This window comes from Panthera leo, chromosome B1 (assembly GCF_018350215.1).
Source record: "Panthera leo isolate Ple1 chromosome B1, P.leo_Ple1_pat1.1, whole genome shotgun sequence".
Lineage (NCBI taxonomy): Eukaryota > Metazoa > Chordata > Mammalia > Carnivora > Felidae > Panthera > Panthera leo.
Genome location: NC_056682.1, coordinates 144544528 through 144616616, shown reverse-complemented (window position 1 = coordinate 144616616; position 72089 = coordinate 144544528). Strand labels below are relative to the sequence as shown.

The window sequence follows — 72089 nt, the reverse complement described above, 5'->3', positions numbered from 1 at the left end:
TTCTTCCTGGGAGAAGAGAGATAGATAGATAGAAAGATAGATAGATGATGGAGGGATAGATAGATCTACAGATAGATCAAGCCCAGGAGGAGAAATATATGTTTATATTTAATATATTTATTATTAAACATATTAATGGTAATATAATAATTATTACCTGTAAGTATATATTTATATATAATATACAAAATAAATATTTCTATATCGAATCTCTATCTCTACATAGATCTTTCTATAGAGATACAGATATATATATATATATATATAAATATATAGAATAGATAGAAACTGATATGGGTAGAAATAGAAAGAGAGAGAGAGAGAGAGAGAGAGAGAGAAATAAATGTAGACCTGTAGATAGAGACATAGAGATGATCTGCTTCCAAATTCTGCTCAACGACCTCTCTCTTAAACACACACAAACACAAGCAGCCCTCTGGTACATGGCCTTGATATGAAATAACATCTCTTGAGATGCCATCTCTTTTCCAGTTTAAAGGTGCCAGCCAGCTCTGCAGTCCTGAGCACTTCATTTATGAAATGATCTTCAGTATGATGAGGGAGCGTGGGGACGGCTGAGGACAAAGTACAAGCTAGAGCACTCCCCACCCCACCCCCACCTCCCACCAGGTGGGACGTGTGTGATATTCCTCAGGCACTGCTGGCTGCCCAAGGACAAAGGAAAGTAAAAAAAAAAAAACAAAAACACACAAGTGGCCAATTGCTAGAGACCACAATCATACAGGACGTGGGTCTTCATAAGTTTACAAGTATCACAAGAAAAAGGCAATCTTATCAATAGCCTAATCTCCAGAAGCCTGTAGTCTGTTTCCTGGAGCTCCTCCATAGTAATATGGGGAACAAAGACAAGAAAGAAATGGCAGGTAAAATTAAATTTCCTTATAACCTTGCAGCCCACTGACAAATACTTAAGGCAAATACAGAGTATAACATTTCTCCAGAAACCCCCTGCTGCCTTAATGTTCATGCCTTACTAGAGGAAAAACAACCTTAGCTTGACAATAGCAAGGCCTCAGGCATCTTAAGAGTCGTCTTTAACACATCAAAGTTTTGGAGCACCTGGGTGGCTCAGTCAGTTAAGCGTCCCACTTGGGCTCAGGTCATGATCTAGTGGTTTCTAGGTTAGGGCTCTGTGCTGACCTCTCAGAGCCTGGAGCTTGCTTGGGATTCTGTGTCTCCTCTCTCTCTGCCCCTCCCCAGCTCATGATCTGTCTCTTACTGTCTTTCAAAAATAAATAAGTGTTAAAAAAATTTTTTTAACATATCAAAGTCCCTTTGGAGGCTTCCCTTTTGACTTTACCTCCCCAACTCCATAGTATAAAACCCGCTATTCTTCACAACCACAGTACAGCTCTTCCTGCCCATGGGTCCCGTCCCTTTTTGTGCCAAAATCACCTTTTTGCCCCAAAGCCATCTTCAAGAATTCTTTCTTCGTCATCGGCTCCAGACCCCCCACTATCACCCCAAAACCTCATCAAGTAGATCATAAAATAACAAAAATGTGAATGGAGAATGGCCTGAAACTCTTTCCCAGTTCTAGTAACTAAGTATTCAGAAAGGCAAATAAAGTTCCAGAATGGAAAAATACAATCAATCAATCAATAAGCCATGATTATTATTAGCAATGATCCAGAAATAACAAATCCATAATCTTGACACTTGTAAGTATGAAGTGTTAATTAACGGTATTGAAACCAATCCCTTCAACTTCTAGATAAGGAAATGGAGAAGACCAGAAAAGTAAAATGGCTTGCTCAAGGTCACACAGCTGGTAAGGGACAAAGCCAGGACTCAGTTATGGCCCAGAGTTCCACAAAAATGTTATCTCACAGCTCCAAGCTCATCTAGAATTAGTGTCACTTTGTCTCAGTGAAACATTCCACCAAGGGGGTCTTATTTCTGGCAGCTAGTTACATGTGATGAAGCATTCTAAAAGGGATATGAATTGTGTCTCATCATGTGATTAATTAATCCTGATTAATTAATTAAACAAGGGTTTTCTCCAGAAACACCTCTGCCATGAGACCTTTCCCACCCCCCTTACCTTCCAAGTCCTAATCCCCGTTGCCTGTATCATAGTAAAAGCCGACTTCATTCAGATTAAGTTCATCCAAGTCAAGAACTAAGTGCCAGTGTTAATATTTTCAAAACTCAGTTTGAAAACACTTAAACAGAGAACTTCAAATGGGAAAGAATGATATTTTACATTATTTACTTTTATAGCTAACAAAAACTATAATCCTGAAACCCAGATGCAATTGTACCTTGATATAAAAATATAAAAACAGAAAGAGAAATACAAATGGTCTATTTTACAAAAAACTTAAACCGGTTATGTTGAATTGTGTCTGTCTTGATGAAACGATCTCTAGGAAGACTTTTTTCAGACCTAGCTCTGCCACCAGTAGGCATGCGAACTTGGACAATCCAATCCTCCAGGCCTCCCAGTTTCCTCTGTACGTTAGGAGAAGAGAGGCATAGGGCTAATGATCTCTCAGTTTCCTCCCAAACTTAAAATGCTGTCAGGGGGTCTAAGCACTCTATAATGAGCAGGGAAAAACTGGGACCTTATATGTACTCAAATACTAACATGTAAAACCTAACAACATAAATCTTGAATGTTTTAAGGTTCTTTACTCTGGTGGAAAAACTGGAACCTTATATGTACTCAAATGCTAAAATGTAAAACCTAACTGAACATAAATCTTGAATATTTTAAGGTTCTTTACTATGGCAAAGTAGTTTTTTGTGTTGGAAAATCCTCAAATCTATATCTCTTTTATCACAAACAGTGAGTATATATGTCCAAAAGTATAACAAACCACTAGAAAAAAAAAAATGTGTCTGTCAGAACAGTTATCTGGCCTCAGACTCACTGCTTTTCAAAGCAAAGCCCTCAGAGAACTCCATTAGTATTTCCTGGGGGTACCTGTTAACCTGCAGAATCCCAACCTGCCCCTTCCTTGACCTAAATAATCAAAATGTTGTCTGGCCATTTTAATAAGCTCTCCAGGTTATTCTTTTGCATACTAACATTTGAGAAACACTGGCCAGCCTCCAAGGAGAAATAATTTACCTGCAAACAGCAAAATTTGAGATCATATATCCTTTCCCATTTTCTGATCATAGTGAATAAAGGAATGAGAAAGAGAAGAGAGAAAAAGATAAGGGAAGGAGGCAAAGATGGGTGGGGGGACAAAAACAGAGAATGTGCCAAGTTAAAGTGAGATTTATGTAGACCTTGTCTTTCAAAAACTTAGGAACAAACAAAAGATCCCACAATAATGGAAATATGTCAAAGGGACACAGGTGCCAACTGAAAGAACTCCCATGGCCAGAGAGGAGACAATATAAGCAATAAAATAAGTAGTGTTGGATTAGTATAACCCAAAGTATATAATAAAGATCCATGAATCATATTAATATAAAGGGAGAATGAAAGAATGACAGAAAGAAAGAAAGGAAGAAAGAAAGAAAGAAAGAAAGAAAGAAAGAAAGAAGAAAGAAAAAAGAAAGAAAGAAAGAAAGAAAGAAAGAAAGAAAGAAAGAAAGAAAAGAAGGAAGAAAGGAATCTCCCATGTAGAAGAATTTCAAATAATTTGTGTTGATATTCCACTCTCAACTTGATGGAGCATAACTTCACACTCTTTATGGGTGAAACACACATAGTAATTTCCTCCTACAAAATACATTATGGAAAAGATGAAAAAGAGTCACTTTACCGTGGAGAAAGCTGACAAACACGACCTCAGCCAGACGATCCAGGTCAACATCAAGATTGATAAACCATGTGAATAGTATGTATCCTTGACATGATGTAATAAAAATGGCACTTTACCTCTGTGGTTGTCCTCCTAATAACCCACGATCACAGTCTAATCACGAGAAAAACAACAGACATATCCCAGCTGAGGAACATTTTATAAAATACCTTACTCCCCCAAATGTTCCAGGTCATTAACAACATGGAAAGGCTGAAAAACTGTCACAAGCAAGAGGAGCCTAAGAAAACGTGAGGACAAAATGTAATGTGATGTCCCAGATAGGAACTTGGCAAAAACTAAGGAATTCTGAATAAAGTATGGTTTTTGGTTAATAAGAACATTTTAATATTGGTTCATTAATTATAACAATCAAGTATAAAATGTTAGTAATAGGAGAAACTGAGTGTGAGTGCATGAGAATTCTCTGTATCATCTTCACAATTTCCCTGTAAATTTCCTACAATTTCCCTATACATCTTTATTGTGTTCTAAAAAATAAAGTTTATTTTTAAAAGTGATTTAAATGAATCAGACTCTAAACGTGAAGGAATTTTAAGAATAGTTAATTAATTTTTGTGTGTTCTTAAAGAGCTCCTCCAGTGGGAACAGCCTAAGAATTTTATACCAGAAGGAAAGAAAAAAAGCTTATGAACAGCGATAATGCCTCCTCAACCTGAAAAGCAGGAAAGGATAATAAATTGCAAAAATCAGATAAAAGTATCTCCTTTATATTAGCCACCATATTGCAAGCGCGTTTAAAGTCAGCAATGCATAATGTTCATTTCCTTGACATTTGTCTCCCAAAGAGTTGACAGTGTTTGAGTGTCAATTAAAAAATGATTCATGTGAAATTTTTATTAAACCAAATTTACTGTGAAATTACTGCCCAGATAATACTTTATTTCGATTTTATTGAGTTCTTTCGTAATCGCTGAGCCTTTTAGTTAGAGCTTTCAAGTATAGCAAATGCCTTAGAAAGACAATTTTTAAGTTGCAATTACCATACCCTAATGGGATCACATAGCATTTTCCTTCGCTCGGATGTGGCACACAGTAGGCACCTGATAAGATAATAAATGAATAAAATTGCTTCTTATTGTTTCTTTCAGCAATTTAATTCTTCTTTTTGTCCATTTCAGGCTCTCATGTTTATCGACATCAACCTAAGAAGGTTGGGGATGCATTAATTTATTAAATATTTGGTGCATACCTACTGGGTGCAAGGTGCTAGAAATACCCTGCTAACCAGAAATACATGCATTCCTTGTCTCCATTTAAGTCTGGGCTGGTGGGAGAGACAGATACTAAGCAAATAGTGACATAAAGACAACTAAATAAGATTTTGGTGGCTACTACAAAGGTAAATATACAGCTTACTACAAGTGTGTATGAAAGAAGGCCTAGCCTAGGTGGGGGCCTCAGGGAAGACCACCAGAAGAACATTTATATTTAGACTTAGAGAAAGGAGAGAGAGGGTAAGCGGTGGAAGGAGGATATTATGAGCAAAAGGAATACTTCTGCATGCAAATTATAGGTCTTTGGGCAATCCCTTGAACATATTTCTTTCTCTGCACAATTGGGACAGTAACAGTGCCTGTGCCATAGCATTCTAAGGAGGAATGAATTAGACATTATTTGCAAAGTGCTTAACACTGTACCTAGGACATTGGTGAGTACTTAATAAATATTTTCTGGTGGCCATAACAGGGTGGAGCCACATTTCCCTAGTTTGAATCCTGGGTGTGCCACTTAACTAGCTGCGTGACCTTGGACAAGACCGTGGTCCCCTGGTGTCCTGCAGCTCCCCTTCCAGGATGACAGTAGGTTCCTGTCCATTGGGTTGTTGGGAGGATCCCATGAGTTCTTACGTGAAGCATGACTCACTTCTTGGTACACAGTATGCGCTACAGGAATGTTAGCTTATATTACGAACAAAGAAACATCTCAACAGTCCAACCAAGCATTTAGAAATTATTCCATGGCTTTTAAGAAAATTGAGACTCAAAAAAGACAAGTGCCTGCCCATGTTTACCTAGCTAACCGCTTCCACGATCTGAAACTCGAACCCACAATTTCTGATTCTAACCTCACTCCACGAGGCCTCCTCAAGCTCCAGTAAAAGTTGCCTTCTTGGAATCTCAGGGAAAAACCCTTGATGTAATAATACAACCATTGGTAAGTGTCCCTTGGTTCTTTCCAAATCCATAAAAAGGCATTTTCTGATGAGCGTCTGAGCTGCGAAGAAAGAGGTGGGGATTCTTGTCCCTCTGGATTACTTGTGTCAGGATATTTTACCTGGAGCGCAAAGGAAATTATCTTTATTAGCAGGAAGGAAGTCTGAGGTTTGAATCTGGGCAATAAGATGTGCGGAGAAAAAATGCTTTGAATCGCTCTTCATCTTTTAAGGACAAACGAGAGCTTTTCTGCTTACAAAATAAGTTGTCAAGATAGCCTTATGGAATGAACCTCTGGTGCCAAAATGCCGCTAGGAAAATAACCCTGCAGAGCTGGGATGCCTGCACTCCAGGTCTGTCTGATCCCAAATCCCTTGGCCTGTCCACCACACCACTCCCACCAACACCTGCTGCCCCAGAGGTCATTTGCAATTGCTCTTTTTCGAGCCCCCGAGAAAGGGACAAAGAACTATAGGAGCGGCTGGTCAGAGGCACCAAAATGCTCAGAACTTGGGGTTAGAGATGCCTTTAGGATTCATTTGGTGTATCTCTGAGAGGGAACCTTGTGGTTCACATTTTCACAGACTGAACAATTTCAGATCTGGGGGAAACGAGTCACTAAGGCCAAACAAATCCTTAATATTCAGCCTCATCTTTCTATTCTCTTTTGGTTTGGTTTCCACGGCAACTCATATTTATTGGGCAATTCGGTGTGTATTTGCTGAAGGCAGGTGATTGCTTTTGCTCAGCCCAGGGGGGGCGGGGGGTGGGGGAAAGGCAATCTGGAGAGAGGTCATTTAGAAGAAGGCATCTTGTTTTATTTGGGGGCAATTCGCAGGCTACATTCTTTAAAAATGACTAAATTCACTTCTTAAACTTTGTGGTAGGCATGATCTGAAAGATGAATTAAACCAAAACCAATTACAAGAAAAGAGGAGGAGGAGAGAGAAAAACAGGGAGAGAAGATGAGAGGGATGGGGGGAGGGAAGGAGGAAGGAATAAACACAAGTGAGGTGCGTGCATTTCCTCTGATGACACTAGCTAAATTCTAGCCATTTTGTCTACATGCACACTTCTCTCCTCTTTCTGCGCTCTGATTTCTGCTCCTGTCACTGTAGCAAAGCAGAAAAGAGAGGCCAGATGACTTAACAGGGAAGCCATGTGCCACTGTCACCACAACGCCTGGACGTCAGTTGCACAGAGTTAGAAAAGCCACCTTTCCCTGGGGCGCCTAAGTGGGTTAAGCGTCCAAGTCTTTATTTCAGCCCAGGTCATGATCTCCCAGTGAGTTCGAGCTCCACATTGGGCTCTGTGCTGACAGTGCAGAGCCTGCTTGGGATTCTCTCTCTCTCTCTCTCTCTCTCTCTCTCTTCTCCCTCTCTCTCTCTCCAAAATAGATAAATAAACATTAAAAAAAAAAGCCGCCTTCCCACTTTAGGTGCATCCAGTTTTCTGCTTCTCTGCCTGAAGGGTTCCTCCATCCTAAGTGAGGATTTCTCTACCTGTGAGCAGGACAGCCCAAAAGGACAGAGGATTTCATGTCATTCCTGGAGGTAACCCTCTCTCAATGAAGGGTGGCTGTCTGTGGATAGAAACTCCATCCTGACACAAGCCTTGGTGGAATGCTTCTGAGGGGCATTGTACATCGTTCCTCAAATGGCCCCAAGTAGGATTAGGCAGGAGTTTCTCTTGCTTCCTTGCCTCATTTTCCCTTCTTCACTTGTGTATCTTGGAGCTGGTTCCCAAATAAACAGTTTCTCCCAAGGCCTCGTGTCAAAGTCTGCTTTTAGGTGAGTTGGACCTAAAGTACAGTTGCTGCTGCCCCAATGACTCATTCTGGGTTCCAGCAGAGACATAGAACCTCCCTGGGTTTCCACGTAGAAGAGTGTTACTGCAGGGTATTGGAGGCCCATTGTATGACCCTTGGGGGAGCTGGAGAGTCAAACGTCAGGAAAGCTCCAGCCAGAAGCCTGTGATCCTCGGGCATGCACATGAAAAACACCACAAACTTTATGTCCATCATCTGGCCAGACATCGGCTTATCAGTGTCACTGGAGGAAAACAGCTTCTCTTTTCTTTCACCTTTCAAATTTTGTACGGGTTGGAAGATTCTCACCTGGAACCATAAGAGGAAAAGAATCCTAGAGGATTCGGGGTCTCTGCCCTGCATTGCCGAGGGGAGTGTAGAAAAGGAGGTGGTCATGCTAAGATGATAGCAGATAATTCAGCACACACAGATAGGATGCCCTGGTGAGGTCAGAAGCTTGACCTCGGGCAGTGCTGGATAAACCCAGATCCTTGCTACTCATTTTCTTCTTTTCTAGACTCCATGAGGACCACCACATATCATATCATTTTTTTAAAATGTTTATTTATTTATTTTGAGACAGGGATAGAGAGTGAGTAGGGAAGGGGCAGAGAGAGAGGGAGAGAGAGAATCCAAAGCAGGCTTTGCACTGGGGCTCGATCCCACCAACCGTGGGGCTCGATCCCGCCAACCGTGAGATCAGGACCTGAGCTGAAACCAAGAGTTGGACGCTTAATCAACTGAACCACCAGGTGCCCCAATGCAGAGAGGTTCGAGTTCAACCAGTTAAATCAGAGACTTCTAGAACAATAAGCCTGTACTAAACTTATATAACAAGTCACCCTGACTTGTCAGATGTCCCTAGCTAGGCTACAAAACACCTTACCCTTTACAAAACCTCTTCCAAATATGCAGTCGTTTTCACCACTTTACCCCACTACAGCCCCCAAGACCCCGAGCGCCTGAATCTTGCTCTTCCTCCTGGGTTCTCTATTTGAGTTAAATCACTGTGCTGAGACACTTGTGCATAGGCTTTCCGTCATCTACTAAGAGCTGACTCTGCAAGCTTTCCTCGGAATGGCCCCATCTGCAAGTGGGTTGAAAATGCAACTTTTGGTATCATGTAGAGAATAGATCATTGCTGTGACTGGTTGAAACCTGACTGTTTCTTAGTTTCATCCTTGTGACAGATCCCACGACAGGTCACCTGCTCCTGCATATTTCCTTCCTCTTTCCTTACAATACACTTTCTTTGTTCTTCCCCCATCTTGGTCACCTGTCTCTAGAGTCAGCCCTCAAGGCAGCAGAACACACAGCAGGGGGGCCAAGGAGATTGCCCCTGGACAACACTTGCCAGAACATTCCAAGGATCCACACGAGGCCAAAGTCCCCTTTCTCATCCCCTGTGTACCACCTTAGTGAGAGAGACAGGGGGAGATGGAGAATCTCTGAGAGCCTGAGCTTTGCATTCTGAGGGATCCAGGAAATTTCTGGATGGAGCGTTTTACATTACTCAGCTGGGCTCAACTTAAACCAGATTGGACATTTAATTAGTTTGTTTTCTCACTTCCTAGCATATAAGCATTCAGGAGAGAAAAACTAATTAGTAATGAACCAAATTAATTTACGGGATTTTTCCTGCACAACCAATTTGGAGTGTGAGTTGCATTTTTTTTTTTTCTAAAACGCTCAAAATTTGCATTTCTTTTCAAGGAGCCCACAGCACCTCTGAGAGCAAAGACTCCTACTCTATATTCATAGCTTCAGAAATACCAATCACTTCTGATTTTACATCTTGGCAAAATCTGTATTCTCAGTCCTTGTGTATAATTTATATACTGAAACTACCAGCAAGGCACCTTAGCGGAGATGGTCCGTAAGCAATCTCAATCTCGGTGAATGCTTGCTGGACCCTGTCCTGTCTTCTCTCCCTAACTGCCAGTTCCAGTTTTACCTTGCCCTTGCTCTCATGAACATGACATTTCTACATCCCAGTGTCCCGTGCTCACAGAATCAAAGGCACCTCTGTCTCCCCCCTTTCTCATTTGTCCCAAGCTGCATCCAGTGCCAGGTGGGTCTAGGTTTTACCCCTTACTTCTCCATTCCCATTTTTACATTACTACTACACATCAAGATAATGCCCACCAACGTACAAGTTTCTGCTCATGAGTTCAGCATCTATACTCTTCGGTCCCTCTCCAGCACTCTCAGGTCATGCTTGCTGAAGCTGTAATTTCATTATATCTTTTCTCTGCTCGAGGCTTGCCTTTTTCTTGACCTGGACATGCCAGGAACCCCAGGTCTTCATTTCAGTTGCTTGGTGCTCCTCTGCAAAGATTTTCCTGGAGTCCTCAATCCATTTTTTTAAGCCCAAGTCATCCTCTCGACTCCCTCACCCAAGCCTCTCCCCTTGCCTACTCCTCCTCCTCGATCCATATCTCAACTAATCACACCAAGAGCTTCCTGGTCGTCAATGTAGAGTTATCAGTCTTCTCTGCCTCTTCCTCCTCTCACATCCCCAAATGCAACAGATCACGAGATCATGGGGGATTCTCTTACCAAATGCCCTGAGGATATCACAGCGTTTATACATATATCTTTCAATTCCAGCTTCTGTCATTGCTCCTGGCTCTCATCGCCCAGCTTTCCAGTTTATCCTTCATGATGTCTAGAGACTCGTCTTCCTCAATGGTATATCTTATCATGTCACTTTCTTGCCCAAAACATTTTGTCCTTCCCATCCAGTAAAGTCCAAGAATTCTTAGCACGACATGGCAGGTACAGTATTATCTTGCCCCGTCCCTACCCGACAGCCTCTTCTTCAACTGTGTTCCCCTCAACACCCCATGGTCCACTCTCCCACACTAGGGTTGTCAGACTTAGCAAAATAATAATAATAATAATAATAATAATAATAATAAATACAAATACAGAATGCCCACTTAGACAGCAACGCCTGAAAATATTTATACAAAAAATTTGTTTATATGAAATTCAGATTTGACTGGGTGTCTTTCACTTACCTTGTGACACTGTCCCATACAGTCTTCTCCAAATATGCCCCACATTTACAAACCCATGCGATCTCATCTGTAATGGTGGTTCTTTTCAAGTGGAATTCCTTACCCTTATCTCCTATCCATCCTATGGATCTCGTACCAATAGAAGAGATCCAGCTCCTCTCCCTCCTGGGGCATAGACCTCATCTAAAGCTCTGCAGTGGGGTAAACCCGAGAGTCCCCTCTCCTTTTTCTTAAGGTGCTCTTTATTAAAGAGAGAAGTTTTGTGATGTAGCTCAAGGGGATATGAGTGGGGGCAGAAATGCTTGTCTGGTATGATAATGCCAAGTTAACTCACTTTTCAAAAAAAAAAAAAAGAGTAAAAATTTCATCATAAAAGGGACTCCGATTTCTTTGGGAAAGGCATGGCAGAGAAAGAATTCTTCTAGTGCCAAGCTTTGTTTGTTTGGAAATACGGAAATAGTGGAATCCCTGTCCACCTTGCCTGGGGTGGGGGTGGAAAAGAAGCCAGCAAACCTTGAGATGAAGCCCATCTTTTCTTGTGAAAAAACATGGGCATTCTATGGCTAAGGCTGCTAAATTTGTGAGACGCCAGAAGGACCTGAGGAGACTGAGATTTGATCAAGGAGGAATGGGATCAACAAATGGGGAAGGGAGAGTGGACCTGAGGGGAAGTAGAGGGGAAGACTTTAGGCACTGGAAGACCCTCTGAAGTCCTGGGACAGCCCTGATTGAGGCCAGCTTCCTCCCCATCTGTTCTTAGCTTGAACAGTCTGAGGACAGTTGCAGAAATCTCTTCAGGGATGGAATCCAGTACATGTTCACTTTCAGGCAAAGTTGATGAGTGCCCCCCCCCTTCCTGGTCACAGGCTGACAAGCCACCTGTTCAAGGTGGGCTACTGGGGTTACTCAGAGCATCTCCATACAGACAGTGACCCAGCAGGAAAAAGGGTTAGTTTGGTCTTAGCTTGAAATTGCCTCCAAGAATGTCTTCTTACCTAAACGTGCCTACTACATCCACTCATTCTTCCAGGACTAGATAAATGTCACCTTTTCTGTGTCTTCCCTAACCACGACAATCCCTTGCACAAACTAGCAAGGCATTCTTCATAGATTTAAAACTCTCAACTTCTCAGGGTGCCTGAGTGGCTCAGTTGGTTAAGCAGCCGACTCTTGATTTCAGATCAGGTCATGATCTCATGGTTTGTGAGTTCAAGCCCCACATCGGGCTCCAAACTGACAGTGTAGAGGCTACTTGGGATTCTCTTTCTGTCCCTCCCTCCCTCTCTCTTTCTCAAAATAAATAAATGAACTAAACCCTCCCCCCCATAAAAAAAACCTCTCATCTTCTCTACTCTCTAGTAGTGAAGGTAAATTCATATGGACCTAGATTAAGTCTAGTCCATTCATCCTTTTATCCTAAGCACTGGGTGCTATCTTATGCATAATAAATGTTGAATATTCATTGGATGAATGAGTGAATTTATTCTGATTTTTATTATAGCTACTTGTCTTTTCTCCTACTTGAAAAATATGCTGTCTCTTGTTCTCCTCCCCACCTTCCCTGCACTTAAGACACTTTGGTGTATGTGCCCATTGTCAGCTTTTGGTAGTATTTAATCAATTGAATTAGGATCTGAAGGTAGTTTATAAAAATGATTAGTTTGATTCTAAACATATAAGTGATGTCACATGAGGTGATGATATTACCGTGAAGACAATACAAGATGATGGGGCGCCTGGGTGGCTCAGTCGGTTAAGCGGCCGACTTCGGCTCAGGTCATGATCTCACGGTCAGTGAGTTCAAGCCCCGCGTCAGGCTCTGTGCTGACAGCTCAGAGCCTGGAGCCTGTTTCAGATTCTGTGTCTCCCTCTCTCTGACCCTCCCCCGTTCATACTCTGTCTCTCTCTGTCTCAAAAATAAATAAATGTTAAAAAAAAAAAATTAAAAAAAAAAAAGACAATTACAAGATCCTGCTGTACAAGTGTAATGTTCAATGTACTGGAAAAGGTTGCAGCACTGATTTTTACAAAATACTATTTCTTAATTATCATGTAGGTAAACATCTGCCTCGTCCATGCCTGAATGGTTGAAAATTCTGGATTGGTGGGTTTACATTAATGAGGTTCCATTGAATTCAAGAGACTTGAGCAATGTGGAATTAATTGTAGCTGCCAAAAGATATTCTTAAAATTACATCGGTGTGTACAAAACTCTACTAATTATAAAAGCTTCAGGAACAGCCAAATATTCTCCAGGTCGTTTACTTCTTCATAGCCTTCCTGGTTTGAAAAATTATTTTGGCCCCACCAAATTAAATACTCTCCAGTAAGATCATGGTATGCGTATGTTACATTAGTGTGCATGCTATATTGCTAAATCAATATGTGTTTTGCTCAAGGTCCTTTTCTCCTGTTTTCAGATATTTTAACTTAAGAAGAAATAGCCAAGCCTGGTAAACTTGCACAGAAGATTGAATTTTATTTATTTATTTATTTATTTATTTATTTATTTATTTATTTCGAGAGAAAGAGCACAAGCAAGTGAGGGACAGAGACAGAGGGAGAGGGTGAGAGAGTGTGGAACCCCACACAGGGCTCAAGCTCCCCCAGTGTGAGGCTTGAACCCATGAACTGTGGTGAGATCATGACCTGGGCCAAAGTCAAGAGGTGGATACCCAACCAGCTGAGCCACCCAGGCATCCCTAGCCCCAGCTATTTTTTCCAGTGATGTCGAGTGTGCAAGTAGTAAAGTCCATCTCCAAAAACAGCAAACTTATCTCTGCATCATTTAAAAATTATTAGGCTTTGAAGTATCTTCAACAGCATTGTAATAATTCTTTAATTTTTCGCATTGGGTACTTTCAAGGAGGGAGAGAAGAAGATAGGGAGAAAAAAGAGGCAACCTCAGAGTCAGTCACTGAGGTGGAAATCTTCACCTACCTATGGCTCATGGCTCATTCAGACAACAGTAGAAAGACATGCCTTTCCATAGGGCTCAGGAATCCTTAAAATACAGAAACCTTCACAGTATCAGTGCCATGACTTAACTTCCAAAAAGAATTTCTTGTTTTCCATAACAGTTATTTGAGAACATCATCATCATCACTATTATTATTGATCTTACTAATAATAACTAATATTAAGAGAACACTTCCCCCAGAGAGTGTTTAAAATATTCCAGGTGCAGAGAACTAAGCATTTTGCTTGAGTTGTCTCATCTAATCCTCTCAGCCCACCCGGTTTTATTGTTTGTTTGTTTTTTCCCACTTGTTGATGAGAACATTAGTAGGGTTAAGGAAACTGCCCAGGGCCCCACTGTAAGTGAGATACCTTGGAGTAAAGCCCAGGTCTGTCTGAACAAAGATTCTGTGCTCATAACCTTTACATTTTAAGAGCTCAGCAGCAAGTTACCCCATCTCTATGCCATTTAGGGAATGATGAGGGGCACTGGATTGGTTAAGAGTTCAGATACTTTGGGGGCGCCTGGGTGGTTCAGTTGGTTGAGCGTCCGACTTCAGCTCAGGTCATGATCTCACAGTTCATGGGTTCGAGCCCTGTGTCAGGCTCTGTGCTGACAGCTCAGAGCCTGGAGCCTGCTTCGGATTCTGTGTCTCCTTCTCTCTCTGTTCCTCCCCTGCTCATGCTCTGTCTCTTTCTCTCTCACAAATAAAGATTTAAAAAAATTTTTTTTAATTAAAAAAAAAAAGACTTCAGATACTTTGACATGCAGTCAGAGTTAGGAGGCAGAGGGGTGGAGGCCCAGTACCCAAAACTAGATTATCTTTAAGAGTAAAACAAACACGGGCACCTGGGTGGCTCAGATGGTTGAGTGTCTGACCTCAGCTCAGATCATGATCTCACAGTTCATGGGTTTGAGCTCCACATCAGGCTCTGTGCTGACAGCTCAGAGCCTACTTCACATTCTGTGTCTCTCTCTCTGCCCCTCCCCTCTTGTGCCCTCTCTCTCTCAAAACTAAATAAATAAACATCAATAAAATAAAATAAAACAAAAACCAACCAACGAACAAAAAAACACTGTGTAAATGATTTCTCTTTTCTTTTCTTTTTTTTTTTTTTTTTAGAATTGTTAGTTCTAGTTCATTGAGTAAACAAAGGTTTTTAGGTGTTAAAAAAGAATATGCCAGAAACAGGCTTACTAAAATTAGTTTATACACTGCAGTATTTCAAAAATCATTTTACAGAGCAAGTCAGAAAAAGGTGCCCTCTCACTTTTTACTAAAACCCAGTATATGAAAATTCTTCATCTAGCTTGGATCACAGAGTTTCGGAATATTTCATTATTCTGCACACGTCCTACAAAAATAATTATACTTGCCACAACAAGCAATATTAAGGAGCTCTGTGTTTGTGAAGAATTCTGTTTGACTTCTTTTAAATAAACCAAAGAAGAAAAAAGAAAACCACTCTCGAAGTACCTCTGTTGCACATTTACTTTTTTGTGACTTAAACTTGAGTAAACAAAATAAAACATGGAGGGGAAAAAAAAACCTTACAAACATGTTTGGTTACCATTGTTTTTATAATACAAGTACTGACTGGAATTGTTAGCTAAACATACCTACAGATCCACATTTTGCTATTTCTAGTAGCAGAAAAGTTTCCTTATAACTTATCACCTGAAATGAATTGCTGATAGAGTTTTTCGAAGTTATACAATTTATTTAGTTTCCTAATACAGAATTTCAGATGGCTTCAAACACCAATAGCTGAAAGGTTCTGGGGAAGAATCAGTTTACAGAAGTGCCACCTAGATATTATTGTTAAGATACGCATTCTCAGGATCCAGTAACATTAACAAACAGGCAAGAATAAACTATTTGCACATTATGTTCTGGTATTAACGCTTAGCTGCCAAAGATGATCACATGGGAACAGGGTCCTTTTCTGAAAAATTCTTTGACGCATAGAGGATTCTTTGAAAAAGAACAGATGCGCAAATGTGACACCTTATTCATTAATCATGGCAAAAAAATAAAACAGAATAAAGCATAAACCAAGATTTTTACACCAAAGACACATGGCTATACTTTTTTTTGCTCTTGAAAGTCACTATCAAAACAGGTAAATCATTTGGAGATCAAGGGGAATCTGCTAGTCCTTCCATATGATGAGTTTTTTGCTGTGAATGCTCATCTGGAGTTTCACGCTCCGAGACCATGGCATAGGTTAAAAGTCTAACGACAATGTGCTCTGGGTAACGTAACTTCTTGGATAAGCCTAGTTTTAAATTCCATGCTATGAAAGATTATATCCACTGGGATATAAGCTCCATGAGGTCACAGATTTTTTTTTTTTAACCTTTTCTTCACTGATGTAGCCCTGACATCTAAGATACTTGGCCCTTTTGGTACTTACTAAATATTCTGGGAATGATAGCAATGCCCCAATATATTTAGGCTCTCATAACAGAATCTATGCGGAACATACTAAAATCAAGGTCTCATTGAGGCATCAGCTTGGTCTTAAAGCCATGGGCACTGAAAGGCCACAAAATTTTGCATAAACCAGAGCTTTGTCCAAATAGCAAGTTATGTGTCCCAGAGCATTTACTCCATTTTCTGTGTAACTTGCCTACTCCATGGGCAACGATAGGAAGTGGGAAATGTGAAAGGCCCACATAATCCACTTCAGGAAGGACATCAAAATTTCTTCCCCATCTCAGCCCATCACTTAATAAGATAACATCACTGGAACCAGGAACATCTCACCTCTCAGCTCACAAGTCCGTATACCCTAGCCTGTCATGCCCAGGGCATTTTGGAAAAAGGTATAGAGGCTCAATTTGTTCTTTTCTTTCATTCCCTGTTCCTCCACTGCTAGAACTTTCTTTCTAAGAAATTCTATAGAATTTGACAAGGATCCAAGAAATATTTGGCCTGGCCCAGAATTTGGGGCAGAAACCTTTATTTCTCAGAGACATCAGTTCAGATGTAATATCTTTCAGAAGCCTACCCCAATTCTTTGTAAGCTAGTTTAGCCCGCGAATCTCATTTGACATCGAACCTGTCCCAGAGCACCAAATTATATTGAAATCATCAGTGCATTGCTGCTTCTCCCACTAAACTGTAAGCTTCCTCAGAGGCCATGTCTTATTGAGCCCTCGCATTTGTCATGGTGGCACAGCGCCTAAAAACAGTAGGTGCCCAGTCAGTGCTTCCTGAATTCCATACCTGTCGCAACTATCATCTTGAAAGACTGTATGATGAAGATGAAATATTGTTGCTGGAAACGTTCCTCTCCTACAATCGAAGGCACTCTTTGGAAAACGTAGCTCGATATTCTGTTTCAGAGAGGATGCCATTTCCATTTTAAGAAACTTGTCCACAATCTCATGATGCACCAGAGTTGGTCAGGACCTTGGTTCCAGGTTCCAGAAATCCAAATAGAGTACTTATTATAATGATAATATGTCTCATAGAGCCCCCAGATAGGAGCAGAATGAGGCTAAACTTTGAGAATACACATAATGGGGACTCAGACCATCAGGAAACTCGAGTCTGGTCTCTGTTCTTCTCTGACCAGCATTTTTTGCTTTTCTGGACCACATGGAGCAAAACATGACTGCAATATCTTCAAAATGTACATTTTTTATGCGCCAAGAACCCCAAAAGATTAACTTCTGTTCTGGTTCCTGGTCCTACCGGGAATGACTCTAAATTGCTCACCTGCGTGAAGCGCTCACCTTAAACCAACCAAGTGCAGCTGCTGGTGGGGTTCAAAAATATGGCCAGGCTGTTGGGCAGACAATCTCATAGGCGTCCACCACACTTTCAAATTCATTAGTTTCTAAGAAAAACATATAATCAAAATGGACTATTTCAAATGTATCAATGGTCATCTCTATAAAATATAAAGTCTTCAAAGCAATAATCTGCAAATTTATTTTTCGTAATTCATGGTACCACTAAAAAATTTCCAAAGAAATAAGATTGCTTTGTTTTAAAAATAAACTTATTTTATTATGTGATAATGTTGACAGTTTACATAAACAACACCATTTAGAACATGCAAAACAATTATAAAATTACATTTTAAAAAGATACGAAAATCTTTGAAGTTCTTTCTTGATATGGGACCTACTAAATTTCAAGAGACACCATTTACATTTTAGAATCAAAACAAAATTCCTAAGCCTGGGTTGGCTTAAGAGAGTCCATTGGTCAACCAGCAACAATTCAGGGTAGGAACCTTTATAGCACTGTGTTTTTGTTTTTAAATACTATTAACAAGCATTTGTTTCAAGCACTTTGGCATCAAAGAACACCGAGAAAAAGCAAGGGCATAAATGAGCCCAAAAGACTTTTGAGAATAAAGCATATGCAACATGAATCAGTTGGATATAATCCTGTTTCAAGGATGGCTATTAAGTCGGAAGAAAAATTGACTTAGAAGATGATTAGTTGTTTGGCTTAGTTCTTAATACATTTGAGCTATTTCTGTGAAGGCAGCCTCATTCTCAAAACACAATGTGTGATAGAAGGTGATACACAACTTCACCTTTTGTCTGAATTCTCCACTTCACTTTGTGTATGAAGTCTACACTGCAAAGAAAAATTTGAAAAGATTCTGGAAAAAAAGAAGCTGCTTGGCTAACATCACAACAGCCAAAGTACAGCAATTTGGGGACATCTTCTATTGGTTTTCGTAAATTACCCACCCGATCAATGTAGAAAGTTTCAGTTTCTATGGAATATTGGCTAAATGGAGATTTAGCTTTTTCAGTGTTTTTTTTCTTTTTAATTGCTTTTATATATATAGAAAGAGAGAGAAAGAGTGCAAGCTGAGGAGAAGGGCTGAGGGAGAGAGAGAGAGAGAGAGAGAGAGAGAGAGAGAGAGAGAATCTCAAGCAGGCTCCATGCTCAGTGTGGAGCCTGACATGGAGCTTGATCCCACAACCTTGGGATCATGACCTGAGCTGAAATCAAGACTCAAAAGCTCATTGTCTGAGCCACTTAGGTGCCCCTAGCTTTTTCAATTTTAAAAGAGTCTTTATTAAATATGCTATGGAGTTGAAGGAACATCTGGCGAGATGGTCCCAAGTAGTAGATTCTTATGGTCGTGATTTCATTGTAACAACATCCACCTGAGAGCCATCAGGAAGAAGAAAAATGAGGATATGGTCACGAGCCGTGTCTGCTGGGCTCTGCTGTGCTATCACTGACCACTGCTCTGGAATAAACAACCTCTCCCAGTGCTATCATTTATCCCTTAGTGAGTGCAAACACTTACCTGTTTATTTTTTATTTTCCATCGTTATTCATTACCCTAGCTATGGGGAAAACCTGTTTGCTTTACTAATGTAGGAATTTATTCATGTCAATGAGAATTTACAAAAGAGCAAAGAAACATAATAGAGGTCAATGCTATAGAAAACACGATGGTAACAGTAATATAAATCCAGGACTCTGCCTTCTGAGTGTCTGCAGAAAAATAGCCCCAGCATCTCAGAGTCTTGGCGAAACACAGTTTAGTATAAAGTCCTGAGCTATATTAGTGAGTTAAGCTGCACCCACTCAGATCAACAAAAATGACAGTTAAGAACACAAACTGAAATTGGGTAAATCTCGGCTCCAATTCTAGCTCCACCAATTCCGAACTGTATAAATCAGGGTTATATTATTTAACTTTTTTGTGTCTGTTTCCCACATGTGGGAAATGAGGATCATGATAGATGTCTCATAGGTTCTTGAAAGGCTTAGAAGAAATGATATACTTGAAACTCTTGGCCCATGGTAAGTGCTGGATAAATGGCAGCTTTATGATTAATCCAATTCCTAAAATCTAAACTCCTTTTCACTTCTATTTTTTATTCGACTAGTAATCCTGGTAACAAAACTTGAAGTGGAAGTTTATTAAAATGTCTTAAGTGAGCGCTTTTTCCCAATTCCGAAACAATACTGAAATTACCTATTATTACAAAAATAGTAAAAAACACAGACTAACATTACAAACAAAAAGTAAATACATTATTTAAAATTCATTTCTCCTGACTGTTTTCCTGAGACACATTCTGTCCATTTTCGAATGAGCAAGGCATTTTGCAGCTTGCACCAGCCTGGAGTGAACCTCATGGCCTGGAGAAATAAGGGAAAAGAGAGCACGCTAATTAAAAGAAAAAAAAAAATAATCTAGAGCCAATAGTTTTGTTTTCCATTCATTAATGATTAGCGTCATCCTGTAATAACTTAGGGGAACATACGATTTCTCGATAAGCATTTACTATACCCCACACACCCACTGGGTGTTTGGTGGGGGGGGGGGGGGAAGGAGATGCTTTACGCTGCTGGCAGAGCTAGGGAAAGTCACTGCTCTCTCTTGCTGGCTATGAACAAGGAAGCATGTGGCTCCCATTGCTACTGCCATGACTTAAGGGGAACCGGCCAAGGATGAAGCCAACTCTTCGGTGAGCGAGCAGAAAAACAGAAATAACGTTTCCCCGTGTGGGAGCCTCTCGTTCACCGAAGTGTGCAGAGTACCGTTCCTCCGGACTGCCAGTTCACATGAGCCAACACATTTCCTTCATTTGAAATCCTTTCGATTGGGTTTGACGCTATCACAGCCAAACTACCCTAGCCGATTGTACGAGCCCTGATCCATTTGCCCCCTTGGAGCCATTCTTTGTCCTGCTCTGAGCTCCCGGGGGGGCTGACACATCACAAGGGCCCCCTTGTCCCCTGGATCCTCATTGGGTTTGGCTAATGGGAGGCTCCTGCTGAAGATCTGAAGCAGGTGGTGAGACAGTTTGGGAAGTTTTTTTTCTTCATTTGCTCCTCTTCCTTGTTGAGGTTCCGGCAGTGACTACTTCTAACCGCAGGTACAGCTCCTACAGAGTATAGGCCCTCTGGTGGCCAGCCTCTCAGTGCCAAGGTAACCTTCCGGGGCCCTTCCAGGCAGGGGAGGGGAGCAGCCTCCTGCCAATGTTAGGTTCCAGGAGCCTTGAAGTTCCTGTGGGTCCCTCAACCCTGCCCTCCCAGTCCCTCAATAAATCTTCCTGTTCGATCCTGCTGGGATCCTAACTGATGTAACGTTGAAAGGGCTTAGAACAGCGTTTGGCCTATGGTAAATGCTATGTAATTGTGGTTATGATTAAAACGTAACTATTATTTTTTTTCTTCAGTGTGAGATATTTAAGCTACAATACCTCTTCCTTGTGCCCAAAAGCAAGGAAGAAAAAAATATAAAGTCACCACCACAACCATGTACAATTAGAAAGCAGGTTGATTTCAGTAAACTAGAAAAAGTGTATAAAAGTCCTCTTTCTGCATGCCTGTCAATGTGGTAACATGCAAAAGAAAGATATGAGAGTCTTTCATTTGGCTTCAGATTCTATGAAAAAAATCAATTTACTTTCAGATGTTTCTAAGCATAATTAAATTCGAATCATTGATTTACTACATAAAATTAAGCCCAATCTCACCTGGTAACTGTCACTTGAATAGTTTCTTGCCTACCAAATTTTTCATACTTACCATTAAGCAATACTAGTTTCTTGAATATCTTCATTTATTGGAGTTATATCTTTACCAAGAGTTTCCATTTCTTCTTCCTTCTTTCTTCTTTTGCGACGCCTCCGAAGAGGGCTTGGAAGATAAGGTGTTAGAAGTTAGTATGGACCTGTTAATTCATATGAACACAAAATTAACCATCAAGAGGGCCTCTGATCTTATTTCTAGATGGTTAAAAATTGGTAGGTTCATTTTTTTCTTAACTATTTTAAGTTCTCTTTTAACCTGTCTCTTTTTCTAGGCTCCCATGATAGCCACAGTAGGCAAAAGTGTGAATAGAGTTACCAAAATAGAAAGAATAGGGTACCTGGCTGTTGATGGAGCTTGGTTAGCACAAGAAAAATGTTCAGGACACGTCATTTTACAAAACAGACTAATAAGCATTGTGTAGTATGTGAATAAGGAATAACACAAATTGGAAACAGATATAAGAAAACCAAGAGGGTGAAGACAGCCTCAGGATTTGTTAATTAAGCTTATAGATACATTAAAAAATGTGTTAGATCCTCTGGGTTATAGTCCAATTTCTTAAAGTATAATGCAAAATTGATGTCATAATTAATTTTCTCAGATCTGCCCAAATCTGCTGTTATAAAAGCTCTTTTTTTTTTTTTTGCCATTTGGAAGGTAAAAAAATTTTTTAAATACCCTGCAATTTTATAGCTACAAGGAATCTTACAGATTACCTGGCTTAACCTTTCTGTTTTACAAAAAATAAAATTCAAGTTTAAAGATGTTAGGAAATTTGTCCAGGATCCCAAAGATATTGAATAGCAGAGTTGGGATAAAAATCCAAGACTCTAGAGTCCTAGTAGCTACGCTGAAGTTTTTCTGTGAAGAAAGGAGTCACAGGACACCCTCTTTGGTGTGCCCAGTAGCCCAAAAGTAAAGGGAGAAGTTCAGGAGGCTCAACTAGCTTCGCAAGACAAGAACACAGCATGTTAAAAAAAGTCTTTTTAGCATACTGTGTCGGAGTCGTTAAAAAAAGTCTTTTTAGCATACTGTGTCGGAGTCCCCGACTGATACAAATTTTGATAGCTTCAGGAAAGAAACTAACTTAAGTGTATCAAAACACTGTCTCAGAGAAAAAAATCAAGGTGTTTCTTGATTTCCAAAGTTGTGGTACATCATGAAAAGTAAAAACAAGAAAACCAGTGCAATCATCTTTTGTAAATAAAATCCATTATTTTACGGTGGCCAAGGGGGGAAAAAATGTTTTTGTGTGTTTATCTCTACCTTCCTAAGTTACTGGGTCATGATACAATGTAAGGTAATAAAAGTCTTAGTTTGCCTGCTAACAAACCCACATAAAACATGATTGACTTTAAGACTACATAGCTGGCTTTTTTTATTAAGATGTAGTTGAAACATAACATTGGATTAATTTCAGGTGTACAATGATTACATATATATATATATATACACACACATATATATATATACACAAATACATATTACATATATGGCAAAATGATCAACACAGTAAGCTTAGTTAACATCTGTCAGCACACACAGCTACAAAATTTTTCTTCTTGTGATGAGAACTTTTAAGATCTACTCTCTTAGCAACTTTCAAATATACAATACAGTGTTGTTAGCTACAGTCGCCATGCAGCACATGACATCCCTAGGACCTATTTATCTTATCCTCCAGCTGGAAGTTTGTACCTTTGATCACCTTCATACTTTTTGCCCTTCTTCTTCTTCTTCTTCTTCTTCTTCTTCTTCTTTTAATGAAGAGTTTTATACATATTTTATTTTTAAAAAATGTTTTTAATGTCTGTTTATTTTTGAGACGGAGAGAGACAGAGTATGAACAGGGGAAGATCAGAGAGAGAGAGAGAGAGAGAGAGGGAGACACAGAATCTGAAGCAGGTTCCAGGCTCTGAGCTGTCAGCACAGAGCCTGACACAGGGCTCGAACCCACAAACTGCGAGATCACAACCTGAGCCGAAGTTGGATGCTTAACCAACTGAGCCACCCAGGCGCCCCCACATTTTATTTTCAATGATAATAATTATGCTCAGTAAAATGACAAACGCCGTATATCATGTGTTTCATTGTAAGTAGACACTTCGCTGTAAGTGATTTATTTCAATCATAACAAAAAGGAAAGAAGAAAGATTGGAAGGAGGGAAAGAAGGCAAGAAGAAAAGAAATCGCAAAATAAAAATTTCTCAGATTTCCTTAAAATGATACTAAAAAAAAAAATACTTACTGACAGCATGTGCAGACACCGACCACCAAGATGATAAAAATCACCATAACTACTATCAGACAAATCACCAAAATCTGCCCTCTATCTCCTCTGAGGTAAAACAAGTCAACTCGCTCACATCTTGCCCCAGTGTAGCCTTCATCACAGCTGTGAAAATAAAACAACAAGGGAAACCGTGCAAGACTTTTAAGAACCTCTACTATTTCTTTTTTTGAAGGAACTAACACTGTTGTCATTTACTGGAATTAATAAAGGGCTCAATTCCTTTAAAAAAAAATTTTTTTTTTTCAAATAAAGCTGGATACCGCTGTGTTCACAAGTAATTTCACTTTCTTTGCTTCGCTGAAAGCCTGTCATCACTTGAACATTCGCAACATGGCTAATTTAAACAAACAGAGGCAATCACAATTTACTAAAACTTACTTTAAAATTTTAGATTCTGAGTTGGAAAGAGAGGAGATGGCAAAAATCCCTCCGTGGTGCCCCCAGGCGCTTAAATACCGCCATGACAAGGAACTCAAAATCCCCACGACCGCCCATGTCATTGGAGGGCAGTCAATGTGCCCAAGTCCTCCTGCTCCAAACTGTTAGAAATTATACTGTTTCATGTGATCACACGCGGTAACGTGTGTGAAAGTTCATAGACCGATAGCCTATGAACTACATAGAAAGCTCCGTAAATGTTCTTCCACGGGATTCCTTTCTCTCTTTTAACTGCCACCCACCAGTTCTGATTCTTCTGCTCACAGTGGCCACAGATTACGTGATGCTCTTCACCCCTCCAACTAAAACCCCCCCAAAACACAATAGGTCTTGTCCTCTCCAGCTCCTTTATTTGATGCTCAGAGGCCCATTTTCAGACGTGCATACCGTTCCCTCCACTGTCCTGTAAATGGCCCCTTTCTCTGTGGCCCTCATAAAGTGCAGTGGCCACAAGTCAAGGAATCTCCAAGAGTGACTTTCACTCTCCTCCATCTCTCAACATTTTATCGATACAGCCTTAGGATTTACCCCAACCCGGCAGATTCCCTTTGTCCAAGCCAAGGCTTGTCTGAGCAACACTCAGCTAAAGGCTCAGTGATTTGGGGACTATCCACAGTATTCTCTGAATCCCATTAGATGCTTAAAAGGTACGTAAGAAGTTTGAGGACGCTGCAAAACTGAAATCATATGTTGTAACATCAGTACCTTTGCATTAGCAAATATCTTCCCTTTTTTCTCCTCAGACTCATTCAAAACAAAAGAGATAGTGGTCATATACATAATTGCTTAAATCCCCAAAAGATGAAATCCTGTTTCTTAAAAAGATTTCTGTGTTATCTTGGTTGTTTATTTATTTAGTTATTGTTTTATTTCGTTCTCTTTTTTTTGTTTTTGCAAGAAAGGATCTACTGCCAGATCATTTTCTGGTTCGTGTTTGACAAGAGCAGTGCAGTTAATTCCCACAAAGCCTATCCTGCACAAGGAAGGAGATCCCATAATGCCAACATTATCGCTGATATAATGCTTGAGACAACAGCACGAAGAAACATCTGGCGTGGTCACATCCATACAGAAAGGTGACGATCAGTGCAAGCTGTAGAGAAACGATACCTGATGGCGTCTATTGCAAGAAAACCCCCGCATACGTGAGGAAAATTCCTTCCTGGCAAGGTCAAAATAACAGGAAGAGAGCTTAGAAAGATCTTGAAACATCAAAAATCTCTTGCACATAGAACTGGAACTGGTGGGGAGAATCACTTTTTATTGCGTGTGTGGGAGGGAGATTTTTTTTTTTTAAAGAGTTTTTTTTTTTTTTTTTTAAGGTCATAATGAAAATCTTACCAATATATAGAGTCTCTTCCAATTAGCTTAAGGGCTTCTCTAACACATTTACTAAATCTGGCATTTTTAAACAATAAATTTGCCCATAAAATACACAGAAATTACTTGCTGCTCTTTTAGAATGTTTTTTGTCTTTTTTTTTTTTTTTAATTATTATTATGGCTCTGGGTTCAGTGGTGTAGCCATGCTTTAATTGAATTTCTCAGTAAGCAGGATTTCCTGCAAAAGCTATAACCCAATGAGGCCAGGCCAGAAGGCCAACCTTTGCACAGGCAGTTACCATGGCTCTCATGTTATTTCACTTCTCATCAAACCAATAACATGTCAGCTAATGGTCATTTCAATGGGAAAAGAAGAGGCAAAGACTCCAAGATCCTAGCAGATGTTTATGAAATGCTGAGTAGCTGAATACATCAGTTTTTATTTAGTGAACATCTTATAGCATTTAAAATCACTTTTAAAGACACCCATGACCCTTCAGGATTCTGAAAAATCAGAGTTAGGATTACTGTCCTGAAATAATCACCAGACACGGTTGTAAGGGATTTGTAACTATTAAGTCAACTGATCCTTCCAACAACCTCTGAGGTAGGTGTCGTTATTAACCCATTTGGAAGGTGGAGAAACTGAGAGTATAGAGAAATTCAGATTCAAACTGTTTGACTCTCAAGTTGATGCCCCAAGCACATGAAATACTGCTTAAATGAACTGTACCACATAGATACGTGAAGATATGTATCTGGAAAGAAATCATTCCCATTCCAAGAAAATACTAAGAAGACTAAGGGGATTTGAGTTATTTGAGATGCACACTTTTTTTTTTTTTAATGTAAAAGCAGGAGTCCACAAACTCCTGTAATTCCAAGCAAAAGGAGATACTTGTGCTTTTCCAAGCTAGCGGAGTCACCAATGGCAACACAGCTTTGCCCGAATCTGTGCTATGACCAGTCACCTAAAAGGTCAGGCCCAGGTCACATACACCCTGCTCCTCAGCAGTACAATTTATGGAACACCTACTCCGTGCTGGGTACGACAGAAAGTATTTTTGCTTAATGAATTCTCCTGCTTTATTTTCAACACTTAAGAAGGAGATATTATTACCCCCTTTTACAGATGATAAAACTGAGGCTCGGGAAGGGTAACTGACCTGTTGTTAGCAGTTCTTCTGGTACAAACAAAACCTTAACTTGGGTCTACCTGGCTTCAAAATCTGTGTGCTGGCTTCTCTGCTCTTCTCCTTGCTATTGATTCTGCACCATTTAACCACAAAGAAGCTGTTCCTGGCTCAGAGTAAGGCCTTGGTGTTGTCAGCGTAGCATTCGATGCGCCATGCTAGAGGGACTTCTTCATTTATTCACCATTCATTTCCTGAGCACCTATTAAAATTCTGACACTGCGCTTGGCACTGGGACACAAAAACGAATACGCCCCGAGACCCGCCTCTGGGTGCTCGCAGACACGGAAGGGACACTCACAGGGACCAACAGCTATGCTCCAGAGGAAAAGAGCTTTCATGGAAGGGAGACTAAATCTCAGAGACAGGACGTCTAACACACCTGAGTGTGTGTCTGAGAAGAGGGAAGTCAGTGCAGGGATCCAGGAGGAGCTGAGGTCTGAGCTGCATCCAAAACATCAGTGCGAATAAGCTTTCCAGACTAGCAGAGCTTGTGTGATAAACCGTGGAAAGGAATGTGGGATTTCAGAGGAACAGCTGGGAATATGGTGAGAGATGTGGCTAGAAAGGTAAGCCGGAATCAGAGGAGCTGTGGAGACCATGGAAATGAGTTTTAACCTCACACTGAAGGGGACAAGCTGTGTATCGATCTTAGGCAGGGAGATTACATACTGCGGTTTTCATTTTAGAAGGCAGCAGGATTAAAGGACAATAAATCTGCAGACGTAGGGACAAGTTAGATAAATGTACTGGGTTAAAGGGCATTAATATTTTCAAAACGCAATATATTCTTCTAAGCCAGTGAGCAATTAGAGGAAATTAAAAAAAAAAACAACTCTATTCTTTCCCAACACACAGCATACACACACACACATTTCCCTTATTTCCTTACATTAGCAATTCTTATCCCCTCAAAGTATTATCCAGTATATTTATTTTTAAATTAAATTTAATTATAATTAAATTTTTATGAAGTCCATGACCCTTAAATGTTCCACTAAATTAGGGTTCCGAGTCACTGTTTTGAGACACTTATGAAAACAAATATATACCGAGGGAACGACACATAAAAACATAAACATTCTACAAACTTTAAGTCAAAATTATAAACAATCACCCTGCTCATCTTTCAGAAAAGGTCTCAGAGAACACCTAGATATGTCTTCAGATATCCTAGAAGGATATCTCTTTAGAAGAAAATAGAGGATATCCTCTCTAGATATCCTAGAAGGATATCTCTTTAGAAGAAAATAAATATTTTGTAAGTGCAAAAAAGTTGTTTGTGCCTGAATAAAAACTAAACTTGGAATCAGTCTACTAAGAGGCAGAAAGAGCACTTTTCTTCCAATTCCCTTCTGTAATAAACAGGCTTTGCAAATAAATCTCTGCTTATAAGCAGGACTAATTTCCTTGTACTTAATTGACACCTGCAAAAGTAACTTTTAATTTGGCAGAAAATCCTTCATATTTACATTAACTGCAAACCACCTAACACATTCCAGAAGAATTTGCTTCCATTCAAACCATCTGGGAGATGAATGGAGCTGAAAAGCATCCTTAACACTGGACAGAAAGTTCTGCTTGCTTGCGTAAGGCAGCAGAGGACACAGCCTGGGAGCTGATCTGGGTTCTCGCAGGCTCCTATTTCAGAAGGAAAGTGTGTGTCAGTTTCTCCATAAGTGGCTGCAGAAAGGGTCCCTAAACAAATGGCCGAGGGCAAGACCAGGGGAGCTGTGTCCTGACACAGAGGACTCGGTTAGCTCAGACTTCCCGGCGCTGTCAAGTCCACAGCCAGCACTGCTCTGCAGCCCTCTGCCTGCTGGCTCAGGGGTCCACTTACACGCAGGAGGGCGTCTGCTCGGCCACCACGAAGCGACATCTCCCTTTGATGCAGTAGTGCTTGTATTGCTTGGGGCACCGAGAGAAGTGGCCTTTCCGCTTCGATTGCATGGTGGTAGCTGACAAATGAGAAAAAGCCCAATAAATCAACTCACTTTAGATACACATTTATTTCTACGTGGAATCATATTCCCCTCTTTGCTGCAGGTTTTTCAATAGGAGATACTCCTATAGAGTATCCCTTTCTTTCAACACTGGGATAAAAGCCAGACTTTTGTGGTCCCCAAATAGCTCTATCAATAGGGTGATGGGGATCTTGGTGGGAATGTTTCATATTTAATTTTTTTTTAATGTTTATTTATTATTGAGAGACAGAGAGAGACAGAGCATGAGCATGGGAGGGGCACAGAGAGAGGGAGACACAGAATCCGAAGCAGGCTCCAGGCTCTGAGCTGTCAGCACAGAGCCCGACACGGGGCTCAAACCCACCAACTGTGAGATCATGAGATGAGCCGAAGTCGGATGCTTAACCAACTGAGCCACCCTGATGTCCTGGGAATGTTTCATATTTTAACAAAGATTGGTGCCCAACCTACCTCTTAGAAACCTTGGTGTTGTTTAAAGGGGGAAGCATAGTTTTTGTGAGAGAAGGCTATTCTTTCTGTGAAGGTTATCGGAGCCATGGGGCACATGGCATTAAAAAAAAGAAAAAGCCTTTTTTCCCCTTCCCTTCCTTTCCCTTCCCTTCCCTTCCCTTCCCTTCCCTTCCCTTAAACATGCATGTAGCAGTAACCAAGTGCTAGATACTGATCATCTTCTCTCTCTCTCTCTCTCTCCCTATATATATATATATATATATATATATATATATATATACACACACACACACACACATATATATGTAACTATCATAACTATAACTATATATATAGTATGTAGTACTTATATACATATATCTACTATATATAGTACTACTATATATAGTTATAATAGTTATATACATAATAGTTAATATATAGTAACTTATTTAATGCTCGTAACAGCCTTGTGAGGTAAGCATCATTCTTATCTGCTATTTATGGATGAACAAAGCACAACACATGGAGGCTAAGTCATCTTCCAAGATCACACAGCTAGGAAGTGTCGAACTGAGACTCAGACCCAACAGATCTTGCCCCGGAGTCCATGCTCTTGACCTCTCCACTCTGGCACTCTGCCAAGTCAGCCGTTCAGCAGGTAGCTGTCATCTGCTCTCAGCCTGATGCATCCAGAAGTCACGCTTGCCTAATGGGAGATTCTCCCTCTCATTTAACCCCTCAATGGTTTCTCTTGCTCTAAAGAAAGAGGAAGATACTGGAAGCCTCATATCCCGGATTTTGATCCTGCTCTGACTTCCTTGTCTTACCATTTAGAGTTTTCATTGCCTAATTTTTCAACTAGGGATGGTGATATGTAAGTTTCTCCCATCCGTGCATGTAGAAGGTTTTAATAAGTAAGGGTTGACAAGAGTAACGGTACAGAAATACTGACTTGCTGTTTCCTGTGCTGATTCACACCGGACATGTGCCCACACCCAGAGCCAACAGCTAACTAGCCAGCTCCAGCCCAGGGTTGGACTTTTTCACATTCATGCTATGACCAACAGCTTACAGACTCAGCCACCTGTGAAGTCAGAAGGACCGTGATGTTCACTTCAGAAGGGCATTTCACACGCACCTGGCATCTGAGTGATATTAATAGTAATGACTGCTAAACTTCTTAATTAGTATTATAAAAAGAGCACAAAAAATCCCCAGGGCAACCAGAGGGAGGAATTGCCAAGAACTTCAGATGATCTATACACAGCAAATTCTCGCAATGCCAGGTCACAAAGTTTCAATTCCCACAATGCCAGGTCACAAAGCTTCAGGGGGTGGCAGGATGTTGCTGAGGAACTGGCTGACCTGGTTTTGGATGGTGACTTGATTACCAGCTAGGCTGACAGCTTCTACACGCCAGACATTTGCTCCCACGCATACCGGTCAATGGGACTCTTACCGAAATTTCTTCCGGAAATAACTCCAAAGTGTCTCAAAAACAAAGATCTGTAGGTTTTGGCAAATAAATGTATTGGCCAACTTTCATGCCTACTTTCTATTTCCAGAGCCCTGTAGTGAGCACTGGAAAACATCAAAAGAATGAAGCATATCTTGTCTATCTAAATTAGAACAATAGAACAACAACAACAAAAAAAGGCAACAAAATAAGCAACCAACCCGTAAAAACAACCATAGTAACCGCAAAGATAGTTGTGGCACACTGGAAACAGGGGAAGGAAAGAACATCAGATGAGGAAGGAAAAATCGTGTCTTATTTTCAGCTCTGCCTCTCCTTCGCTGGATGGGTCCGGGCAAGCTTATGAAGCTGTCTGAGCCTCAGTTTCCTCACCTGTACCCTGAAGATGATAGCATCTACCTCAAAGGGCTGTTGAGGAACTCAAATAAAGAGTGCATGCACAAGTTCTTAGCAGAGTACCCTGCACAATAAAGTCCTCAGTAAATGAGTTGATTCTAGAATCTTCAAGATCTTAGTAATTCCAAGAGAAATGTTGTATCATTACAAAGAGCACTTATTTAATTAAAGAAAAAGTTCTGGGAAATGGTTTTTGTTTTTTTGGTTTTTTTTTGCTTGTTTGTTTTAGGAGGAGGTAAGCAATCTATTCAGCTATGGAGAATGCTAGAAGCAAAAACTCAAGGTCAGGAACATGCAAGCCTCATCATGTGGGGAGTGGGAGGCAGATTTAATGGAAATGGAGGGGAACAGCCAAGGGGGTCTGTGAATGGAAGTTAGAGTCATCAAATGGCAGTAGGCTGAAGTGTTTACATTTGAACTACAAGGCAAAGGAGAGCTGAAGACGGTTCTCGTGAATTAAATTAAATGGTATATGTAAAAACGACATTTTTCAGTGTATTAGGTAGGAATCTGCAGGCTGAGTTAGAGTAGGAAGATGCCAAGAGCAAGGAGAAAACCAAGGCATGCCTGAGCCATGCAAATATATGTGATGTGGGCCTGTGGGAGGGGAACCGAGGTCAAGGAGATGAATTTAAGAAGCAGTAAGACTTAGTCACGGATCTGCTGTGATCCAGGAAGGTCCTTCCTACTTTGCAAAGCATACCTGACTTTAAATATAAGCCATATGGCTCCGTATCCTGAGCTTTACTAATTTCTCTAGTGGTTACGTCCCTTTAAATGTAGCTGCCCTTTTAATAAACATCATACAGAGCATGATCCCAAAAAGTGCCTTAACCGGCAGCTGCTGGGTGCAGGGATTTGACCAGCCTCAGCCCATCCAAGCAGCACAGATCCATGCCAGGGAAATGGTTGCCAGGCACTGTTCGGATCATTCCCAGAGCTCTCTCCTTTGCCAAATAAACATGATCTTAAATATTCCCAGCATTATTTGGATTTGAAAACCCTTCCATGCCACCACGCAGAAAATGTCCAGTGATTTCTCTATGGAACTTTAAAACGTGGAAAAAAAAAATAATACATCACACATACTGCCCCCTCCCCAAAACAGATGGGATCATCTCAGTTCTCTGATGGAAATGAGAAGGATTATCAGCATACCCTCTTTCAAAATGCACCTAAAATTCCAGTTGCTTTCGTCTAATATTCATCAAGGTCACATTATCTGAAAATTGAACAACTGTGAAATCTAACATTTTCTGCCTATCATGAGACCCGATGACATAGGGCAGAGGATGGCAAAATCTGTCCTTCCATTCCAGAGATGCTTATCAAGAAGGAAAAGTTAATCCTATGACAAAAGAATGATTAGTCCCATGTATTGTGTTTCTCTGTTGAGAAGTGAATCGCCTGGTCCGGAAAATGCGACATGAAAATTCCCCTGATAATGGGGGTGCTGGAACTTAGTTGTTCTCCCCCCCCCCCCGCCCCCGCCACCCTTACTCTTTTCTAACCCCTGTTTCCAAAACCAAAGCATTCTCTGGGATTGAGTCTTTCCCACAAAATCGCACTGGAAAACTACACCCACTAGCAGGCCAGGTTGCAACACGTTCTCCTAAGTGAATGGGCCCCACATTACTTGTGGGGTAATGTATCTCAATCTCTTCTTGAGATGCCATATTCCAAAGATGCTAAAGCCAGTTAAATAAGGAAATACTAGGGTTACTGCAGATAGGTGTACGTCAAAACCTAATTCTAAGCGAGAGCGTCTTTCTTCCATCATATGGGCAGACAGACAAGAAGTGGTCATCTTTCTTGAATCCTATGAATAGTTCGATGAGACGTGAGATTCTCTTGGGCCAAACTAAATTGGAGGAATATAGCACACACTCAAATGACTTGGTTTAAATGTGGAATTTTCCTCAGATGGATGAATGGTTTGATTAAACAGTATGGCTCTCTAGTCTTTCTTGTACATAACTCTTATTCTCAAACCAAAACAGGCCTTGTGATGCTTTTCTGCTTAAAACCCCTCAGAATTGGGGCACCTGTGTGGCTCTGTCCGTTAAATGCCCAACTCTGGATTTTGGCTCAGGTCACGATCTCACAGTTTGTGAATTTGAGCCTTGCATCTAGCTCTGTGCTGATGGCACGGAGCCTTCTTGGGGTTTTCTCTTTACCACCGCCCCCCCCCCCCCACTCGTGCTGGCTCTCTCTCTCTCATTCAAAATAAATAAACTAAAAAAAAAAAAAAAAAACTCCTCAGAATTGACACATTAGGTTTATTTTTCATAAAATGTTCACTTACTTACTCTAGTTGTGCTCGTTACAAATCCATTTAATGATTTTATAAATATTAATATCAGCAGCTCTTCTAAAATCAACTCTAAGGGTAATATACAATTATTATAAAATTACAATATACAATTATTTTATGTAATTCTCATTACAATGTGGATAACCTCATAGTATCTCTAACCCCCTATTAAATACATAGTTAAATCTCTGTGCGAGAGATTAAAAGGAGGTGCTAAATTTTGAGATAAAAGTCCCATAAGTGTTAACGAAGACAGAGAGGAAGTGAAACAAATACCTATAAATTTATCTTCCCACATAGCTATCTGACCTTAAAAAGGGAACAGGTAGGGGTGCCTGGGTGGCTCAGTCAGTTGAGCATCTGACTTTGGCTCAGGTCAGGATCTCACAGCTCATGAGTTCGAGCCCCACGTTGGGCTCAGTGCTGATAGCTCAGAGCCTGGAACCTGCTTCGGATTCTGTATCCCCCTTTCTCTCTGCCCCTCCCCCTGCTCATGCTCTGTCTCTCTGTCTCTCAAAAATGAATAAACATTTTTTTAAAAAGGGAACAGCTAATGTACAGAAGAGTTTAAGTAGTCACAGAAAAATTTGAAGAAAAATTTCTTCCTACTCCATGAAGTAGAACCTAAGCCTTTAATCTAGTCCTTGGCTTCCTGGCAACTTCTCAATATGAGTTTCCTCACTTTACAACCGTGTTAAAGCCAGGAGGTGAGAAGAAATTTTTTATTTTCTAAGTTAATTTTCCGTCGTATCTTGCCCACTCTCTCCCTGAGACAGGGGAAGGTAAATTCACAATGCCCTTGAAGAAGTGCAAAATTTGAAAATTTCTCTTATTTGAGGATTACCATTTGGTTTCATATCCAATGCCATTCCCTACAGAAATGTAAAAGAATTCGTTACTCCAGGAAAAGAAAAATAGATCTCACAGATGTCCTTGCTAACCCTCCAGAATATGTTCATATAGGGGGCTAATCAGAATAGGTCAGCATGTGTTTTAAACAGGAGGATTAGGCCAATGATTTCTCAGCTTACAGGAGTGGGCCCTCACTTAGAGCTGTCCTTTTTCAATGCTGATTCGAAGGGGTACATGCACCCCAATGTTTATAGCAGCACTATCAGCACTAGCCAAAGTATGGAAAGAGCCCAAATGTCCATCGACTGACGAATGGACAAAGAAGATGTGGTGTGTGTATACAATGGAATATTACTCAGCGATCAAAAAGAATTAAATCTTGCCATTTGCAACAACGTGGTTGGAACTAGAGGGTATTATGCTAAGTAAAGTAAGTCAGAGAAAGATAAATATCATATAATTTCACTCATGTAGAATTTTAAGAAACAAAATATATGAACATAAGGGAAGGGAAGGAAAAATAAGGTAAGAGAGGCAAACTATAAGAGACTCCTAAATACAGGGAACAAACTGAGTGCTGCTGGAGGGGTGTTGGGGGGGATGGGCTAAATGGGTGATGGGCATTAAGGAGGGCACTTGTTGGGATGGACACTGGGTGTTATATGTAAGTGATGAGTCACTAAACTCTTACACTATATCTTAAGTAACTTGGATTTAAATAAAATTTAAAAATCAAAAAATAATAATAATAAAACAAAACAAAACAAAAAAGAGCTGCCCTTTTTCATGCCATCCCTCTAAAGGAAGAAAAAAGAGTTTAGTGTATATGTGTGTGTATATTTGCATGTTTAAAATTATTCATAGCTGAGGGGCAAACAAAGAACAATGAACAGGAAGAAAACTTGTGTTTCTTTTGTTTTTCATGAGTGCCTGTTTTGGAACTCTTATGTATATAATGCCCCCTTTGCTCAGTCTCCTTTTCTGGTTCTTCCCTATATCCCCCAACCTCTAAATTTTGCAATGCATTGGGACTCAGTGCTTTTACATTCCTTTCTGGGCATTTCCTGGTTTTAAATACCGTTATGGTAACAATTCCCAAATTTATGTTTCCATCCCCGATCTCTTCCTTCAGTGTCCAACTGTCCAACCAACACTTGGTTGCCTAACTGGCATTTCAAATGAACACTTCCAAAGGGAACACCTGATTTTCTCCCTCAAGTCTGGTCTTTCTCCATCTCAGTAAATGATACTTTCTTTGTTATTCAGGCCAAATATCTTAGAGCCAGTTTGACTTCCTTCTCTTCTACTATGCATCCAATTCATCAGAAAACTCTATTGGCTGTATTTAAAATGTATGCAGAATCGTCCCTCTATTTCTACTAGTTTGGTCTAAGCCTGACATCATCTCTAGGCTGAAAGTAGTCTCCATGGCAACAACATCTAACTAGTCTCCCTGCTTCTATCCTGTCCACTCTTAACTGTCTAGTCTGCACACAGACACCAGAGTGATGCTATTAAAACTCAAACCTGAAGGCCTTATAATCCCTGGCAAGGCTCTGCATGACATTACTCATTACCTCTCTTTCTGCATTACCTCTCTGACCTCATCTTTGACTATGTTGTTCATTGTTTCATCCTTGGTACCTGGGACAGAGCCTGCTGCAAAAGTATTGATAGGAATGAATAAATTCCTTACTCAAGACAGAAAAGGACAAACTAAAAGTGAAATGCTTAGAGATTGGGGCTATTTGAACATAAAAGAATAAAATCATTTAGAAATAAGAATAACTCCTGTGGGGCCTGGATAGCTCAGGTTGACTGCCTGATGCTTGATTTCAGCTCAGGTCATGATCCCAGGGGTGTGGGATCGAGCCCTGTGTTGGGATATATACTGGGTGTGGAGCCTGCTTAAGATTCTCTCTCTCTCTCTCTCTCTCTCTCTCTCTGCCCCTCCTCTGCTTGCATGCCTGCATGCTCTCTCTCTAAAAAAATTAAAAGATAAAAAATGAAAAAATTGAAAGAAAAAAAGAAAAAAAAAGACCAACTCCTAAAGATGATCTGAACTATTCCTTCATTTTATAGATTACAAATTGATGTCTGAAAGCTTAAGTGACTCACCCACGGTCACACAGTCAATAAGGATAATCTTCTCCTACTCCATATTAATTCCTCTTTAAGAATGTTTTGCCCTTGGGGCGCCTGAGTGGCTCAGTCGGTTAAGCGTCCGACTTCGGCTCAGCTCATGATTTCACAGTTCGTGAGTTCGAGCCCCACGTCGGGCTCTGGGCCGACAGCTCAGAGCCTGGATCCCACTTCAGATTCTGTGTCTCCCTCTGTCTGCCCCTCTGCTGCTTGCACTTGTCTTTTGCATTGTCTCAAAAATAAGTAAACATTTAAAATATTTTTTTTTTTAAAAAAGAACATTTTGCCCTTATTTGGGCTTTACTTTCAAGGACTATTTTTCAGAATTTTCTTCACATATTCAGCATTCTGACCTCCCCCCACGATCCTAGCAGTTTAGCATTGTGATTAACAATACACATTTTGGAGTCAGTCTCTCCAAATTCATGTCAGGCTACTCTGCTTACTGTGTGACCTTAAATGAGCTAAAATTCTTCTGCACAGGATAGAAACAATAGACTGACAAGGCAACCTATAACTGCTATGGGAAATAGTACGGAGTTTTTTAAAAAAATTAAAAACAGAACTACCATACGATTGAGCAATCCTACCTCTGGGTATTTATCCAAAAGAACAGAAATCAGAATCTCGAAGAAACACACATACTCCTATGTTTATTGCAGCACTATTCAATCCACAATAGCCAAGATGTGGAAACAACTTAAATATCCATCAACACATGAATGGATAAATAGAATGTGGTTTACGTAAGCCACGGAATACTATTCAGTCTTAAAAAAGAAGGAAATCTTGCCATTTGCAACAACATGATAGGACCTTGAAAGAATTATGCAAAGTGAAATAAGTCAGTTATAGAAGGACAAATACTACATGATTCCACTTATTAAAGAAAAAAAAAATCCAAACAGCTGAATCCACAGAAGCTGAGAGTAGAATGGTGGTTGCCAGGGGCCAGGAAGGAGGGGGGGGGTGGGAATGAGGAGTCATTATTCACTGGGTATAAAGTCTGGGTCATGCAAGATGAATAATTTCTAGAGAGGTGCTGTACAGCATCTTGCCCATAGTTAACGATCTTGGGTTGTACACTTAAAATTTTGTTAAAAGAGTAGATCTCATGTTAAATAGTCTCACTAAAATAAAAAAAAAATAGGAAACACATTTAGGATAATGATGAGGCAAGTTTTTTAGAACTGTCAGTCACTGGATCATGCAATAACCCCCAAGGGAAATGTGAAAATGCCATCATTGGAGATATTTAAAACCCAACTGAAGAAAAGCACACAAACACATAACATTGGCCTTGTTCTTTTCTCTACGCGAGTGAAAAGACCCACACAAGCATGATCTAAGACACCAACAGATTCCACAGGCTGGAGGCACTTTCCAGACCACCCATTAGCGTGAGGGAAGAAAGCAGAAGACTGGGCTGGAACTGATGGCTCACGTCACGGTGACTTGTTCAGCGTGTTCCCAGCTCAGTTATGACTTCTCCAGGGTGCTAGGACAGGAGCACTTACACCAGGTCACTACCCTCCGAGCTCCAAAACGTTTCCAGGGAATACAGGAATCTCTCTCCCACCTACTTTTAGAATTGGCCTGTGTTGCGTTGTGTTGTGTTGTGTTTTGATTTGATTTGTTTTGTTTTGACTCAGAAACAACCCTGGAGAAGAACAGACCATTGCATCTATAAAGGACAGACAGAACCTTAAAGTAGGAGTCAGCAAACTATGGCTCAAGGGCCAAATCTGGCTCATAGCCTGTTTCTCTAAATAAAGTTTTATTGAAACATATCCAACGCCACTCATTTGCAAAGTGTCAATGGCTGCTTTCACAGTGCAGTGGCCAATTTTGAGTAGCTGCAAAAAAACGCTGCATGGTCCACAAAACCTAAAATACTTATTACCTGACCCTTTACTAAGGCTCACCTTTGCTTTAGACTAACAACTTTGAGAATACTGATTGAAGCATCTCTAGGGCAAAAATATGCAAAAGTCATTCTTCCCTTCTTTTAAGTTATGGAATAGAAAGAAGCTAATTTGAATAGAATATGCCATCTTTGTATGCATCCAGTCCAAAATATCCCATGCCAGAGTCTGGAGCATACACCTGCAATACCTAAAATAATGTAATGATTAAAAATGGAAGCACTAGAATCAGAAAGACCTGTATGAATCCCAGATTTGCAATTTACCTGCTGGGTAGCCTTTGGCAAGTTACTTAATCTTTCTGGACTTCACCTTGAAATAAAGTCAAAAATTTGATCCAGCTCAGAGGGCTCTCACGAGGAGTGAACGCATTACTGTATATAAAGCACTTGGCAGAGAGCCTGGTCCATTATATATGCTCACAAAACTAACCAGTCTTATGATTAGTGTAGTATTAAAAATTAAAACTTAGGGAAATCAACGTTCCAAGACTGAACATGAGGCTGGTAAAACACAAATGCACTGTGTGTTAAGCCTTACCTGCGCAGTTTTCCCCAGGATCTCCACAGAGAAGGCCATCCCTTTCAGGACTTCTGGTTGCATTCCCATCTGCCACAACACAGTGGAGGATCACTAGACCTTCAAGTTCAAAACAGAACCAAACAAGCATGAAAACTTGAAAATTTCCTCAATGCAAAATACTCTATCGAAGCCATGACCCATTTATGAAAATAACAAGCCTGTGCCTTCCATTCCCAAGGCATTCTCCCACAGGAAGGGGGGTGGTACACAGGCCAGCACGTCTCGTTTTTTAAGCTCAATGCCAAAGACAGAATTTAAAAGCCAGCAACACTTGCAACTAAGTATGCATCTTAAGTGAAGAGATTTGGCCATAGCTTGTGAGGGAGACATCACAGAGGCAGAGAAATAAGACTTCTCAACTGCTGCACAAATACACTGATGAATTTCCAGGGAGAATGAATGACAAACCCATGTGGCAACGTACTTTCTCCATTCCAAACAGACTCAGTGTTTCTCTGGTATTAATTAGTGTTTGTACTTCCTTCTTGGGATATGTGAACTAGATATTCAATTTGTGGGAATTATTTGAAAGTTTGAGTTTCCCTCAGCTAAGTATCTCTGTTGTTGAGAAGGACAGGTCTCATGAAAAAATACGGGGGAGAAAGGAATACTGTGTTGTGGTTAGCACAGTTTAGGATACAGTGTGCAGTCCTTGGGTGGACCAGATTTAAGCAAGTCAAATGTAAAAAATGAGATAATCTGGGAAATCAGACCCTGACTACACATTCGATAATATTAAGGAATTGTTCTAGAGAACTTAAAGTGTGCTAATAATATTGTGGTTTAGGTCAAAGAACAGAGTCCATATCTCTTAAAGATATACATTTAAAAACTTATAAATGAAATTAATGTATCCAACATTTATTTTAAAATAATCCAACAAGAGAAGATGGGTGCAAGGGGGGGAGAGAAACTTACAGATTAAACAAGATTGGCCACATATTGATAATTATGAAAGCTGGGTGTTGGCTAAACCAAGGTTTATTATGCTCTTCTATCTACTTTTGTATAAATATATTTAAATATCTATAATAAGTTGGAGAGGGGAGGAGAAGGTAAGGGAGGGCAGATGGGAAAAGATAAGAGGGCTTGGGAGTTAGCTAGTCTTGAGTTCGTGACCTTTTTTGCCACTTTACAGCCATGTACCTTGGGCAAATTTCATAATCTCTCAATTTCCTCATTGCCAAAGTGGAGACAATTATTATCTCTTCTCCAGAGCATTTCTGTGAGGATTCAATCAGGTAAGTATGCAAAGCACTTAACACAGTGCTGGCATGTGACCAATGATCACTTAAATTACTCATTATCATGTAACTGGCAGGAATCAAATAACTTGCCCACTGGGTGTATTGACATTTATCCATCTAGCCAATGGTTTCTAAGCTATGCATCTTCTTTAATTCAACTCAATTCAACAGACATCCATGAGCATCCAGAAACACCCAGGCAGATAGGACATGCTCTACCTTCAAAGTGTTCCAAAGCTAGTAAGGCAAGTAATCAGCCAACCAATTAACCATAATAAGAAGTGAGAGTATTATACCAGAGGACAATAGTATCTAGCAAGTTCAAAGACCAAAAGAGTTTTCAAAAAGAATCAATATAGAGACTTGTTGCTAATTGTCTAATTAGAAAAGTTTAAAAAAAAGGTTGTAACTAGCATTTGAAATAGTGAATAAAAATGGAAAATCAAATCCACTGGTGATGGATACATTGGTACTACTTTTCTGGAGGACAATTTAGTGCTATAGGTTCTAAAAGCAAAAAACTCAAAAAATATACAAATGCTTAAATCCAGTCATTTCATTTCTAGTAATCTTTCCTAAGGAAATAATTGAAGGTACATAAAAAGATTTAGCTGTAAAAATTCTCTATGACATAGATTATAAAAAATTGGAAATTCCCTAAATATCTAACAAGATAGAGTTGATTAAATACACAGAACTGTTTTCATGCAATAAAATACTATTCAGGCATAAATCAAATAGTAATAGAACATTTTGATATATTCCTAAATAAGAGAAATAGGCTATAGAATAATAATGCAGTGTGATCTGTGTGTTTCTCTGCATCTGTGTGTGATAAATGTAAAAAATGTTCATATTGATAGGTAATCAAAAGGTAGGTAATTAAGTACATAGAGTTGCTCACACTGGTTAGGAGACTTTTGCCTTAATTTTCCTTATTTTCATTTTTCAATTTCCTACTAGCATATTTTATCTGTGACAACAACAAAAAAAGGAGTATCTCCCAAATTAAAACAAACAAACAAACAAACAATTTGGCCACCAAATTTCTAGAGTTTTCATATCTTTTATCCCAACCTGCCACCCTCCTTTCAGACTTATAACAAACCAGAAACATACAATCATTTAGCGCTTTCCAAGCACAGGGATTGTATATTTACGCATCTTTTTAACCCTGGTAACTAACACAGAACACAATAGATACTCCACAAATGTTGAAAGAATGAATAATCCATCTGTAAATGAAGAAAACAACTTTCAGATTCAAAGATCCCAGGATCCATTTCTAGTAGAAAATTTCAATCCATGTCTTTATTATTATAAAATAGGTTTAATTCATTTTTAAAATCATACATGGGCTTTCTGCATGGGCAGAATCAGGAAGCCTTAATTCTGGTGTTAATCTATTTTAATGGCGGGAATTTTACTAAAAACCTCTAAATCTTATAGAGATTCAACCTCTGCAAACTGGAGATGACACCATCTCCTCGAGGCTATTGTAAAAATTAAATTAAGTAACATAAGGGGAATCTGGGTGGCTCAGTTGGTTAAGTGTCCAACTTCCACTCAGGTCATGATCTCGCGGTTTGTGGGTTCGAGCCCGGCGTCGGGCTCTGTGCTGACAGCTCGGAGCCTGGAGCCTGCTGCGGATTCTGTGTCTGCTTCTCCTCCTGCCCCTCCCCAACTCATGTTCTATATCTCTTTCTTTCTTTCTCTCTCTCTCAAAAATAAATAAAAATTTAAAAAAATTGAATAACATATGAGAAGGCACATGGCTTGGCACCTAGTATACAGTTTTTAGTCTACCTGCGCTTTCTTCTACCACGTATTATTTAACCCATCATTCTCCACTTTCACCTAACAGTCGAAGCCCTGATTCCACTGAAACGCTGCCCAGCGCCTTCAAACATTCTGGCAGGCTGGGGCCTGTGCCCAGACTCTCTTCTGTTCCGACTCACTCCACACGCTGGCGTCAGCTGGTGAAGGGATGCCACCACGGGGAAGAGCCCTGGAGAGGACCCCCCAGGGAGGATCCATGCTCAGGCAAACCAAACACCAAGCACAAGGCACTGGAGTCGCATGTGCTATGCTACTGCTCACCCACAATCTTCAGGCCACCGTCACAAGCTGGTGGCCACGAACCAAATCCGCTCCCAGGAATCATGTTCTCAGTCTGCATAGTCTTAAAAAATTGAATCATGGCAGTTCGTAGCAAACCTGGATTTTTCTACTTCCGCTGAAAAAGCAGAAGGGCTGGCAGCACAGGTCTGAAACACCTTCCGGGCATCAACTAGCCGGAGTCAAGCAGCAGGTGACCCGTTTAATGCCACGGACCCCATCAGACGTGGCCGCACTCATTTATTTTAACTGCCTACATCTTGACAGGCATTTCAGTTTCTGATCTATATGTAGTGACTCAGAAATCAGAGAAATGTGCACAAAACCATTTTGCTCAATACTGAAGGCAGCTTCAAAGAGAAAAGACACTCTTGTTCCATCCCTAATGCAACAGATATTTACTAAGTACTATGTGTTTTGCACTGCCACAAGACACTGAGGGTTCAAAGATAACAGATGCTATCATTAACCTGAAGGAGCTCTCATTCTGGTGAGGAAGAGAGACACAGAAATCTTTAAGGGTCGTGCATGTAGCAAGGACAACAACAGAGTTGTAACGCAAGATGGAGAATCGGCTCTACCTAGCTGAAAGACTTGATAGAACAGGTGAGGCTTGTGGTGAGTTTTAAGAAGGAAGAAATGATTGTTGTAAACATCAACCAGTAACTTCTAGAAAGAAAAAAATTGTGTAAGCAGAATGACATAATCATTGATGTTATTTGTTTCTGCAGGAGACAGTACTTACATGGTAATAGTGATGTAAACACTGATTATTTAAATTCATTACATCAAAAACTGTCATAAAATCAAGGCCAGTAATTAGCCCACCTACACCATGTGGGGAGACTGTTGCGACGAATCAGTATCTTTGCTGTGCTGGTTTTTCAATGTTCTCAGTGGCATCCCTAATGGTAACCACACTGAAATTATGGGAGAGGAGAAATTCAGTAGGGAAAGTTTAAGTTGACAAGCCAAGAAATAGCATTACAAGCAAGTTATTTAGCATGAGGGAGGTAAATGCAGAAGAGGCACTTAAAATAGACAAAAGTGGTTGCTTCCAGGAGGCAGAGAGGCAGGAAGCTTTGGTGCAAAGATCTGCTGTTTGTTTTTGGTGTGTTTTGTTTTGTGTGTTTTGTTTTTGTTTTTTAAGTTTTTATGCTATTTTTGGTTATAAACCTTTTAGTACTCTTGGGGCTTTTAAAAATCTATGTATATTTATTATTCATAATTTAATTAAAATATTTATTATACATATTATGATGATTTATTATACATACTAATTAAAATAAAATTAATTTTTAAGTAGGCTTCATGGCCAGTGTGCAGCCCAATGAGGGGCCACCCAGGAGCCCTAAACTAAAATTAATTTTAAAGAAAAGGACACATAAAGTTGTAATTGACCAAGGCATTCTAAACAAAAGGGACAACTTGTAAGAAGACACAATATGCATAACACAACTTATTCTGGTTTGTCTGGTGGGGATTGTGATTGGAGAGAAGGCTGGGGGGCGGGTAGGTAACAGCAAATGACCATATTAATTACTTTGGATTCTTAGGCACCTAAGTTGGGGTCATTGAAAACCTTTAAGTGAGACACAACGGAATTCTTTTTTTGGTTTGGAAAGGTTACTTTAACACCAGTACTTTAACACAAAGGTGGCAGCAGTGGGTATGGGGAAGAAGAAATGAATCTGCGAGACTCAGTCACAAAGTAAAATAGAAAAGACTCGGTGACTGGTGGGATAAGGTAGGCAGTGAGAAAAAAAGAAGTCTAGAGTGACTGGAGTTTGTGGCTTGAGTGATTCGCTGGATTGCTGTGCCAAGCACACGTATAAGGGATGCCAAAAGACAAACATTAGGAAGAAACATTAATGCCTAGAAAGTATGCAAATAATTGCAGATGACTCTTCAAAGACGTCAAACTGAGAAAGAGAGGGAAAAGATCAGTCAATATATAAAGAAAAAAAGAGGGTTGTTTTTGGTTTAAGTTTTTTTTTTTTTACATTTTATTTATTTTTGAGAGAGAGACAGAGCACAAGTGGGGGAGAGGTGGAGAGAGAGGGAGACACAGAATCCGAAGCAGGCTCCAGCCTCTGAGCTGTCAGCACAGAGCCCGACGCGGGGCTCGAACCCACAAACCGTGAGACCATGACCTGAGCCGAAGTCGGATGGTCAACGACTGAGCCACCTAGGGGCCCCAGTTGTTTTTGGTTTTATTGTGAGAGAAAATTGATAGAAAGATGCCAAAGGTATAGGAAAGAGGCAAAGAAAGGACTATTAGTAGAGGCAGAAAAGATTTACAATGCTTAGCCTGAAAGGCAGGGCTTCTTCCGCAACGTATAATCCTTGGCAGTCAAAAGTAGCAATTTGGCAAATATAACTTTATTCTGAGTAAATGAAAAGTCTTTAGAAAATAAGAGCTTAAAGGTATTTTACATGCTATACATCGCACCTCACTGTTCAAAGGAATCCAAGTTCTGGTTTAAATGGATGCAAAACATCCAAAGGTTTCTCAACTTTCACACTGGATAATTCTGTGTTATGGGAGGCTGTGCATTCTAGGATGATTAGTCCTGCCTTTTATCTCCTAAATTCCCGTAGCATCCCACCCCTTCCCCACCCCCTACTTCTGAGTTGTCACAATCAAAAAATTTCCAGACATTGCCTAATGTTCCTGGGAGGAAAATTGACCTGGTTGAGAACCATTGCAATCTCTCCAACCTGTTTTAATATTTTTTCTCTAAAATACAGCTTTCATTTTGAATGTGTTGTTTTAATATAAATCAGTCACACAACCTTGAAGGCTCGAATTTTGGCTTCTTAAAAATTTTCTTAAGGAGAGTTCCATTATCTTACGGAAAGATCATTGAACTCAGTCATTAATTCACTATGTGATCTTGAGCTAATTAGCAACCTCTCCTGACCTTTTCCCTCAAGAAAAATTAGAATCATAGGTTCTCTGCCCATCCAATAATCTAGTTCATTAAAATTAAATGAAATAATAGAGTAAAAGAATTTGTTTAAAACAACATGTTATTAAAATAATCCTTATTTGCATCAGAGAAAGTATGGATTCTACTTTAGAGAAAATGAAAGAAAATATCGTACTCAGATGTGGAAAATATAACAAGATTTTCATTCAGAAGAGTCACAAATTTTGTTGAATTTCAGTTCCAGAATTAGTAAGAATTTTACACATATTAAAATATCCTACCAACCAACTAAAATCATCCTCTGGGAGAGTTCATCAAGTTGGCCTTTAAAATTTCAGTAGAGAGGGGCGCCTGGGTGGCTCAGTCGGTTAAGCGTCCGACTTCAGCTCAGGTCACGATCTCACGGTCCGTGAGTTCGAGCCCCGTGTCGGGCTCTGGGCTGATGGCTCAGAGCCTGGAGCCTGCTTCCGATTCTGTGTCTCCCTCTCTCTCTGCCCCTCCCCCGTTCGTGCTCTGTCTCTCTCTGTCTCAAAAATAAATAAACGTTAAAAAAAATTTTTAAAAAAAATTTCAGTAGAGAGAGTATTCACTCTCTTCTAAGGCAGTCCACTTCAATGAGACCATCCATCCATTCTTTCAACTGCAGTCCTTCCTTCATTCAGAAAGATTATTGAGTGCCTTGGTGGTTCAGTTGGTTAAGTATCCGACTTTGGCTCAGGTCATGATCTCCTGGTTGGTGGGTTCGAGCCCTGCTTCCAGCTCTGTGCTAACAGCTCAGAGCCTGGAGCCTGCTTCTGATTCTGTGTCTTCCTCTCTTTTTGTCTCTCCCCTGCGCACTCCCTCTCTCTCTTTCTCTCTCTCTTTTTCTCAAAAATAAACATTAAAAAAAATCTTTTTTAAAATGTTTATTAAGCACCTATGTCTTAAGCTCTATAAATGCTTCTTTATGTGAAGCTGGGTTTTGCCTTCCTGTAATTTTACTCTGCTCATTAGAATCACCTGGAATAAATCTACTCTTTTTTTTTTTTTAATTTTTTTTTTTAACGTTTATTTATTTTTGAGACAGAGAGAGACAGAGCACGAACGGGGAGGGTCAGAGAGAGAGGGAGACACAGAATCTGAAACAGGCTCCAGGCTCTGAGCAGTCAGCACAGAGCCCGATGCAGGGCTCGAACTCACATACCGCGAGATCATGACCTGAGCCGAAGTCGGACACTTAACCGACTGAGCCACCCAGGCGCCCCTGGATTAAATCTACTCTTTCCCATGACAGATTCTCATCTATCTGAAACCAGCTATCAAGTCTCCCTGAAAGAATTTCTCTTCAGGCTAAACATCCTGGATCCTTCAAGTACATTTTCCCTGTCATCATCAAGACCCTTATAAACCTTGCCACGGTCCTCTATATGTAAGGTCAAACCAAAGTGCCATTTCACATGGTCTGGCAAAGACAGAGTAGAATGGGGCTCTCAACCCCCAAATTGAGGGCACCTTATTTCTGGTAATGCAGCCCCATAGCACGTTGGCCATTTTTGGCTGTCTGATTAAACACGGGGGTTTTAGTCTCCGTACAATTAAAGGAAACTGCTAAATCTCTTGTACTACTGGGAAGTGGTATATTGATGGTCTATTTGTTCTTTTTTGTCATTGTTCTGTTTTGTTTCATATTTTACTTTTTACCTAAAAAATAGTTCTAAACTTTTTAGATGTCCCTTTTAAAACTGTATTAGATGTCACCTATCATTCATATATTTCACAGTCTTTTGCCTTTTTTATTCTTTCATCCAACCTACTTCATGTGGCTGGCAGAATTTCTGAAAGATGCATTAACACGATAAAGACAAAACAAAACAAAATAACGTTAGATCAGTTGTTTGTAAAGTGACTGGAAATTGAGTATTTCTGGTGCTAGCTTTTAAATATCCACCGTACTCATAACATTAAAGATAAAAAAGAAAAGCAACCCAATTCTACTTTCGTGCGTCAAAGCTCCATTTACAAGATGCTCAAATTAAAAATGACTGAATTTACTAAAAGTATTATCCCTGTCAGCCAGCACGGAGAATGAAGTCATTGGGAACAATATAAGCATTGAAAGAGACACAGCTTGACAAGGAGCATGACCCACTGTCTCATAGCTAACTGCTAAATGCTGAGGTAAGTTATACGCCAGCTGGGTCAACTATTTCAAAAAATCAAATGTGACCAACCTAAACAGTCATGTGCGTTGTATTTGCCTCATCTCTGAGCTGAATTTTCCATTTTTAGAGCCAAGTGCATTTTATATTTTAAAAATAAAAAATATAACATTATCACAAAATGGCCATTCATCTGTATTCTGATGATGTAGGACAACTTCAAATCCAATGATTTCTTACGACATCATATATATCTGATTTTAGGATTTGAACCACACTCCATGCCCCCACTAGAAAGTCCAACTGTAGGGGTGCCTGGATGGCTCAGTCAGTTTAAGTGTCTGACTTCAGCTCAGGTCATGATCTCACAGTTGGGGAGCTCGAGTCCTGCTTCTGGAGAGCTCGTGCCCCGCTTTGGGTGAGCCCTGCTTTAGGTAAGCCCCACTTCTCTCTCTTTCTGCCCCTCATGGAATTCGCCCTCTCTCTCTCTCTTTCTCTCTCTCTCTCTCTCTGCCCCTCACTCACTTGCACCCTCTTTTCCTCTCGAAAGAAAGAGAGAAAGAAAGAAAGAAAGAGAGAATCCAACTGTAAGTCAGAGGAGAATTTATCAATCTACAAATATAAGCAGAAACTGGAAGAATATTTCATAGTCAAATCCCTAAAATTCTATTTATATTAGAAAGGAGCAGTACAGATTAATGGGGAAAGAGTAAGTTTGGAGTCAAATGGCACTGCATTTGAATCCTGGATACACCTTCTCATCACTAGCTTTGTGATTATGATTAAGACACTGAACATTGAACTTCAGGGTCTCCATCTGTAAACTGAGGCCCATAATAAGTAACTTACATGGTAGAGATAGAGCTATGTGCTTAAAGAAAAATAAATTATGAATTATTAACCTTGGTAACGCCTGGCACAGGGTAGGTACTCCACACGGTGGCAGCTATAAAGACCTGAAGTAAAAAAGAGAATTCTAATTACTCTGGTAAAACAGTAAATTATCATTCTCATAAGTGGATATTGACATTTTTCTACATCTATGCTGTGATTTGATCCATGTATAAAACATGGTTATGAAATAAAGTACAAAAGATACATACACATATATGTATGCATACCACATACCACATTCCTACAGTGTAATTATATGTATGTACTTAGCGAGGCAAAACTGTATGTTGGCCTTCCCCCCGCACTGTTCCTTTCCAGAATTTTTAATTGATGAATAGAAATATGGCATTTTCTACTTGTATGCTTCTTTGTATTCTCAGGACACTTCTGCTCCTGACTTAGCACACTGTGTATGTCTGATGGGATTACTGATTCAGTTGGTTGGTTAAGTGAATCAGTGATACAAAAACAATAGATAAAGGCAGATCCTTGGGGTGGTACTGTCTAACAACCAAGTGGATTATAAATCATATCTCTAGTTAAAAAAAATAAAGTTCATACAGTCTTCGAAGTTTTAATCAACAGTCAGAGTAAAAGCTATCAGGATCTGGGGGATTTTCTCATTGTATCTTCATTGTCAAGAAGAAAAACAGAATCCTGAGTATGCGTACTATACAGAGAGAATTTTCTAAGGTGAAAAAAGAAATAATGTTTAACATGCAGTCGAAAAAACTATTAGGGAATGGAATGATGTTTATCACCGTGCGCTTGTGGTTGGCTGAGACAAAAGCTGAAATAGGTGAAGTTTGACATTGGTGTTCTCTTCCAGCATTTTTTGTTAACTACCTCTTTTTCCATTGTTGTTTTGCCCTCCTATAAACCAGAATCTCTGTCCTGGCCTGAAATTCCTCCAAATAGAGGATAGCTTTTAAATATAATTTCCTTTCCAAATGTATTTGCTTTCAGTGCAGATATACAAGGAGAGAAATGGCTTAACTCAAATACTCTAAAATCAAGTGCTTCAACCTGAGTCTTCTAGAAAGCAAAGTCTGAGATACAAATGAAGGGATTATGACTTTATTTGGGAGGTACATGGTCTGGGGTCATGATAATGAGAAAAAAAAAAAAGGAAATGAAGCAAAGAAGAAGGCAAAGCAATGAATGCAATGTGTGTACTCATCACACTGATGCAGCTCCAAGTTGCACCACAAAAAGACACTGAAATTTGCTCAGACAACACGTTCACTCATACATAAGCTATACAAAGCATTTTTAAAGAATGCATCTTGAAGTAGATCATGGAACAAAGAATGAAGGAGAAATTTATCTGCCTCAGTCACGTTCATCGCCCATTTCCTGGACAAAATTCCCTATGAGTGCTAACTCCTTCCATCTCTGGCCCTTGCTGAATGAGAGGCCAGAACTGATGTCCTGGGACATGGTGTTATCCAAGTCCAAAAACAGGGCAACCTAGGTGTGCCTGGGTGGCTCAGATAGGTAAGCATCTGACTTTTGTTTTCAGCTCAAGTCAAGATCTCATGGTTCATGAGTTTGAGTCCCTCATCGGGTTCTACACTGACAATGTGGACCCTGCTTGGGGTTCTCTATTTCCCTCTCTCTCTGCCTGTCTCTCTCTCCTTCTCAAAAATAAATAAATAAACATTAAAAAACACAAATGCTTACTGTAAAAGAAAAAAGAACAGCAGTCTGCTATGGGTAGGGAGTTGAGCAGATATAAGGGAAATAGTCGAAGACTCTTAAGAGGGGTGTAACATTTGAGTCCCAGGACAGTGAGGATTTGGGGCATCAGGACATCTCATGGAAAGACATGTTCTAAGATAAGGATGTATTTTTCCAATATCTCTCAAATCACCTGGAAAACTGCGTATGCTATAAAACTCAAGGACAGGCTTCTGGATTTTCAGAGCTAGGAAGAGAAGCAGCGATAGGACAGAAAAAAATAAGGGGGTCCTCACAAATACTTTATGTTCATTCAAAATTAAGAAATTAAAATATAAACTCTTTCCTTCTCCAATGTAAAATTTTACCCCAAATGGCAGAAACAGTATCTTGTTGTTTAAGAAAGGCTAAGGAATGATGGATAACACTTTTTTGATAAGAGTACTCCACAATCTCATATTTTAAAGCCCAGAGAGGGAAATAATTTAACAACCTGTCACACATAAACTAACTAATATATCTGAAAACTGTCAACACTACAATAATGCCTTTGCCAGTAAATCAACCTCTTTTTTTCTCACCATGACCATTATTAAATCTGTCACAATAACTAAATTGAATGGGAGCCCCATAATAACCTAGAGCTAGTTTCTTAGAAATCATCAGTTGTCAAAACTTGACTTTTTGATTCCCATTCCTTTATGATAAGACCATTCCAGACAGTCAGACATTATAATACTTTAAATGAAAAGCTCTTGGCTCACTGAATTTCCATAGTAGTCCATAGAGAGGAGGCGAAAGGAACCAACCAAAAGAACAATTTGTTATCAGGGAGGATAATCCGATTGCAAAATGAGGAGAAAATGTGGAGTTGGCCTCTGGATTTAGTGATAACACAGTCTCTGACCCATGGCGAAACAGTCATCAAACTTTAATAATGGTAAGGAAAAGAACATAGAATTTTAGAGTAGATGCTTACCTAACCTGAAAAAGCCCCAGAATTTAGGGTCTTAAAAATGCGTTAGGGAAAGCCAATCCAACTTAACATTAATAAATTATTTTCTTTACCAATAAAACTATTTGCAGAGACCAAAAGTATAAAGAAAGAAAGAAATATTAGGCCATATAGTTTAAGTGTCAGGCATATAGAAAACAGATTCTATTGGAATCCCAAAAAGAGGCAATGTGTTAAGCTGGAGAAATCATAGGGAAAAGTTTCAGAGATTGGGAACTAAACTGAATCAAAGGCAATGACATAGAAACGAGTGTAGTGTGTTTGGGAGATAATGAGTAAAGCTGTCCAGCTGGAGGGAAGAATTCCACCAAGAGTATTAAGAACAAGGGCCTTCTTGATGTGCATGGTGTGACTGTGCAATAATTCAATTGATTTCCTTGTGTGACCTAGGAAAATAAGATGCATTAAGACATGGTCACACCACATATTTCCAGACAAAGCTTTGTAGTGTCTGTTCACCACATCCTGAAAGACAGATTCCCAACAGAAGGATCTGACCAGTCTAGAAAACCACTTAAGAAGTATTTAATAGTGGTGAATGCTGATGGATAGACATCAGTAAGAAAAAGGGACGGGTTTCCTTTGTTGGGCTTCTACAAAGGCAAATGGGAAGCATAGCTTATTCTTGGGTGTAGTTTCTTCTTGCATCTAAATCACACATTCAGCCACTGTTTGTACCCTCCATTACAATTGTCAGGTATCTAAATGTGATTATAGGATTTCCACATAGATGTTTCCTATCAAAGGATGGCAATGTTAGACATGTGTCTCCTGAAAGAATCACATTTGAAACTTTTGTCAATATAATTTATCAGTTAAAGTTATGCCAGAGGTTTTGGGTTTTCTTTCTTTTCTTTTTTTTTGTATTCATAATCAGATCCCCACTGATAAATCATTTTCCTAATAAATGGTAAAATAGAAGGTCAAAATAGCCTGGGCATGGTATTGGTTCTAAATCCCAAAATATCCTCTTATTACATCATGTGACAAGTGCATGATACCCACATGACATCACTGATGATGTTAACCTTGATATCTCCATTCATGAGAAGATAGGTCGCTGAATACAGTTTAGGAAGGAAAAACTCAAGCTACTTTTCAAAATTCAACACCATTGGTTCACAAGGCTCCAAGTGTCCCGCCTCTTCTCTTCCCAGAGAGGTCCCCTGACAGTGTCTTGATTTAAAACCCTATCTTCCAAACTCCAAAGCATTCCCAAAGTGCAGTAACATGATGTATGTTCACAGAGACACAGGAACCCTTGCTGGTCATTTGACACACTTCCTACCTAACTCGGGAATCATTTTTACACAACTTCCATAAGTGTAAGCAGACCATAAACATGTCCAGGCATGGGAAGCCACCACATCCCAAGCAGCTGATTCCACTTTTTTCAAAGCTCCACACGGGAGAAAATTAAGGTGAGAGACGTCTTCCTGGAATTTTAGTTCATTAATCCAAGTTGTGCCCTCTGAACTGCACAGAGGACACCTTTGTTGAGACAACTTTCCAGTGGGGTGAAATCGGCTCTCATAAGCCAAACTTTTCTCTTTTCTACCCACCGTTTCAACTTCTATCCTCTCAGTCATGTGTGTGTGGGGGGGGGGGGGGGGGGGGGGGGGGGGGTGGTGTCTTCAGTTACCACCAGTGTCTTGTCTCGGACTTTTTAAGAGCACCAGTGATTTCCCCATAGCTCACCCACCGGTGGCATCTTCTTGATCCTCAGCCTCCTCCTCCTCCACAGTATTTGATATGGTTGACCTTCCCAAATCTTCCATCTAAAATCCACCCCCATTCTTGGCTTCCTGACTTGTCCTTCCTTTTTCACTCAACTCTGCCAACCCTTTTCCTGTCTCCCACACCACAAAAATTGGTGCCACCAGCACTCTACTCTCAGTCTTTTTTTTCCCAAATGTTTTTATTGTGGTAAAACACACATAACATAAAATTCTTTACCTTAGCCATCTTTAAGTGTTCAGCCCAGTGCTACTACACATACTCATACCATTGTACAACCATAAGCACCATCCCTCTCTAGAACTTTTTTCATCTTGCAAAACTGAAATGCTTTACCTAGTAAATAATGACTCCCCATTCTCGCCTCTTCCAGCCCCTGGCAACCACCATTCTACTTTCTATCGCTATGATTTTGCCTTGGTGTTCTTTTTCACAATGCCAGACAATATCACAAAATACCCATGGACTCAGTATTTAAATAAATATTGGCTGAGAATTTATCATGTGCTAGGCACTGTGGTAGATCCTGAAATTATAATCAGCTAAATAATTACTTTATGCTTTTAGCCGTATTTTCTGACCAGGTGACTGTCCAAACTAGGTAGCCATTAGAATTTCCTATAAAGCCTCTTTTTTTTTTGTACTAAACTTTTTATTTCATAATAATGTTGGGTTTATAGACTAGTTGCAAATACAGAGCATTCCTGTACCCCTGTACTCCCCTCACCTACTTTTCTTTCTTCTAATGTCATCATTCGAGGTAGCATATTTATCAAAATGAAGAACCAACATTGGTATATTACTGTTAACTAAACTGAAGACTTCGTTCTAATGCCACCAATTTTCCATTAACGTGCTTTCTCTCTGTCAAGCTTCCTAGTCTCCTGTGGTCTGTGACCGGTTCTCATTCTTTCTGTGCTTTGTTTTGCTAGTTTTATGATTTCATTGACAAAGTTGATGTGTACTGGTCAGGTATTTTGTAGAATTCCCTTCAATGTTGGGTTTGACTGGTATTTTTGTAATGATTGGACTGGGATTATGGATTTTAGGAACAACACTAAAGAGAAGTGTTCCCTCATCACATTATATGAAAGATACATGATATTTATATGACATCATTAACCCTGTTATGTTAATCCTGGCCACTTAGTTAAAGTGGCATTTGCCAGATTTTTACACTGTAAAGATACCATTTTCTTTCTCCTGTTCATACTCTATTCTTTGGGAACAAGTCACTAAAACTAGCCTACACTCAAACGGAGCAAGGAATTAATTTCTACTCCCTACTTGGGGGAGAATCTACACACATTATTTGCAATTATTCCATAAGAAATACTTGGGTTTTTTTTCTCCTGGAAAGTCTTTAAAAATTTAGTTTCATAGGAACATCTCTACCAGACTTTAGCAGGTCTAGGAAGAGGACTGATAATTTGTACCTTTTACATTTCTTGGGAGAACAATCAGATTTGGGACCCACTGCTCTAACTTGAAGTCAATTTCCACATTTCCAAATGCTCATAAGTAAGACATTTGAATATCTCAAAAGCATTTCACATCCCCACCAAAAAAACAAAAAACAAACAAACAAAACCCCCAAAAAACAAAAAGCAGCTTTATTTCACATATGGCATCATAAATTCTTTTTCTCTCTCAGGTTAGCAGTCTTGGAGACAACTTTAATTCATTCCTCTTTCCCCTTTCTTACCTACACATGACTTGTCATTATGTCTCATAAATTCTTACTTAAAAGTATTTATTGAATTTATTCTTTTCTCTCCGATGCCTGGTCCAGACTTTCTAGGCTACTTCCTAGCCTAGAACAGTAGCTTCTGCTTTATTTGCCTCTTATTAACCTCTCCTCATCTGATCCATTCTGCAAATGAAAAGCAATCTTAAAACCACTGCATTCCCTGTATTAATCCCCTATTGAAAATACTACAATAGCTACCCATTATCCATTATTATTACACTCCCAAGAAGGAGGCCTTCTGACATGAGTTAGGCACTAAATGACATCTTTAATGTTAGAGAATGAAGCTGTCATAGAAAAGGGGGGTGGGGGAGCCAGTGAGAAGAATAAATAAACTCAAGACTTCGTTCTAACTCCACCAATTTTCCATTAATGTCCTTTCTCTCTGTCAAGAGTTAGGCACATTAAACTCATTCACTTCTGTTTTTCTCTAAATGTTCTATGGTCAGGAGTTAACGCTCTTGAATCGGTCCTCTTGGATTAGCCTCTTTCACCAAATGCATCTGCTACTCTAAGATAGGCCTGGGGCTACCTCATGATTATAAGCCACCCTCAGCCATGGAAAGCCTAGCAGTACATGGTTAGGAAAGAGAAACAAACCACTCAGGTCAGCCTCTAATCTGGACTTAAACAGGGACGAGGTCAGCTCTTCACCAAGCTACAGGGCATGCAGTAAAATGGAATCTGGATGTTCCCATAGTATTCAAACAAGTTCCCCAGGTAGGAGACCATGTAACATTTTAAAGTTAAAGTCTTAACGTATAACTAAATGCATGTATTTATCTAAATTACAAAATCTTCTGGCTCTAATTCCTAGAAAATCCTGCAAAAATGGCACTGCATCAAGAATTCAGGATCCTAACTAATATTCTCATCCTGGAAACCAGGTCCTTATCCAGTCAACATTTCCCTCAATACCAAACAAAATTACCTCTTTGTTCTAGACATTTGGGTCTTCTCACTCTCTGCTGCACCCACAAAGAAAAGGTAATTATTAATTTGTCCACTTTCTAATTTTTCTCCCATTGTTTCCTCCACCATCATCATGGAAAAACTAATGCAGGTCCCTATTTCCTTCATGATTTTTTTTTTCCCCAATCCCTCCAGCCCATAACAGATTCTCCTTCTCTGAGGTCATATTTAGGTTTTACTATGTAATTTGAACATTATTAGGTATTCATTTCTGATGAACATTTTTCCCATTATAATGCAAACTCTTTGTGGAAAGACAATGACATACTTAGACCATTCTCCTTAATGCTAAACACAGTATTAGACACATTTTATAATGCTATTAGACACACGTTAGCAAAAAATTTTAGATTATGTCTTCTTTATTATTACATGGTTTAGAAATAAAGAGTACTTTCCAACAGCCCCCCCCCCCCAACACTATGCCATGGGCAAGAGACCCTTGCTTTTGGATAAGTTCATGTTTTGCTGGTGGTGACAGTCAATACTAAAACTTCATGAGCAAATCTCATTCTATCAGGTCAGCTTACTCAGTAAAACCAGGCAGAGCTTCCATCCAAGTGAAGAATTACCTAAAATAAGTCATTGTTCTCAAATTCAGAGACAGTGAAGATGAAATATAAAGAGTTATTGGAAGACATAAAGGGTTCTTTGTTTTTGAATATAGAAGCTAGTGTGTGTGTGTGTGTGTGTGTGTGTGTACACAAAGTTTACATCACGATCTTTGTGATTCACTATGAGAAGCTACTGGTCTAGGAGGACTCCTTGATGGGCACTCAGATTCATTTACTGAACAAATGTTTATTGAGCACTTACTATGTACAGGCACTGTTCTAGGCTCTGGGAATACAGATGTGAACAAATCACACAAAAATCTCTGCCATGATGGAACTTACATTCCAATGGAACTGTTTAAAGCACTATTGAAAGCATGGTTATGATGGAGCAGATTCCTGTTTTTTTCCCCTTTGCTTCCAGTGGTGAATATTACAGCAATTTCCTCTGATCAAAGCACAAACACTAATACTTCAATTGGCTTAAAAAACACAATGATTCCATTTCTCCTCTTCAGTCAATACGTATAAAATAACTTATCTACATTTTCACAAAGTTGGGAGAATATTAGTAACATACTGAACATTTAGTAGCCAATTATTCTGCTAAAATCTTTTCTTGAATTATCTCATTTTATCCTCAAAACAATCCTGTATCCCTAGATGACAGACATCATTATCACTATCATTCTATAGATGAGATGATGCAGCACAAGGAGATTAAATAACTTCCTCAATGTTACAAGACAATATTGTAGAACAACAATATTTATGCATAGCTGTTTACACTTTATAACCTGAAAAAAATTATTTTGTCACGAGAGCACTCCCTAAAATAATTTCTAGTTATTTTTCCATTTTTATGATTTTTTAGAAACAAATTTTGACACTGTGCTATCATCCATTCTGCCAAGATGAGTTTTATTTCTTTTTAATTAAGGCAATTAGTTGTATAATTCAAATAAGTGACATAACCCCATTTTGATGAGAGTACCTAAAATATTAAAAAGATCTCCTAAATATTTCATGTTTCTTTGCTGGTGCAGGATGCCTTTTGGGTCTAGTTCAGCCTTAAGATGTTGGGATTCAGTGTCAATGCCAGGCGAGCGCTGTAAAGCTTTTCATGGCATAAAACTAGGATCAAATTTGGCAGATGAAGAAGAATCTATAGAGACATTTTTAGAAAGAAGACATGCATTTTGCTTTTGCAGGATTATTTTTTTACATTTGTTCCTTTCTAACAAAGCAGTCAAATAGAACTCTTGAGAATTTTTGTCTAGTTCCTATTTCATAACTAGTGGGAGAAGGAATTTTCTCAGTAAAGATAAGAGACAGTTACCCTATCAACTGGTAGGCCTGGATTACATGAAAGAAGTACCCCGAATCAAAATACCCACAATTTTAAAAATACACAGATTATAATTAATCATTTCTTCTGTAATCTCCTATTATCTATTATAGTAGCCCATGTTCATCCAGAATTTACTATGTTCTGGGCACATTTTAAGTGCTTTATGCTCTAGCTAATTGAACCATACAATAGTCTTGGTTCTGTCACTATTGGCCTTTATTGATGAAGAAACTGAGGCCCGGGGGGTTAAAAGGTTTTCCCAAGGTTAAGGAGTTGGTAAGTCACCGCACCAGGGGGTCATGTCCAGACATCGCCCGTCCCAGAGTCTACACTCTTGACCACAACACCATACTGCCTCAGGATATGTTCTTTTTAGCCATTCTTAGCTATAGGCCTGCGATTCAATTAGGAACATTTTTCCCACCAACTCTTCACCATCAGCTAGGATGATCTGGGCCTAAAATATAAGCAGGCAGGTTTCCTGGCTGGGATAAAGAGCCAGGAATCCACGAAGCTGAGGTGTATCCAGAGCTGGGGATGCCACAAATACATGGGCAGGCGGCAAGAGAAAGCAAAGATGGTAGAAAACTGCTAGGATGAAGTTCAATGCTTCCTCTGCAATGCAATGACATATCATTGTCCCATCTCCCCTCTGTTTACCTCCTTCAGCAACAAGTATTTACCGACTACGATCCAGGCACCATTACCTGATCTTCCGTAGGTCACGCTCATAGAGCCAGAATCTTAGACCAGTTACTTAATGCCTTTGTGCTTCATATCCTCCTATATAAATGGGAACGGGAACGATGTGTAGCTTGTGTGTTAGATGGATAGCGTCATACGGATACAACTGGTCATTAGGTTCTAGACTAGTGCCTGGCGTGCATACCACATAACTGCCCTCTGGTTGTTTTTGGTGTAAAGATCAAATGCGACGAGGACATGAAAATGCTTCTTCAAATGTAAACGTCCCCAAAATGTAAAGGGTTACGTGGAGATTCCATCGCCAAAGGTCAAGCAGGTATCTGCTCGTGTCATCAGAAACATCTTGGGTCGGGCACCCTAGGAGACAGGACCAGTCAAGTGTCAGAAACACAGAATGGCATTTCAGTGGGAAGGTGGTCCTGAAAAAGTCAAAGGTGAATCCTCCTAAAGGGGCCTCATTCAGCTCTGATGACAGTTCTTGGCCTTCCCACTAGGCTTCCAGGAGTAGGAGGCAGAGGCAGGCTGTCCTCTCCTGCTCTGGAAAGGCCTGGACTATGTGACTCACCTCAAGACAGGGGAACGTGGGCCTGTCATTCCCGACAAATGATGGCTGTGAGATATTTACAGACAATGTTAGATCACGTAAGGATTTCTCCACACTAACAACTCAGACTGCAGTCGGCCTACACAGCAAATCTATCTCAACTTCCATAGGCTCCACCAAACGTTTTTATTCCATTTAATACCAAGCAGAAGCCATGAATATAGCAACTCGGTTACGCCCAGTCGATGCAACGTATGTGTGTTAGGAAAAGTCATCATCAGACGAGAGCGCAAATTACCTCACACCTCACAGAATTCAAAGGGCATTTTTAGGTGACCCATTGGACAACACCCTAAATCCAATGCCCTTCCTGCTTCCCCCTTTAAATGCTTTATCTATTTATCTATCTATCTATTTGAGAGCAAGAGAGAGAAGGGGATAGCAACAAAGGCAGAAAGAGGGAGAGAATCTTAAGCAACCTCCATGCTCAGCACGGAGCCGGACACAGAGCTCAGTCTCACAACCCTAGGGTCATGACTCAAGCAGAAATAGTCTGATGCTTAACCAACTGAGCCCCCGAGGCACCCCTAAACATTATTTTAATGTTTTTTTTTTTAATTTTTTTAACATTTATTTATTTTTGAGAGACACAGAGAGACAGTGCAGGAGCAGGAGAGGGACAGAGAAAGAGAGAGAGGGAGACACAGAATCTGAAGCGGGCTCCAGGCTCTGAGCCATCAGCACAGAGCCCAATGTGGGGCTTGAACTCACAAACCATGAGATCATGACCTGAGCCGAAGTCGGACGCTTAACCAACTGAGCCACCCAGACTCCCCTAATGTTCATTTATTTTTGAGACAGAGAGAGAGGCAGACAGAGGAGCCGAAGCAGACTCCGTGCAGGCTCCATACCGTCAGCACAGAGCCTGACGTGGGGCTCGAACTCACAAACCATGAGATCATGACCTGAGCCAAAGTCAGACTATCGAGCTACTGAGCCCCCCCAGGGGCCCCTAAACACTTGTTTTAAAAACTCCTATTTTGACTAATGAGATCTGCCCTCGAAGCAAACATGTGAGAGACCTATAGCATTTCTGAGCCGCCCGTACAGCACGTAAGAAACAGAAGTAAACTTCCTACTGGCAGAACACAAGTCCTTTTGTGAAAGCATCTCTAGCGCTGCTGGAAGCAAGTCCTGAGTAAAAAGAGACGAAGAGACAAGTCTTTCTGCATCTCTGGATTGTGCACGTGTTTTGCCAACAAGAAATGGAACAGCTTTCTTTACCGAATCTGCCGTTTTTTCAGTGACTGGGCATTGTCACCAACAGACACTTGCATTCACCCACTCAAGTAACTAATATGTTTTGAGCTCCTACTATGTGCCGGGCGCTCTTTATGCACCCTCCCCCCCAAAGTAAATAAGGCTACATGAATGAATGAATCCATGACTTTGGAAAGGGGGAAATGTTGTATTAATAACTCATCCTGTTATACTACCAACTCAGGCACATTTCAATAAAAAGCCTGAACACAAACATTTGTTATACTTTTCATCACCATTTTGGACTCAGTGCCTCTACTCTACAGGTCAGCCAAATAACATGCTACACATTCTCAAAAAAATGTAAAGAATGAGCAAAAGTACCTCGTGGTTATTTGAGTGGACTTTGCTGATAATCAAAGTAGGTTATTGCCTAACTGATCTGAATTAAGAGGAAATCCCCCCTCTCTCTCCAACCATCTAAAAAACCCTCGACTGCTTCAAATTTTAGCAATTAGAGAGTCATTTGAGCTACCGAGATTCCTTCTTCAAGATACTAATATGCCTGGGAAAGCTAGCTGTTAGTAGCATTACAAAGCATACCCATTTTAATAAGATTGCTTTCCTCTTACATATTACTTTGGAGCCCTCCTGACCCTGATACACTGGTCTATGGATACTTTGCGGATCCAGGAGTCTGTCATAACAATTTTGGAAGCGTATCAGGACCATGGCTTAGACCCAACTGCATGCAGCCTAGATTCTGGCTTGTCTGGACCCTGCTGGGAAGATGCTAAGTCCTAATGGAGACGTTTACAAGACAAGCTGGTGGTGCCGAGAGCTGATTCAAGGTACAAGCTTGGTGCCCGTGCCTCTGACTATCCGCCTGACTGTCCTCTTCGTGACACTCATGCCTATGTCTTGGCATGAGCAGACTACAGTAAAAGAGCGAGAAAAAACAAGATGAGGTTCTCACGCTGTGTTCTCTGAGGACTTGAGGAACACGGGGGTGCTGGGACGAGTGGTGTCAGCAGAGACTCTGGGACAGACGTAGGTACTCTGTCCTCAGGGCCTTTGACTTCAGCACAGACACTGGCAGGCCAAAGCAGCAGCAGGGGCACCTCCTGTGGGCATGACAAAGCAGGCCTGCCGTGGTGGGATCTTCCAGAATTATTTGGGAATTTCCACACAACAACTGAGAATGGGGCAATAGCAAAAATCAATTAGCAACAGCTGCTTATGTGCAAAACCTGGGATTCTGAAGAGGAAAAAAAAACACTCCTCCCGTTCTTCTAAACCGGAAGTACGACAAGAGGAAAAGCCCAAAATCTTACAGCACTCGGGGCTTCAGTTACTGCATCTGTTTAATGGGAATTTTGCTTCCTGTCACCTACCTGCTCTATAACTTGGAAGGTAGGTAAATGGCATGAATGCCCGTATTCTCAAGCAGAACTGAAACCAACTTACAAACACTAATGTGTTTGATTCTAATGAGGAGGGGAACATATTTTTAATTTTAAAACTCAATTTTTAAAAGGTAACTTTTTTTTTTACCTTTTTCACTGGTTATGATTTCAGTTTTTTGTTATTTTTTTAAGTTTGTTTATTTATTTATTTATTTATTCATTTATTTATTTAGAGAGGAGGGGATGAGAGAGAGAGAGAGGGGTAGGGAGAGTCCCAAGCAGGCTCCATGCTGAGAGTGAGGAGCCAGAGCCACACTCAGGGCTCGATCCCACAGAACCAGGAGATCATGACCTGAGCCGAAATCAAGCGTGGGACTGATTAACCGACTGAGTCACCCAGGCGCCCCTCAGTTTTAGTTTTACACGGAAATTGGATGAGAGGAAGGAATTCAAAAACAGAATTTAAAAAGGAATAGTTTGATTGCTTTGAGATAAAAAAAAAAAAAAGAATACTTTAAGCACAGTTGTTGCCTCTTTCCCAAAGAAATTTCTTTCTCAAAGAAATATGCATCCATGATTCTCTCTGTTATTACAAAGTTTGCATGAAACAAAGATCCCTTTACAAAGTGACTGGAAGTTAAATAGTGTTGTACAAAGAAGTCTCTTAAACTTCCCAGTGGAAATGTTAGTTAAAGATGAGTACAATGTCATGTTGCTAAGGACCGTACGCTCATCTAAAGCAACCCCTTCATTTTACAAATGAAAAAAACAATGTCCAGAAAGCTGTCATTTATAGACATCTCAGAGTCACAGGATGGCCCAGCTGGAACCAGATCTCATGTCTGCTCCAGGCCAGTTCTCAAGGCACTTTCCACGGTCACACACACACACACACACAGTTCTCAAGGCACTTTCCACAGTCACACACACACACACACACACACACACACACACGTTAGTGCATCACACAGTGCATTGCTCACATTTTGTTCAAAAAGTAAATGACATGAACATGTGATTTAAATTAGGGACGAGACTGAAAAGTTAAGCTAAGCATGTGCGAGAGAACTAGAATCACTTTACGGGAACGCTGACACCAACCACTTATATCCTTCGGAATTTTGCAAGCAGTGGAGCTTAGGGGATCTGGAGCCTAGATTCAGTTCCCTAAGCCGAACATTCAACAGGGCAGATGTACAACCAGGTTATCCTGAGGGTACAACAGCACCGGAGTAGAGTTTTGTTGTTGTTGTTTCCATTTCTGCCTTGCGACACGTTTTGAGGAAAAAATAAAGCACGATGTGATAGTACAGGGGGAAGAATGTCTATCAACCCCTCCTACCATAACCTTTCTGCTGGCACAGTGCGCTCACCCAGGCCTTACTTCGCTCACCCCTGGATTTTACCTGTCAGACAATCAGGTCCTCCGGCCCACAGCTCCCCCATCTCGACCCACACCGCACCTTCTATCATTGGCCTCTCTTCCCTATTTTCAAATGTTACCCAAGCATCGAAGCACCCACTCATGTCCTTTACCACAGCTTTTTCCCCTACTCGGTCCGTCACTGGTGAGCCAGCCCTTCCTTGGTTTTATGAATTTTTCTCTTACTGTTTCCTACCGGTGGGTCTGGCATTCCCAAATTCAGCATAACATCTTGAAGGCAAGACTCATGTCTTAGGAATCTCTTGAGCCCTCTTCCCACCCCTATCTCCATATACTCTAACATCTGGCTGATGGTAACAGATTCTCAGTCAATACTCTGTTGGACAGTCCAGACAAGGTGGAGGAAGAAAACACCTGCTTCATCTGAGTGATGCCGTCCAAAGCATCAGCACCGTTTTCTGAGCCTAACTCTCTACCCCCATTGCTCTTCTTCAGACTCCACATGATGCCCTGATCACATGGTTACCGACTTCTTCCTCTGCTGGGTTTCTTAAATCAATCAGTCCCTTCTCTCTAATCACGGCCCTAAGTCAGATGCACTTCCAACCAAGGTCGTGACACCTAGCCACCTCTCTTACTCCAAGGACTACAGCCAAATCAAAGTGTCCATATAGATTCCACCTCTTTCCCCTCCACGTGAGAAATGGACCCCTCCAGTCCTTCCCAGGCTTGAAGGCAGGAGTGATAATCATGTAGACACTTCAGTTATAGAGACGTCCCCCATCCCCACCACCCTTCCTCACCAGCAAAGCAGCCAGTGCTCCTGAACCTAACAGCCCAAGTGTAATTTTTCTCAACGAAGAAAAGTTTTCCCTCCCCACTTTCTTCTGAAAATAGGAAATAATATATTCCAAGCAAAACACCTCTGCCTTTCTTAGATAGTGTCCTGGGCAGAATATGCCATTTCCCTATCAGCAGCAGGAGACTGAGGTCTCAGAAGTTGTCTCCTTTTCTCCTCCAGCCCTTCCCAACTGCCCTGACAAGATCTGGGTGTCAGAATCTATGCCCGGCTCTCCAGGAGCCATCCCCTTAAGTCTCTAACTCTCGCACACGCCCAGGGCGCGCACACACCTGCCAAACTGCTCACCATCTTGCTCGGTCCTCTGCTTCCCTCCAAAGGTCCTTCTCCGGCCGGTCTTTCCTGCTCCTTCTTTGCTGGACTGGCCTCCCACGCGCCTCACTCGAGGGAGGTCAAGGCGCCCCCACTGCCCCGATGGCACTTGAGCTCACGTCTGCAGCCCCAGCAGCCGGGCCCACAGGATCCTTCCACCCTCCGGAAACCCCGACAGGTGCAGCCTTAGGTGCCAAGTGCCCAAGCCTTAACCCAGTGCTAGCCAGATGGTCACGGTGCTCCGACAGGCCCCTGAGCTGCAGCCCCCAGTGCGCCCTGGGGTCCAGATGCCCGCGCGGATCAGGGTTCGCCCTCCCGGCCACTCCACCCCAGACTTTCCTCCTGGGGCTCCAGTGCCCGGCGCTCCACTTACCCAGGGCGAGGGCCAGGAGCAGTGGCAGGGAGCTGGCGCCGCCGGCCGGGGCGGCCCGGTCCATCAACCCCACGCTACGGGGCCGCACAGCCCCTGGCCGAGTCCCCCGCCTCCTCCTGCGCCCCTTCCCGGGCCGCGGGCGCCCGAGGGCGGGCCTGCAAACTACTCTCGGGCCAGCAGGAAACGAAACTACTCCCCAGGCTGGCACCCCGGCCACAGGGCGGGCAAACACCCGGGGCGGGCGGCCGGCCGGCTCCGGGAGTGGGGCTGGGAGGAGGGAGCCTCCTATTTATCCTCGCTCTTTCTGCACACACCCCGCCAGCGAGGCGCGGGACTCGGTCGCGGTAGCCTCCACTTTGTTCCCACCCAAATTACCCCACACCCACGCTCGAGGACACATGCGGGCTGCCCTGGGGCCAGCTCACCCACTCCCCCTGCTGGGTCGCACCTGGCTCTCGGTTTCCCTCCCCCCTGGGGCGTAAGCCAGGTAGGTGGGGAGCAGAGAAGAATGCTCCCGGAGGGGTGGCCCACTTGCTGGGCCGGCAGGCAGCACTGAGGGACGCGGGCTCTAGACTTCTGGAACGCCCTGGAGCCCCACGCGCGCCCTGAATGCTAGCCTCCCTTATTTCAACCAATTGCTGGGGTCTCCGGAGGGACCAGAGCCAACATTCGCTGTGGTTAACCGCAGGCCTTTGACAATCTACAAGCCTTTCTCTCCCATGGGTCGTGTGTTGCGTGTCTGGAAGTTTGGCTCACCGAGAGCTACTCTGGAAATTTCGTTCTGTTTTCTTCTGTGCCCACTGACTCCTTTATTCATTGTGTTTTCATTCACTGTATTGGATCTATTTAAAAAACGCTTTTTGCCTGGGCTCCTCCCGCACTCGCTCCCTCATCACACCCTCTCTTTATGGAGACGTGGAATCCGATGGTTCCGCACCAATCATTTTCTGGAACAGAAAAGCATCCTTACCGCCACATCCAGTGTTACCTTATGTGATTAAGTATATTTGCCTGCAAAATAACTAAAGGGCACAGCTGTTTTCATGCTGATCTGTATTCGTCTTGCAAGATCGCTATGTAATCACGCCCCCTCAGTACAGAAGTCCTAGTTCTATAGTATCCAAAGTCCAATAAACATTCATTAGCCTATGAAATGCAGTTCCGATGGCCGTCCCCCCGCATTGTTTAAATTAAACAAATTATAATGCACGTGTCTTCCACAAGTGACATTTCATTTCAAAACCAATTCCCATGATTTCAGTGCTCCAGGCAACTGATATATCCAGAGGAATAAAAATCAGCTGTTCATTTTCAGAATCCCATTCTAGCCCCCACATGACAGCTCATAAAGCATTGATAGGACAGGCATGGGGGTTAAAGAAATCCAAGGTTGTGAGAAAGAAAGTTACCCCATCTCGAATAAAAAGGGTAGGTGCACAGGAGGCTAGGGATTTGGCCTCATCTCCCTCCCTCTCTTTTCTTTTCTGATAGTCTCTCCTTCCTCCAGGGCCCTATGTTGAAGCATCTTTCACTATTGAGGAGCTGTCCTGCTATCTCCAACAGAACATAACTATTTTATTTTCCTTTTCCATAGATACTAATAAAAAATAAAGCACACCAAAACAATAAAAAAGGCTAAATGTCTGTCGAGTATTGTAAAGTGCCTGGCCTTGGTGTATTCATCATGCGTACCATTCAAATGGTAAATTAACTTTTTCAGGCCTCTAGAGTATGAAAGAGTGTAATTTAATACACAGATCAATTAATAGCCTTCCCTAAGGGTTTTATGTAATGCTGGAAATAAAATAAGTACTCTGGAGAATATGCCTTCCAAATTTCCTGGCACTGGAGGTCCAATCTCTTCAAGGTCAAGCCACTTTCCTTTTCCTTCCTTCCTTCCTTCCTTCCTTCCTACCTTTCTTCACCTCCTTCTTACCTCTCTTCCTCCTCCTTCCCTTCCTTCCCCCCCACTCTCTCTCAATTCATTCACTCGGTGGAGGAAGGTCAATCTATGATCCAGCCATAAACTTTTTTTTTTATTTTTATTTTTTACAATATATGAAATTTATTGTCATATTGGTTTCCATACAACACCCAGTGTTCATCCCAACAGGTGCCCTCCTCAATACCCATCACCTACCCTCCCCTCCCTCCCACCCCCATCAACCCTCAGTTTGTTCTCAGTTTTTAAGAGTCTCTTATGCTTTCAGCCATAAACCTTGGAAGAGTAGAAGGTAAGAACTGACCTTTCTGTGGCCTCACTCGGGTAGCTGAGGTGTGTCTGAATGTTTCAGATTGTAAACTGAGCTTAAGATTGTAGACTAAGGATGGAAGGAGAGTCCACCAGAGTCACAAGGTAGGATTTGTATCCCCACTGTCCCCGGCCACATGACTGCTTAGTGGTGTCTTTCCTGTGCCAGCTTTAGGCTGGTAAAACCAGCCCTCCCAAATCTGGTATGAGGCTTGAGTGGATTCCTTTGGAGGGCCTTTATGCTAGAATCTTCTCCTACACAGATCAGCCTCCAGCTGGGACACTCCTCCCACCTCTGGATAGGACAATGTAAGCTTGTGATTATTTGTGGGCACAACATATAAGCCACAGGTGGTGGTAGAAAAGAAAATGTGGGAATGTATTCTTTCTAGGTCAGCCTGTATTCTCCCAATTATCGCTTTAAGGCATTCAGTAGTATAGGATGACTTCCTAATGGCTACTAACCTTATTTAATCCAGTAAGAGTGGGTGACTGAAAAGAAATATGAATGGTGAAAAAGTTTTAAAAAATAATATTCTGTTGTAATGATAAACATTTTGCATTGCAGTTCGTTGAAAATTAGTGGTATGATCTATGTAGAGAGCTTTTAAATATTCCATTTGAAGTCACTGAACTAGTCTCTAAGGAAAACCAGTGAAAAATCACTGCCCAAAAGTTGCATTCAAGTGATTTTGTTTTACAATCTAGTTTTTCTGGAAGGAGAGGATTATTACTTTCATTTTTTTCTTATCTATTTTATTGTACCTTCCTGTTCAGTCTTTCAAGGATCTTTTTTTTAAGCTTTTTTTTAATTTTAGTACCAGTTAGGTATTAATTAATACCTAATACCAGTTAGGAGGTATTAATTAATACCTAATACCAGTTAGGTCACTAATACCAGTATAGGTATTAATATACGGTGTCATATCAGTTGCAGGTGCACAATACAGTGATTCAACACTTCTACTCATTACTCAGTGCTCATTATGACAAGGGTACGCTCTAACCCCTATTGCCTATTTCATCCATCCCCCCCCCCTTTCCTAGGGATGCTGTTTTTTTAAATGTATATGCCTCAATCTGTTTGACTTGCCATATTTTCAAAATGGCAGCTTAATACAAACTTAATAAAATCTAAGATATAATCTTCTCTGTGATATTATATCTATGAGTTTCAGCCCATCATTATGATCTTTGTCTTTACCCATTCGTACATACACCAAAAAGATAAATGCTGATGTTTTTTTTTTTAACCTGGGCTTTTGTGCTGGCCCTAGTGTAGACAGAGTAAGCTAGTGCCTAAGTGGTATGATTTTAAAGCTATAATATGGCAAAGGCCCTAGACATCCCAACCTAGTAAAACCTTCCACGGTGGCTTCATCCACTCCTACGCGGTCCCAGACACTCTGGCTAGGACAACAGAGGTGGGCTATTATGTACAATTGGTTTTTGAGTATGTTAGGTCTGTGCAAATTGGAGCTGTAGGCCTGGGTCACAAATTACTCACCTTTCTGAGCCCAGTGTCCTCATCTATAAAATGTGATGGTAACGATTTGCAATCCTTATGATTCACAATGATGTATATCTCTAAGGCAAGAATCTTGCGTACTAGAAGTTATTCAGGGCATTAGGGGTGTCATATTATTATCAAAATCTGTTTGTAGGTCCGTAGAAAGTAGGAACTGGCTTCTTTTACTAGCCCTCTCTTGCTAACAGTTGTGCTGGAGGGAAGGAAACAGTACCCAGCAAAACCCTGATGGGAAAGTAATGCTGAGCCCAAAATTCCAGGGATTTGGGCACTAATTCTCCCTTTTCATCCTCCCTCAGACCTTTCTGACCTTCTTCTCCCTCCTTTTCATTCCTCCTCTTTAGAGATCAAGATGACATAGAACCTAAGGTATAATAATTTATTAAACAGTAAATTGAAAGTACTATGTTTTGAAGGTCCAAATAAATGAGCTATCTAGTTTTCCAACCAAAGAAATAAATTTTTAATCTTTTAAGTCAAAGAAATTAATGTTCAATTAGTTTTTCACAAGTAAGTAGAAGATAAATCCCCCCAGGCTTTAGAAGCTCATTCCCTCTCCTTCCTCCAACTTTTTGGGAAAGAAAAAAAGAGAGAGTAAGAAGTAGGAAGCAGCAAAACAGGAAAGGAGGGGACACTTAAGCTTGAAATAATTCTTTAAAATGATCAATATAGTTTAGTGGTTCTTATGATTCCCACAGACAATTCAGTTATGTCCTAACCTCAAAATCCCTTGAGTTTGTTTTTCAGAGGAAACCATGCGTGCTCTTTTAATGATAGCTTTAAATTGTTTTCACATTTCTCATAGCATAATTTTTTTTTCTGAAATGTTTCCTTAGCCCTGTAATATATACCTGCTCTCTGTCCGTTGATACAGTATTTTTAAAATGTTATAACCGATGTAAAATGTTGTCAAATGACTTCGCAGAAAATTTGGTATCGTGCCTGCAGAGTATTCTGCTATTTTGGTCTTCTGTTTGCTTGATGAATTAAAAGTTTTTAATGTCCCTCCTGATAACTACAGAAGGTCTTGAATAATTTAGTCTTCAGCCTTACCACCTAATGGTGGTCCACACCAATAGTTATTTTTGAGATTCAAAGAACTGTAATCCAAAGAAAACAAAGCAAACATCTCTGTTCAAATTTGTTGTGTTTGGATTTTGTGCCCTGGGGAAAGAGAAGAATGGATTTGGGTGGACAAGAGCCTCTGCCCCAGCTAGCAAATGAGATGAAAGGGAATACATGGGTGAATACATTGATCTTCATTATCTACTACCAGAGAAAATAACACTCTTGCTAACCTTGGTTCTTGGCTGAAATTTTAATCAAATAATGTGTATAAAAATGCTCTGACAACTAGTTATACACAAGGGTCAAGTATCATGGTGATTTCTCATTTTAGCTTCATGCACTGAAAAAAATACGTATTGAAAATGTAAATATTTACCCTTAACAGTCATGACTAATTTAGAATGTAGCCATCCTAAGCTGCATATTTTTTGATACTTTGACATCAGGATGTATCCCTGCTGCTGTCGGGCAGCAGTTACAATGAAATCGCCATGGCTTGTGAGCAGTTTCAAAGGCTTAGAAGAAAATCCTGTAGACCAAAGGGGAACACCCTTTTAAGTAATGCTACGTCACCAACATTTTTAAAGGCATAAGGGAAAATAATGTGTGAAAAGACAAAAATGACAAAGATTCAGAGTTGAACATGGTTAGGAAAAGTAGGACTTGGAATTGAAAAAGTCTTAGAAATATATTAACCGATTTATTTCACGTATTATGTGTTCCTTGTTGTGCACATCGAATGTTGACATGTATGTATCAATACTCATGTATTAATGTGATTAATCCTGAGGTTTATGTATATATACCTCAACTAGGGCAAAATTAAAATTCTAAGTAATAAGAAAGTATACGGGGCGTCTGGGTGGCTCAGGTCATGACTCATGGTTTGTGAGTTGTGAGTTTGAATGTGAGCTCCGCATCTGTCTCTGCTGCTTCACATTCTCTCTCTCTCTCTCTCTCTCTCTCTCTCAAAAATAGAGAAACATTATAAAAAAAGAAAGGATGGGTTATAATTTAAATTTTTTAATTCAAAAAACTTCTTAACGGTTATAAAATAATATGCATCTTATCAATGGGATTTTATATTAGATAAAATATGGCATTTTGAACTCAAAATTATAAACTCCTCTATCTCCTGGTCTGGGGCAGCACAGTTTCAGCAGACATGCTGGTGACTCAGCTGTGTGATTTCAGGGGCCTCCAATATAAACACTCAACTGCCCTTCTCTGGTTTGCTAAAACTCCCATTGACTAAAATTATTTTTTCCAGTGAATAAAGTTCCCACAGGGGCTTATGAAAACTTCAGAGTTGTTACCTGAGAGAGATAACGTGTTGAGATGTTAATACCATTTGCCATCATCTTGGTGTCAATGAGCAAATTTAGTGTAAAAGGTGAGATGTGACAAGCAGTTTCTGATTGCTACATAAGGCATCGTTAAAGACTGCTGGCTGGGATGCGAGTCTCAAAATTAGGTCAGCTTGCCGTGGCAAGGGAATAAGAGAAGGGAGAAAGATCCCAGTGAAAGCTCAGGGAAGGGAAATCCCAGGCAGTCTGCTTCCCCTCCATTTTGTTTATGGTCCACTTTGGCCTACAGTCCTCCACTAGCAGAAAGATCTGTAGAATTTCATTGGAAGTGCAAACCTAGGTGCCTCCCCACTCGACCTGAGGTAGAGCTGAACCTGGGGAGAGCAGGCCCTTTTCCTGTGCCTCCTATTCACACAGATAAAATCTGGTTAAGATGAGCACCATGATGGTGCAACTATCTGCTACTAATTTTATAAAACCTCAATAGAGATAATATACAAAGAATCTATTTGCTGTATTTTCTCATTTAATTTTCATCATAACTCTGTGAGGTGTTACTTCCCTCATTGTAAAGATGAAAAAGTAAGGCTAAAGTAAATTAAATGACTTGCTTAGGGATGCATCCATGGGATGTGATATAACTAAGTCTCGCTCTCAGAGCCTATCATTTAGAACTCCAGACTTTACTAACATAAGATCAGGCCTCTCTGCTGGTTTTGAAGCTGTGAAGGCAAAGTCAAGTCATAGGGGACATAATACAGGTAATTACATACATGCGTTCTGGGGACGGTGCCATATATCCCGAAGATGGAATCTTCCAGGCCCTTGACAAACTTTCCTTCTTCACGTGAGCCTGGATGTGGGAGGTGTGCATTGGTGGGATGGCATCTTACTGCTGCAACCACAATAGAAGAGAATTTAACCTTTTTGGAAACTTAGACCAACTTTATAGACTGTAGCAAAAAGGTAGGACTCTGCAAAGCTGGATGAATCTGGGGTAGAGATGTTCTAAATCCGGACAGCTAAAATTCAGAGGACCTTCCAGGAATAGTCTCAATGACTAATTCTTCCTCTATTAAGATGCAAAATTGCTGAAAAACCTGTAAGAAAAATCTAGAAAGTTGATTATGTCCTCCAGCTTCTTAATTAGTTCTCAAGACAAATAAATGTACTATAAAAATTTAAATGTGGAAACAAAGGAAAGAATATTAAGTGTGAACAAACCCCTAGTCAACTGAATTGTCAGAGTGATTAGTTCATCATTTGATTAGTCCATTAGTTATTTTTCCTGGAGAAGTTACAATGAACCAAGCATAGCGAAACTAAAAGATGATATACCCATCTCTTCAGTGCCTTTTCTCTAGGTCACATCCTGATCCTGTCCTCTGACTTTTATCAGACAGTTTTCAAGAGAAGGTGAGGAGACCAAGCACAGGATCAAGGGAGCCATTTCCCTTTGATAGAGGGCAAAGCTGGTCTAGTCTGTCTACCTCCTTTACCCTGTACCATATCCTGGTCCTGCAATATCTGAAAGTCTTCTTTCTCCAAACTAGAATATAGTACCATGAAGGAAACAGCAGCAACGATCCCTCGCTCCTCCATCTAAACACTTCACCTCTTAGCACAGCGGCTCAATTGTCAATGTCTGGAGACTCCATTGTATCTTATTCCTCCCTTGGGATGAAGTACAGAGGGGTAAAGAGAGCACCCCCTAGAGATTAATGTAAGTGGCCAGCACTCAATCCGTGAGAGTTACAATAGACTCCATGAGAAAGAGAATTTGGGAAAGTTTTTAGACAACACTGTCTTATATGTGCTAATGTTATAAGTACGAAAAGTAAGTTAAAACGTTCAAGTGAGGAGAACTGCAGTCTTGAAATCTAAATCTTAAGGAAGGATACAACTTCAGTTCGAATCTCAGCACTGTCCCTTATCAGCTCTGTGACTCTGGGCTAGCCACTTAACTTTTCCGCACCCAAAGTTTTGCATCTTTAAATTGAAACTTACAGCAGGTTTAATGAGGGAGAGTTCCTATAAGACATGCAGCACGGTGGCTGCACACAGTAA

General features: G+C 40.6%; 1 protein-coding gene across 1 annotated transcript; it reads right to left on the bottom strand.

Moving 5' to 3' along the window:
• Positions 1 to 21281: 21281 nt before the first annotated feature.
• Positions 21282 to 63932, bottom strand: BTC (betacellulin). The gene is made up of 5 exons (XM_042933997.1): positions 63869 to 63932; positions 38595 to 38693; positions 28372 to 28489; positions 23534 to 23680; positions 21282 to 21390 (listed from the first exon to the last, which is right to left on the bottom strand). The coding sequence occupies exons 1-5, from the start codon at positions 63930 to 63932 to the stop codon at positions 21282 to 21284; spliced, it is 537 nt and encodes a 178-aa protein (XP_042789931.1).
• Positions 63933 to 72089: the final 8157 nt, after the last annotated feature.

Excerpts from the sequence above, each read along its gene's own strand:
- BTC (XM_042933997.1), bottom strand. The coding sequence starts at position 63,932 with ATGGACCGGGCCGCCCCGGCCGGCGGCGCCAGCTCCCTGCCACTGCTC. Across the intron at positions 28,490-38,594 it reads TCCTGGGGAAAACTGCGCAG|CTACCACCATGCAATCGAAG; the intron begins GTAAGGCTTAAC and ends CTCATTTGTCAG. Across the intron at positions 21,391-23,533 it reads GGTGTCTGCACATGCTGTCA|CCCTCTTCGGAGGCGTCGCA; the intron begins GTAAGTATTTTT and ends TTATCTTCCAAG.